Genomic DNA, 72,089 nt, shown 5'->3' with positions numbered 1-72,089 from the left:
CCTCTAATGGCACAAACATATAGTGTTTTTCATGTTGCTTCAAACATGGGAACACATCTTTATATGTTATAGCTATTGATAACATCAAGTATGTAGAATTCCATCTTGTTTTACAATCAAGAGTTAACTTCTTATTACATGGAATATGTAATTGACGATCTACATCTTCAAACTTTTCAACTCTTGATGGTGTTGTCGACCAATATGCAACACTATCACAAATTTTTTCAATTTCTTTTCCAATGACGTCCAAACCTTCCTTCACAATTAAGTTCAAGACATGTGCCGCACATCGCATATGAAAATTTTTTCCATTCAGCAAAAGTGAACCCCTCAAACACAATTTCTCTACAAGAATATCAATCATTTCGCCATTACTTGAGCAATTATCCACAATAATTGTAGATATTTTTCTATCCATATTCCAATCTAACAGGAAATCCATGAACACATCTAAAAGAACTTATTTTGTGTGTGGAGGAGGCATATAAACAAACCTACATTAATATATATATAAACATATCATTAATACAAAGTGATATCATTAAATGATCAAATAAAAAAACATTTAGGAAGTTAAAAAAAAAAAAAAAACATAGCTAACCTTACAATATGATGTTGCAATAAGCAAAACTCATACATGTAATGTACAGTGATAGCCATGTAGCCTTTTTTTTATTTGATGTCCACATATCAGTTGTGATTGCAATTCTACTTTTAAGTATCTCCAAGTAGTTAATCATTTTCTCTTTCTCAACCTCATAAATCTTCATCATGTCATCCTTAATTGTATTACAGGAAACCATCTTAAACAAAGGTTGGAGACTAGTAGCAAAATCTCTAAACCCCACATGGTCAACTATTGAAAGCGGGCACTCATGCAATATAATTGTACGTGCAAGCTTCTCTTTTGAAATATCTCGATCAAAAGTAAAACCACCAATTTGAACTTTTCCATGACCTTTTCTCTCTACTGCTAATAATTGTTGCCTAATATCAACATTTCTTCGTTTCATGCACCTATCTATGTGTACATGTAAATGTTTTATCCCATTCTTTCTATCGGCCTTGAGTTTTCCTTTACAATGCTTACAAATAGCATAATCTTGTCCATCTTCTATGACTTTATCAAAATCATTACAAACAACCAAAGTCAGTTTTCTTCTTTTAGATCTCAATGTTCTATCAGTAGTTGAAGTACTAACCGCAATTGGATTTGAACCCGCACTTGGTATGGAAAAGTTTTCCCCCTTTTTCTGATGTCATTTTTCTTATAATGAAATAAATCCTATAATTAGAACATTCAAACAAATGAGAAGATCCTATTTACATTCAAACCAACCCAAGTAAACACTACATAAATAAGCCTCTGTTACCATAAAAATAGACCATAAAAATAAAAGGAAAATCTATGATTCTAATTTTCAATTCATTTCTATTCTTTTCCCACACTTTCTCATAAATCAAACAGAACATAGAGAAAAAATGGAAAAAAAAATGTTTACGGATTATGGAGTTGTTAAATTCTAAATAGCACTAAAACGAAATCTATGTGAAATGGAAAATTTGAAAATAAATACAAAAATAAAAATTATCAGAAAAATTGATTACAAATTTCAAACTAGGGTTAAAACAAAAAAAAATTCTTTTTACAATTAATGGGTTGATAAAAGGAATATCAAAATCATAAAATCATTCATTGTTTTCATGCATGTGAAGCCACTAAATCAAATCGGTTTGGCTTTGACAATAACAAATTACATGGATATTTTAGGCAAGAACAAGAAAAAGGAACTCAAGCAAATAAAACCTAGAAATTTAAGGGTTTTTTTTTTTTACCTAAAAACAAGAAATCCAAACAAAAACCAAAGCCTTTAGACCTCGGATTTTGGTACTCTAGGTGAGCTTCGACTTCATTTTCTTCGTGTTTCAAGAAGGCATAAATGAAGCTAGAGGGATTGTCTTTTCCACAAGCTATGAGCCCTATCTCTTTTCTCCCCTAATGGCTCAAAATGTGAGATAGAAATTTTTTGAGTTGGGAAAATCAATCTAAGAGCTAGACGTTTGAAAACAGTGAGAATGAGAGATTTTTGTGTTGAAGGTGAGTAGCCATAAGGAAGGGACAGGAAACAAATATTTATAAGTGAAGTTTTTTGGTATTTTGTAAGATATAAAGGGTAAACTTGTAATTTTATATCCGGGGCAGGGTAGATTATTACTAAACCCGAACCCGCCCCGAATTCGATTTGAGTTTTAAAAATTAAGCCCAAACTTTTTGCATCCCTGATTACTATGCTCTCATACCCATCCTAATTGGGGCGGGTGACCCGACAAACCCGAGAAATTGTCATCCCTATCATCACCTCTACACATGCACTTCCTCGCTTTCCCAGGGGTTTTCCTAATGGTGAAGGCTCTTTCATCTCTTAACACTCAGGGGTAATCTAAAGTGCACAGTGAAGAGTGTGGGTGCACCTAAAAAATCTAAGATCTAAAGTAAGAAGGTAAACATGGTCAAATAATCATACACCAAGCAAGTGGAAGGGTTGTCATGTAACAAGCAGTCATGCAAAACAGATAAATATCAAACAATCAAAGTCATATCTAACATATGTGAGAATGAATCATGCTAGAGTGAACAAACAATCATATGATCATGCAAGATAAACAAGTATAAAAACATGTTAAGATAACAAACCAATCAAGCAAACAAACCGAATCACCTTGCCTAAAAAAAGGATGTATCCTCTAATCGACCAATTAAACGCCATATTTTCCTCAACAAGTGTTCAAGCTTGATCCTCAAAATCCCCAGTGCAGGTGCCAATTTGCAGACCCATATTTTTCAAGTGTGTCCCCACTTAATCGGTGAGACTCACTTTTTAAATGGTGAAAATTATTCTTGGAAAAATAGGAGTTGCTACTTATTTTATTTTATTTAAAAATGGCAAATAAATTAAGAAATAAAACCCTAAAAAAGTGACTCCATAGTTTTGAAAAAAATATGTTTTTGAAAAACCCGTGATGAGGTTTAGGGATCAGGTTACCTATTGGCCTTTTTAAGCCCTGTAAAGGCCTCTACTGGCTAAGTTAAGGGAAATATGACTATTAATCATTTAATTAAAGGTACCTAGTTAGACTAAGATGATTTCAAAATTAGCATGCCAAAGAAAGAAGTCAATCACAAATATAAAGAAGAGTTAGGATGTGTACTTGGACTGCTTCTCAAGCGCTATCATAAGACATCAAAGTTAGTTTAGAAATATGATACACGACATGTTTTTTATCCAAGCAAATCAAATAAACATCAAGACATCTAAAGATGATATAAAACATGGACATAACGCATAATAACATATATGTTCATAGAATTCTGAAAATAGGTGATAGAGAGTGTACTTGGGTAGCAAGCATCAATACTTCTATAGAAACAGGGTTAGCTCAATAACATGTGCAAAACAATCACATGTATCACAAAAAGGAATCAAAATCAATCAAATACCTCAATTGAACCATTATCAAAGAAGATGTCAAGAATGTCAAGCTCCACCAAAGCCCAAATTAATTTTGCATGAGTTAATTCTATGAATTTCATTGTTTGGAATCAAGAACTTTATTCATGCTTGTTAAAAATCAACAAAACCATGAAAATAGTTGAAAACAAAATAAAATAGTGAAAATGCATGCCCAAAGGAAAGTGGCAACAAAAGATTTGTTGAAATATGGATTTTATGCTTAGAAATTCCAAATGATGGAATTTTTAAAGAAAATTGGAATTATTTAATGAAAAAGGTTTGTTGAAATCCAAATTTTAAAGGTGTAAGATCATAGTGAAAACAAAAATGATTAGGAGAAAGGTAATGTGTACCAAAGTGCCTATGTAAGAATAAAGCCTAGGAGTGTACTTGAGACTATACTGCTGGTGGTTGTAGTTGTTGCTAAATTCTCATTACTTGAATATTGCAGACCCAAGTTGTGAAAAGAACTAGTGATGTGACTAGAAGTTGATGTCTCATTGATTTGTCTAGTTAGGATCTATGATATTAAATGTCAACTATCAACCTAAACTTCTGTAGGTGAACACGGATAGCTATAGATGCCAATGCCAGAAAGCTTTAATGGTGTGTAGACCCTTCATTTTGTCCACTTAGCACTTATGACACTAGGTGTCTACTTGTATTTTTCTCTTGATTCGAAGTCATCTCTTGGTTGCCTTTCAAGCTAAGTTTAGGCCTCACTCGGATCTTTTTGAAGATAGGTTCCACTTGGATGCTTTTGTAGGCTTAATTTACTTGGGTTAGTTTTTAAGTTTGATTACTTGATTTTAAGTGTAAGTGAGCTTGGGTTTGATTTTAGATCTTTGATTGTATGAGAAGAATTTTCGATCTTCGATTTGTACAAGTTTGATATTTTTATTTTTATCTATTCATTTATTTTTTATTTTTTTATTTTTTATTATTGTTTATTAAGTTCGTTTAACATCTTAATTCATCAGATTGCAAACGTGATATTTATGTTTGTGTTTTATTTATTTATTTATTTATTTATTTCTTATCTCTTTTTATTTATTTATTTTATTTTCATTATTATTATTGCATGAGATTCGCACTTTGATTTCTTTTGCACGTGAGTGATTAATAATTGATTTTAAATATACATGCAATTGACATATTAATTTTTTTTATTGCATAATTTTTATGTTTAATTTTCAAATTGCATTATTCCTACTTACATCCTCATTTTATTTTGCATGGGACTTGAATACTATAAATTGGAAATTGAGGACTACCACTTCCATAAAACATCAATGGCAAGCTACTAGTATGGCAAAGGTCAAAGTGCAACATTGTCACTATTGGAACTAAACCTCAGCTACACCTCACCAATCACCTAAGTTTGTTTGTTTTTTTAGGTCCCACCTTTGCATGGTCATTTAAGTACATGTCATCCTCTCCATGTGCATGCAGTCAACTAGGCATGATCCACCAGAATTTGAAAGGTAAGAGAAGAGAAAAGAAAAGAGAGGATTGGAAAAGAAGAAATGGAGGATTTCCGAAGGGTTGTTGCATAGGAAATGGGGTAAGGCTAGATTTCCAAAACATTTTTGCATGTGAAAAATATAGGATTTTGGAAAATAAAAAAACCAAAAGGATTATTTTTAAGACAAAATATTCTCACATAAGTGATTCATTCCCAATTGGTGTCTCAGCTGATTCATGTCCTCTCAATGGCCCCTGACAGTGGTGCTATTTGATTCGTGTCCAGCTGGTGTCCCTTGATTGTGGTCCTCAGAAGGGAGTAATCAACAAAATTTATAACCTATTACACCATGTACTAGGATAGCCTTAGCTAGCATAGCATAGTGGCTCTAGGGTCGTTCACTGGGATGGGTTTTCACTTCACAATTGATATCAATTCAAAGTTGAATTGGTGCTTTTTCATTTCAAGGTTAGCTAAAAAAGAAAACATAAAGATGTTTGAATGGAAAAGGTATGGTTTTAAGCTAACCAAAAATAGTAACTAATTTTACTTATAAAGAAAAGTGTTTCTTGGAGTTTAGATCACTAGGCTCAGGTTCCTCATACAAAAAGGAGAGTTCCAGTCACTTGTTCCTTTTCCTCGCATTAGAGAATTAACATATAGTTAATTCTCTAATCGGTGTGGTACAGATGCTTTCCCTTAATGGGTTCAAACATTAATTCTCTCTCACTGATGCACCTTGTAATGGCTCATGCCTCTCACCTAGCATTTGCCATTCAAGGGGATCTTTAACCTTGGATTACCCGTCAAAAGCTCGCAAGAGATAACTAATGGATGTCTCCTTGGAGTCCAAAAGCTTACCAAGTGTTGGCTATTCTAGAAAATCCTACCTTCAAACCACCTCCCAAAGGCTCGCAAGAGATAAATAAGTGCATCTCAATGGATGGAGATCACTTGCCTTACCAAGTGTTGGCCCAGGTGATTTTAAGGCGTTTTAAGTTAACTAAAAAGATAAAAACCATTAATGGGTCACACTTTCTCTTCATTAAAAACCAAAACAACAAAACTTCCAATTTATGCATGAGGAAACTTACCCGGATTTCTTCACTCCAAAAGACGAAGAGCCGAGCCTCTCATCCTCTGAGGAAAAATCCTCAGAGTTTGATTGGCTAGAAAGAAAACTAACGAGAAAACAAAAATATATATGAAAAGTAGAGCAAGTGCTCTGTATTTTACTTCCTTTCAAAACTATACAAATGATGCGTCCACGAGCAAGCTCCCTAGAGTTTTTCTTCTTTTATAAAGAAAATTACAACTATATATAAGAGGTTATTCACCCTTTGTTCTTGCTTAAAGACTAAGGAATCCTATGATAGGTGGGTTACAAGGAGAGTTTGGGGATTTAGATATCAAATATCTAAAGAAAAATATCTCAAAATGTCGTTCTGGAAGCTTCAGGAGAACATCGCAGCACTGTGCAAAATGGCTGCTAAATTTTCGTAGCAAAAGGACAACATTTTCGCAGCCAAAGGTTGATTTCGCAGTCGTGCAACATTCTGCCTTCAGCTTGGAGTGATCTGCTTGCAATGGCTGTAACTCCTTCATTTCAACTCCGAATCGTGCACCGTTTGAAGCATTGAATTTTTAACTTCCTGAGCTTCAAAAGACATAGTATGCATAAATTGGACTTCAGGAAGTGCTCCAAAAGTGGCTGAAATGACTGTCATCAAGAATGTTTCATATTGGTTTCTCTTTGCTTCCCCTCCTTACATTCCGGATTTGCTTATGGCAAAGGACTTTAAAGTTTCAGTTCTTCATGTTTCTGAGCTTTCCATTGCTTTGCCATGGATTCCAAAGAACTCTCCTCAATCTTGGATTGCTTTGGTGATCAAAAAGCTATCAAAACACCAAAACTTAACACAATTTGATTAGAATTGATTGCAAGGGTCCTTAACATGCCAATTGAGTTAAAATGTGATAACTACTATTCAAAAGAGTTAATTACAAGCTATGAAATAGCACTTTTTGAGTAGTAATCAATAAGAATGATTAAAAAGCCAAAAAAATAGATAATCTTCGGGGATTTTTAGAGAGGTAGAGAGGTTTTGGTAGAGAGGGTTTTGAGTAGAAAAATAGAGAAGAAACGTGCATCGAGAGTAGAAGACACCATGTAGTGGCATTCTTTTCTTCATTAAGGAGACTTCCAGCACACACATATTAAGAGGGTTTAAGGGGCCACCACGCACCATTATTTTTAAGAAATAGTGGATTCATTTGGCATGCACAGAGACATTAGAGACTACCACTTTTAAAAGACAAAACGCATAGGAGTTGTTTATGTAGATTTCCATTTTTTAGGAGAGAGAATTGAGTCTCCACCATGTATCCAAGAGAGGTCTTCCTACAAGAGATTTAGTAGCACACCCATTAAAAATTCTTCTACAGCATGCACTAAAGAGGATCCTTCCACAAGTCGCACCACAATTAGGGAACGCCACCAGCCTGCATCTCATTGGGAATATATGGAACTACGAAAACAATTCGCACAAACATGGAGAACATGCACAACCCATTGAGTCTCCATGTCACGCACCACACAGAAGAAGGTAAGTAAAAACTTTTCTTTGTTTTAACTTGAAAAATCAGAATTTTGTTTAATATAGTTTGGATTCATTACGTTAGTCTAAAATGTTGGAATTTTATTCTACTTTAGTTTTTGTTTGTTTTTAATTATTAGTTTGAAAAGTTGGAAATCATGTTAGGTTTAGTTTCAATCCATTATTTTGGTTTTGAACGTTTGAACTTTGTTAAATTTAAGTTTTATTTATTATATCAGATTGGGAATTTGAATTTTGTCTAGTGCTAATTTCGATTCATTATATTTGAGATTGTAAAATTTGTTTGGGCAGAGATTGAAAACATGATTTAGGGGGAGATTCTCTTGTATATTTCAACAGAAAAGTTGAAAGTTACAATAATTCTATGGATAATTTTTTTAATGGAACAGTCACGTATCTTTATGGTCAATTCTTCAAATTTGGAGGCTGAATTTTGAAAGTTGAAACATGGCTAAACTAGCACAAATTTTGGTGGTTTCATAGGGTGATTTTGAAGGCTAAAAATGCAATGGAAAATAGGGGAATTTCGTGGTTGTATGAAGGCTTGAAAGTTTATGTGAATGTTATGACTATATAGTGGAATTTAATAGCTAAAAGTTATGGTAGCATAGTGGAGTTTAAGGATTGAAAGTTGTGGCCACGTAATATAGGCTAATGGTTGAAGATTTGTGGCTACATATGCATGTGTTGATGGCTGAAATATTGGTAGAAATATGGCTGAATTGTGGCTGCATGAATGGAGGTTTGCATGAGTTCAATTGTGGATGTATACATGTGAGTCACAAGGTTGAAATTCAAGGCTGAATTTGATACTGTTAGTGTAGATTTGTGGATGGAAGTTAATGCAAATAAGTGGTCATGCAATGAGAAAGTAATGTTGTTGTTTTTTTCTTTTTTATTTTATGGAGTTCATGGTTATTTAAATATATTTGGTGCTTTAATTTTTAATGGTGGAAAGTGGCTATGTCTAGAGCTTTTATGAATGATTATTTTTGAATGAGAATTCATGGTCTTAAGGAGCCTTAGTGCTTGAATTTAATAATGAGAGAACATGGAGATGGTGGGAGCTGGCTTTGGAGACTCATTGAGGGGTGATGTTATGTTGTTGAATGCATTAGAAAAATGAGAGAATGTAAAGAAAGTGGCAACATGTAAAGTTTGTGGCTCAAATGTCAATGGAGTGAGCTGTGGGTGGATAAATGAGGATATAAGGTGGCATAGGAGTGTTGAATCCCAGGGCTGAATTTGTGGCTATTATTGGGAGCTAATTCATGCATTTCGATGAATAACTAAAGTGAATTTCATGACTAAAACCTAAAGGTCTTTTAGTGGTTGAATTGAAGGTGTCTCATGTTTGGAATCTTATATATTTTAGTGGCTTAAAAATTAAGTGACCTTTGAGTTGATTATTTTTTATGAAATATATATAGATGAAATAATGTTGTCGGCATGGAAAGATTTTAATGGCTTTGTTTCAATTTTAAAAAATTAATGGAAACAATGTTAGCATTGTTGATGTTTACATAAAATAAAAAATCAATGGAGATGTATTATGATGCTTGGTGTTTTCTTAAATCAATGGATGATAATATAGGAAATGGAATAATATTAATGGTTAATGGCATATCAATGGATGATTATCGAGGTCGATTAATTGTTAATACTTAGGATAGTTTTGGATCATAATTTAACACTTAAATTAGGACATAATAGTTTTAAATACAGTTGCACCTTAGGTTCATATTTAGGACACTTGAGTTTCACATTGGCACACTAGAAAGTTCACAAATACACACTTACACTCTTTCTTAATAGTTCGTGTTTGAGATTTTGTGTTTTAATATTTTTAAAAAATTATTTTCAACTTTTTTTATTTTATTTTGCCAAATCAATCTTCTAACTTCATTTTAAAATTAATCCTAGATCAATTAATTAAAGAAATGTCAATTTTCCAAATTTCATGTAACCAATTTTATTTGGTATGCATATTTGAAAAAAGTTTTAAAATGAATTTTTCTCCAACATGAATTTGGTTCCTTGAACCCAAATGAAAGGTAGACAAAAAAGTTATCCAAGTTGATCTTTGCTTGTTTTCAATTTATTTTAAGAAAGAAATCAAAAATACCTATTTTGTGTAGATTGGGATTTATCAAATCACTTGGCTTCTTTTGTTCCCTCTAAATTGTTTTCAAAAGTATTTAAATCAATAAAAAGCTTTAGATAAACATTCATTCTAGATTTAGGCAAAGAACACATTTTCTTTGGAAATTATGCAACTTATTTCAATCTAAGTTGCATTCACCTTTATTGGTTCTCAAAATTTTGTTTTTATTCACATAGGTTTTGTTTTAGTTAAACTTATGGATATTGAATGAGGATTTGATGGAACCCCTACATGAAAGATTGTTTTCAAAACTTATCTTTGCGTCCACTTTTGCTACTTGTTGTAATCATAACCATCAGTTTTTTAGGAATTATGTGCAAGATATATGTCATAATTGATGATTTTGTATACTCTAATCATTTTTTTTTATGCTATTTAGATACCAAGCATGCTAGGATTTCTTTCTTTTATTATTTATTACTATAATTTTGATTTAAGCCTCCATATCTTGTTGATCACATTATGAGTTATCTATGCTATTTAGGTACTCATCTTACCTTCACATCTTAATTTCATAAATTATGTATTGCTTTGTATGTGATCGTTAACATATTTAGCATATCTTTTTTATTATTTGTTTGACTTACCATGTTTGATTAGGAGACTAGGGTAAAATGCATGATGTGTGTTTTATTTTCCAAACTAACCGTTGATGTCTTGCGATAGTGCTTAAGTTGCGGTTAAGGTATGCAATACAATCTTTTCTTTATGATTGTGTTGTGAATTCTTATTTGACATGCTAGTGTTCATAGAATTTTGAAATCACCTTAGTCCATCTAAGTATCCATAATCAACTAATTCATTGTCATATTTTCCTAAACTCAGCTAGTAAAGACCTTATTAGGGCTTAGAGGGGTATTACTTCTTTGGAGGTACCTTCCCAATTAACCAAATCCCTAGACCTAGACTTGGGTTTTTTGTAGACAACTTTTCCAAAAATCAAGAGTCCTTTTAAGGGTTTTATTCTTACTTTATTTTCCCCTTTAAAAAAATAAATAAAAATAAGTAGCGACTCCAAGTTTATACAAAAATACAATTTTTCACCTTAATCAAAAGCGCGTCTCGCAGTATGAGTAGGAACGCATGTGAAAAATACAGGTCCATATGGTGTTCATAAGTAAAACCATGCGAAAGATATTTCGTGATGGTGAATGAAAAGTTTCCTTGCTCATCAATGATTTCTTTATCTGGCCAGAATTCCAAGTCTAAAGCCCCTCTTTCACACTTGTTATTCTTGAAGTCCTATCAAATCTTACCTAAACTATTAATTAGGTGCAAAAAGAAGCACATCAAGGTCTTTAGATTCCATTTTCATGTCCATGAACTGATGAAGGTGAGCTTCCTTAGGCTGGATAGACTTTGTTGAAACTATTTTAGATGCCCATTGAATTGTCTCCGGTTTAGTGGGCAAAGAGCCATGACCATCTAAATTAGATGGACCTATTTTCTGATGAGGTTCTTTCTAACAGATTCAAACATCTTCTCATAAATAAGCATGATGTGCCCATTGCATCTGAACCAACAAGATCCACTATTCTTATGGGCATTTCTGTTGTATGGTTATAGATGCAATATGTTAAAGTGATTTGGATGGGCTCTCTAGCAAAGACGTGAAGATCAAACGGATACTGATTATTCAAGCTCTTGCTTCATCTAAGAAGAAAGGATATCTGATGAGGTAGGATATGGTCCACCAGAGAAAAGGAAAATTTGAACTTTATAGTGCATGATTCATACCCAAGTTGGCACTTTTAACTTGTAAAACTGAAATTATAGAATTATTGTCAGCCTATTTGTCTAAGAACTTCATAAGACTCCTTTTGTATCTCGAACTTCAATCTATCATGTCTAGATAATAAAGGAACTTCTATCCAGGTCATTAATTTCCACTTGTAGTACTACAACTAAAGCCTCGTTCTTACCTAACTCTATCGACAGTTTCTCATTTTCGGAAACATGCATTTCTATCCCAGAATTGCAACCCTAGGAAGAGGATTATCTTTTGTATTTTGAATATCTGCTTGGTGTTGGTATAGGAGTAGAAGGAATAAAGACTGATAGGTTCTAGAGATACCAAGTCTAAGGATGAGATTTGACCTATTTGGAGCAAATGAATGTCACCTTGGTAGAAGGAACTCCCACAACTCATCTCATTGTGCCATTTCAGACAATAATCTAAACCCCATTTATCAAAATTCCATATGTATACCCCAAGGTGGATCGGATTAGTCGGAGCAATAGGAGCACTGTATGCAAAGCAGTGCACCACTGAAGGATAGAAGGTGGCCATGCCTATGGAAGAGAGAACTAGTAGCAAGGTAATCTTGAACTTGACCAGAAGAGGGACAGCCATAGGGTTGTTTAAGACTGTACATCAAAGGTGGCTTTTCCTTATTGGAGCTGAAACAAACACTTTGGATCTTTGCCTTTTACTATATCCAATACCTGAAAATGCTTTATTCTTCAGGCTTGCCATACCTGAAGAGCTTCTAGGCAATACCAAGCTATTAGTGTGAGGTGAACTGAATATACTTTTGAATTTTTTTTAAGTGCCTATCATTTTTTAAAATATTTGCACTTTAGAACCCCTTTGAGTGTCAGTGGTTGTGTAGACAACATCACCAAGCTCCATTCCCTAGTAAAAGGAAGAGTTTTCTGTTCCAAAGATTCACAATCATAGTCAACTAACTAGTTGTCATAAAAAGTTTCGCAAACTAATATGAAAGGTATGGTATAAATCCCTAAGTTGCATGCCTAAAAGGAGAAACTCTTTTATTCCTCAAAAACTACCTAAACATGAACTTGATCAACAGCTGGACGACAAATCACTTTCTTCTAAACATGTAATTTCTTAGAGTAATATTGTAAACCCTCCATTTTGTCTCCTTAGTACATGTCCTGTTAGATGCTCTTTTAGTACTTCATAGTAGTCCTCTAATACCCCATGCTACTCGTACAACTTAGCTTTCGAGCCATCTTGGAGACTCTGGTTGAGAAATTTATTTGGCCCCTCATTGTGACTCTAGCAGTCCTGAGTTAAACCTAGGATTTTCCTTTCTTTTTTAGGATAGCTCATTTAGGTACACTTTTAAGATAGCAAACTTAGGCATGTTTAAGTCATTTAGACACTTTTCCAATTTCCCTAAGTAACTTAGGAATTGTGTTGATCACCCTAGGTCACTTAGGCACTATCTTTATCACCCTAGGTCACTTAGGCATTGTCTTTATCACTCTAGGTTACTTAGGCGTTGTCCTAATCACTTTAGGTTACTTAAATGCCTTTTAGGTCTACCTAGGCTCATTTAGACGCCCTAGGCCCACTTAGGCTTACCTAGGCCAATTTAGGCACACTTAGCCTTATTAGGCACCACTTTAGGCCCATCTAGGTTCACCTAGGCCCATTTAGGTTACTTAGGCCCACTTAGGCATGCCCTAGCCTATTTAGGCACCCATAGGCCCATTTAGGTTCACCTAGACCCTTTTAGGCATAACATGCCCACCTAGGTCACTTAGGCCCACTTGGCACATTTGGCCCATTTAGGATCACCTTGGCCTTTTTAGGTCACCCGAGCACCTTTAGGCCACTTAGGTTCACTTAGGCATATGTGGCACATCTAGGTTCACTTGGCCCACCTAGGCCCACCTGGCTCATCTACCTCACCTAAGCCCATTTAGGCCCACCTAGATTCACCTAGGCCAACTTAGATTCACCTGGGTTCATCTAGGCACACTTAGGTTCACCTAGGCCCATATTAAGTACACTTAGGTCACCTTGCATTCTTTGCATAATTTGTATGACTTGCATGGTTTCATGCCTTGCGTGGCTCATTTTTTATCTATTTATTTTTATTATTATTATTATCAATCACTTGTTTATTTTTATTTGTTATCTTCTTTTTTATTATTATTTTTAATTAACTTATTTATTTATTATTGTTTTATTATTTTCTAATTTATGTATTCATTTAATTAATTAATTTAATAAATTTGATATTTTTGCAAGAAAACTTACCAATGGAAAAGAAAGGGTTGACATCATAATTTTTTTTTTTAAAAAAAAAGGAGATTTAGTTTTTTTTTTAATTGGAAAATTGGATTTTTTTTTTTTAAAAGTGAGAGATTAAGTTTTAAATTGGAAAATAGATTGTTTATCTAAAAGAGAGGGGATAAGTTTGAAATTAAGTTTTAAAATGACATAATAATTTTTTTTTTAAATGACATTTAGTTTTTTTTTTTAAAAAAATGGAAATAGGAATTTTAAAAAAAAAAACAAAAAAAAATGAGAGATTAATTTTAAATCAGAAAATAGTATATTTTTTAAACGAAAGGGTTGACACTTGAATATTTTTTAAGAATGGGATATTAAGTTTTAGATTGGAAAATGATTTTTTTTTTCTTTTTGAAATTAGTGTTGAGATATTAGGAATGTTTAGATATTAGGAAAGTTGAGATATTATGAATATTGAGATATTAGGAAAGTTGAGATATTAGGATATTAGTTGTTATTTCCTTATATCATTCTTTCCTTGTATCATTCTTTCCCATTCTTAGAATGATGATTATCCTTTATATATACTCTGTACGTGAACGAATGAAAGTATGAATGAAAAAACTACCATTTATCAATTTAAAGATGGTAGCAAAGCCATGGAACTGAAATCCTGGATATTTTGTTGCTATGGTAGTCCAACAGCAATCAACCATCCTAAGGCAAGCCCTAATATTGATAAGTCAACCTTCAAATGCACTCACTGCAATAAGACTGGTCCCACCAGTCTGGATATCCCACAATTTCAAAGCAACGACTCTTGGTATGACCAGGAAAACAATGAGGAACCGAGGGTTTGAACCATGAACTTTAGATCATGTTTAGGCTATCAACACTTTGTTATTAATGATAATAATCATGATCAATGGAAGAAGGATTCCAAGAAAACCTTGACTGCAACTGTTGCCGAAATAAAAATAGAGGCTAATGTTGCTGAGAAAGCCTCTACATTGGTAGCCGCTACTGATCATGGTGGTAAGTTTTTAAATACTTTTACACCTGTTATTAATAGTGCATGGATAATTGATTCTAGTGCTATAGATCATATGACTTTTGATTCTAGACAGGTTTCACCCCTTAGACCTTCCTTACAAAAAATTGTTTCCACAGCCAATGGTAACACAACCCCAGTCATTGGGAAAGGATCCTTAACTCTTACTAATACTTTGAATTTGGATTTTGTTTTAGTTGTTCCATCTTTAGATTACAATCTTTTGTCAGTTTCTCAAATCACTGCAGCCTTATCTTGTATTGTCATTTTTTGGCCTGAATTTTGTGTGATTAAGGACATCCAAACAAGACAGACGATTGGTTGTGGTATTAAACAGGGAAAACTCTATTACTTGGACTTGCAGTCAAAGGATTCAAATAAGTTGCAACAAGCCTTGATGGCAGATGGATCTGAGGGGGAGAAGAAAAAGTCTGAAATTTGGTTGTGGCATCGACGTCTAGGACATGCTTCCTTTGGTTATTTAAAAAAATTGTTTCCTAGTTTGTTTGCAAAGAGTGATATTTCTGGTTTCCGTTGTAATATTTGTAAATTGGCTAAAAGCCATCGTGCTTCATTTCCGTTAATTTTGAATAAAAGTCTGTTTCCTTTTATGGTTATACATTCTGATGTTTGGGGCCCATCCAAAGTCCCAACTTTGAGTGGCTCACATTAGTTTGTTACTTTTATTGATGATTGTACCAGAATGACATGGTTATGCTTGATGAAGACCAAAGATGAAGTGAACTTGTTGTTTCAAAAATTTCATAAAATGATTGAAACTCAGCACAATGCAAAGGTTCGGGTTCTGCGTAGTGATAATGGTGGAGAATATCAAAGTTCTGATCTTCAAAAGTATTTGGAAGGACATGACATCATTCATTAAACCACTTGTTCCAATACACCCCAGCAAAATGGAGTCGCTGAACGAAAAAATCGGCACTTGTTAGAGGTTGTTTGTGCTTCCTTGATAGCAGCAAAAACACTGATATCTTATTAGGGAGAAGCAATCACATTTGTCGCATACTTGATCAATTGGGTACCTTCTAGCTCAATTAACTTTCAATCACCTCTCCAAGCTCTTACTAATGTTGTAGTTGCCTCAACCGTCCCAAATCTACCTCCTCGTGTTTTTGGTTGTGTAGCATTTGTGCATCTACACAAGCACCAACGCACCAAGTTAACTTCCCATGCATTGCAATGTGTGTTTGTTGGATATGCATTGCACAAAAAGGGATATCGATGTTACCATCCTCCAACTCGACAAATGTATATTACAATGGATGTGGTGTTTCATGAAGATTTAATGTATTTTTCATCTGAGTCTGAACTTCAGGGGAGTACCATAAGGAAATTCAGACTCTCAATTATGATTATCATATCTCTGAGGAAGATGAATATAGACAATCTGAACTAGTGAACTAGGAAGTGGGTGAGTTGGATATGAGTGGTCAACAATTTGGGTCCGAAGATGTCTTCATTGAAATACCAAACCAATCGTCGTCTGTTGAGGGTGTTCTTAATTTGGAACCTGATCCATTCATGAAACGGTTACCCCACCATCATAATAGAGGTATTCCTAAACCCACATATGAACCTGAATTGTCTACCAAAGTCAAATATCCCATGAGCAACTATATGTCTAACCATCGTTTGTCTGAATCAAATAAGTCATTTGTAAATCAATTATCTACTGTAGCTATTCCTAACAGTGTGCAGGAAGCTTTAACTGATCCAAGGTGGAAAGCAGCCATGAATGAAGAGATGAAATCATTGTAGAAGAATGAAACATGGGAACTCGTAGAATGTCCACCAGGAAAGAAGCTAGTTGGGTGTCGTTGGATCTATATTGTGAAGTACAAGGCAGATGGTAGTATTGAATGATTTAAAGCAAGACTAGTAGCAAAAGGGTACACTCAAACTTATGGAATTGACTACACAGAGACATTTACATCTGTAGCTAAGATCAACACAGTTCAAGTATTACTGTCTTTAGCTGCAAACCTAGATTGGCCATTACAACAATTCGATGTGAAAAATGTCTTTTTGCATGGTGAGTTATCTAAATAAGTATATATGGATCTTCCACCAGGATGCATGGTGTCAGAAAAGCAATGTCAGAAGGTGTACAAATTGAATAAGTCATTGTATGGGTTGAAGCAATCCCCAAGAGCATGGTTTGGAAGGTTCACAAAGTCAATGAGAGCTTTTAGTTATCGTCAAAGTAATTCAGATCACACTTTGTTCCTGAAAAAGCAACATGGTAAGATTACGACACTCATCGTATATGTGGATGACATGGTAGTTACAGGAAATGATCCTGAAGAAAGAAAAGCTCTGCAAAATTATCTATCTAGAGAATTCAAAATGAAATATCTAAGTCCTTTGAAATACTTTCTTGGGATTGAAGTTTCTCGATCAAGTGAAGGAATTTTTCTGTCTCAAAGAAAGTATGCCTTAGATCTTTTACAGGAGATTGGAATGTCGGGATGTCAACCTGTTAATACACCAATAGAAGAAGGTCTGAAATTGTGTGTTGAGCCTAATCAAGTATCAACCAATAAGGGAAGATACCAGAGACTTGTGGTGAGATTAATGTACCTAGCTCATACAAGACCAAATCTTGCTTATGCATTGAGTATAGTGAGTCAATACATGCATAATCTTGGAAAGCAACATATGAATGCAGTCATGCGTATTTTGAGGTATTTGAAGAATGCTCCTGGGAATGGAATTTTGTTCGCTAAAAATGTTGATCATCAGAGTATAGAAGTATATACTAATGCTGATTGGGCCGGTGCAGTGGATGATAGGCGATTTACATCTTGTTACTTTTCCTTTGTAGGTGGTAATCTTGTGACATGGAAAAGTAAGAAGCAGAATGTCGTCGCTCGTTCAAGTGCAGAAACGGAATTTAGAGGTATGGCTCTAGGACTTTGTGAGGCATTATGGCTAAGACTCCTTTTACAGGATTTAGGTTACATATCTAGGCAACCAATTCGATTGTTGTGTGACAATAAAGTCGCATGTGACATTGCTCATAATCCAGTATAACATGATCGTACAAAGCATGTCGAGGTTGATAGATTCTTCATTAAGGAAAGTTGGATGATAAGATTGTGGAATTGCCTAAGATTCGATCAGAAGATCAATTGGTCGATATCCTTACCAAAGCTATCTCAAGTCAAGTGTTCTCAAAATTTTTAGACAAGTTGGGCATGTGTGACATCTATGCACCAACTTGAGGGAGAGTGTTGAGATATTAGGAATGTTTAGATATTAGGAAAGTTGAGATATTATGAATATTAAGATATTAGGAATATTGAGATATTAGGAAAGTTGAGATATTAGGATATTAGTTGTTATTTCCTTATATCATTCTTTCCTTGTACCATTCTTTCTCATTCTTAGAATGGTGATTACCCTTTATATATACTCTGTACGTGAACGAATGAAAGTATGAATGAAAAAACTACCATTTATCAATTTGAAGAATTAGAGAGGATAAATTTTAAATTTTGAAAATGAAGTTTGAAAAATAGGATATTCTGGTTTGGGAGAGTTAAAAGAAATGTGGGCACTAGGAAATAAAAGGGAGGTATAAAAGACTACACAAGGGGGAATCAAAGGGGATCATGGGATTTTGTCGTTTTTTAAAGAACACCCAATTTTATTTTATTTTTTTTTTGGGAAGAAAAAAGATGGCTGCATCTCAGCATCGGAAAGCATGCACAACCCATTCTTGCATCACCACACATAGGCCTGCACTTTGAAAAATCATGTCGCAACTCACACTCATCTTCGGAAAAGGTAAGTTAATTTTCTTTTAATTCATATTTAATTAAAAAAACTTAATTTTTTGTTTAGCCCTGCTTTTGATTCATATTAAATTGAGGAAGCTTAAATCTTAGTTTGGTTCTTTTTTTTTTTTTTTTTAATTCATGTGAGATATTGAAAGCTTAAATTTTAGTTTAGTTTTTTTAATTCATGCAAAGATAATGAAAGTTTAGATTTTAGTTTAGTTTTATTTTTAATTCATGTGATCAAGTTCATAACTTTAATTTTGCTTAAATTTAGTTTTAATCTATTTGTTTCGTTTAGGTGTTTTTTATTATTTTAGTTTGTTAATCTAATGGTTTTTGAGTGTTAAAGTTTATTTTTTAATTCCAATTTGATTTAGTTTTAATTTATCTTTTATGTTTAGACGTGTTTACAATTTTAATTCGTTAGTTTAATTGTTTCTATAAGAAAAGTTCTAATTTTTAATTTCAATTTAGTTCAATTTCAATCTATCTTTTATGTTTAGATTTGTTTGTGATTTTAATTTGTTAGTTTAATTATTCATATTAGAAAAGCTCTTGTTTTTAATTCCGATTTAGTTTAGTTTTAATCTATCTTTTATATTTAGACGTGTTTGTGGTTTTAATTTGTTAGTTTAATTGTTCTTATTTATTAGTTTAATTCTCAATAAAAAAGTGTCTCTATTGAAAATACCTATTACTACCGGCTTCCATCAATAATGACCTAATTCATATGGAATATATAATCAACTTACGATCTCGCCCATAGGTCAAAGTCATTACTAACTTCAACACAAGCTCAATATTCTCTCAAGGTTGAGAGGCAACACAATGAAGCAGTTTTATGAAGTCATGACTACTTAATAGCCTTAAGTCATGACTCACCATAGGTCTTGTTTAATGTGTAACCATACACACTAGTACACTCACCATAGGAAACTCATCCCAATAGTCAAGACCAGTCATCTCTCAAATTAGGATATGATACACTACAACCTTTAATGGGTCACCTAAACCCATCAATCGACTTTAAACAAGTCATCTATTTGCAAGGAACCTATGACTTGGATTTTCCGTGCAACTCCTAATGCACCCAAGTCATGTACAATGAAAAATTTGCAGGCAAGAGTGCTTACAAGATATCATGCTTAGAAATAGGATAAATAAAAGTGAACTGGAACTTTATTCAATAAATAATAAAATCCAAGAGTTTATTACATCATGTCATTCTTTTAAGGACTTTATCCTAACAAGGATATCTTCTTACCTTGGGGAGTTCCTCATTTTTTTTATTCTTAACTATGTTAGATCTAGGTTATTATGAGTGCATTCAACCATGCTGGATCTTTGTAGCTTAGAATCTATTTATATGATGATAGAGAGCTTTCTAAAGGTTCTGGATTGAAACCATGTGGTGGGAGTGATATTCTTGTTTCATATTAATTTTTTGGATGCTAATGTAAATACTTGTTTATATGTGAATACTTGATTGTTGGATATTGGAGAATTTATTAAGCATACTTGTTTTGGTTTGAATATTATATATTTAGTTGGTGAATGGCCCTTTGTCTTTTCTAGGACAAAAATGGAGAGAAAGATATGTTGTTGATATAGAGAAATATACTGCTGGATTAAATAAACTATTTCCTCTTCTCATATTCAATTGATCTGTACGTAAATATATACAACATCACAGAGAACTCTTTTAGGAAATATTTACAGCAATTACTATGACAAAATAACTATACACCAATCTCGGCTAATAATCACATAAATAGAAACAGATCAAAGACTTTATTCAAATGGCTTGATTGTAGGCTGAAATCATGAAGGTTTGACTTGATCTTGATTTTGGCAATCTTCCTTAATACGTCCCCGCAAGATTGAGCTTCCATCGGCAAGACCAATCTTGGTACGTAACAATTCAGTTCGTTGCCGTGACAAGGGTTTTGTCAAGAGATCAGCAAGTTGATCTTGCGTGTGAACATGACGAACATGAAGGGTCCCATTTTGGACAAGCTCTCGGACAAAGTGTAAATCAATCTGAATATGCTTCATGCGAGAATGATTAACTGGATTAAAACTCAAATGTGTGGCGCCAAGATTGTCACATAGCAACAAGGGAGGCACCTTGAATGGAAAACCGAGTTCATGAAGTAAGGAGTTCAGCCACACAGTTTCAGACGCAGCATTGGCAAGAGCACGATATTCAGCTTCTGTCGATGAGCGAGCAACAGCTCGTTGTTCTTGGAGCAACAGCCCTTCTCCAACGAGTCGATCTCTCCCATTTCCCCAATGTCTTCCTCACCCGAACAACCTCAAATTCATCTCAACACCCACCCCATTTCCTCTACTGAAACCACTCTTGTTGCTCTCAATATCACTGCCCAGATTAATGAAAAATTGACTCCTTCTACTTTTCCTCAATGGCGTGCTCAATTTGAAGCCTTACTCATAGGATATGATTTGCTTGATTATGTCACCGGCATCTCTCAATGTCCCTCTCCGAGCGATCTCTCTGTTTCTGCCCTACACAAAACTCATTGGGTTCGGCAAGACAAACTTATACTCAGTGCCCTTCTTGCTTCCACTTCCCCTACCATCACCCCACTCATTGCAACAGCAAAAACGTCCCATGAGGCTTGGCAAAAATTGAACACCCTCTATGCTAGCAAATCACGAACTCAGGCTATGCAATTAAAAGAGGAACTCACCTTAATACAGCGTGGAAATCGGCCTATCTCTTATTATCTACATGCTGTGAAGTCTCTGGCAGATGCAATTGCCATTATTGACCACCCCATTTCTGATGATGACCTAACCCTCTATGTGCTTAATGGCTTAGGTTCTGATTTCAGGGAAATTGCAGCACCAATCCGAGCTCGCGAAAAGTCTCTTGCCTTTGAGGAGCTCCACGATCTTCTGGTCGGCCACGAACATTATTTGCGCCGCCTTGAAACTGCTACTCAACAACTGGTAGCCGCTGCAAACTATACAACCAGGAAGTCTGGTTCTTCGGGAGGTCAACAACGCAGCTATAGCAAGCCGAATGGGCCTCAGCATCAGTCTGGGCAAGCTCCAGCCCGAAGTGGAAATCGTGATGGTCGACGTCCCAATGGTTCCAATCGGCCCAGCAACAACCAGCGGCCTTATAGGCCCAAATGCCAATTCTGTGATGAGTTGGGCCATACGGCCAAAAATTGTCCTCAGCTGAAGCCCAGTGAAATTACTGCAAACAATGCAACAACTTCTACCATGAAAGAGCAAAAATGGCTCCTTGATTCCGCTGCCTCCCACAACATCACTGGTGATCTTCAGAATTTATCTATTCACTCCGAATATGACGGCACCGATGAAGTGGTTCTGGGTGATGGTTCAGGTTTAGCTGTTTCACATGTTGGTTCTTTAGCTATACACTCACTCAATCGAACCTTTATCTTGCATGATACACTCTATGTTCCGAATCTTAAAAAAAATTTGATTTCTGTTCATCATTTTACCTCACAAAATAATGTATATGTTGAGTTTCACCCATCTTATTTTCTTGTGAAGGAACCGATCACGGGGGCGATCCTACTAAGAGGTTCATGTGAGAACGGCATTTACATTTTTCCGGAATCACTTGTGGGAAATTTTTCACAAAAGATTGCTAATGTGCATGAACGGACGTCGCTTGATGGGTGGCACAAGCGTCTTGGTCATCCTTCCTATCCCATTGTTAAAAATCTTGTTTCTACTTTTTCTCTTCCTACCACTACAAATAAAATGTCCATGTTATGTCGTTCTTGTTCTATTAATAAATCTCATCAACAACCTTTTCGCACAACTAGTCTTTCGAGTACTGGTCCACTTGAAATTATTTATACGGATGTTTGGGGTCCCACACACTCAACGGGTCTTGATGGTTCTTGTTATTATCTTCTTTTTGTGGACCACTACACGAAATACATGTGGTTTTATCCCATGGCTACCAAATCGAGTGTGTCAACTATTTTTCCACAATTTAAAATTTTTGTTGAAACTCGGTTTCAAGCCAAAATTAAAACCCTTTACTCCGATAATGGTGGTGAATTTATTTCTCTCAAACATTTTTTAAATCTTCACGGCATTAGTCACTATACTACTGCTCCTTACACCCCGCAACAAAATGAAGTCTCTAAACGCCGTCATCGACATCTTGTTGAAACTGGCCTCACCTTACTTTCGGATGCTTCCTTGCCTCTTTCATATTAGCCTCATGCTTTTCGAACTGCCACCTATCTCATAAATAGGCAACCGACTCCTCTTCTCACCAACAAGTCCCCCTTTGAGGCTCTTTTTGGACAGAAACCAAATTATCTTAAATTAAAAAATTTTGATTCACTTTGCTATCCCCTTACACGTCCATATAATAATCACAAGATGCAACTTAAGTCCATTCCATGTCTTTTTTTGGGCTATTCTCAAACTCAAAATGCCTATATTTGTTTGGATCTTAAGACCCACAAAACTTATGTGTCTCGGCATGTGTTGTTTGATGAGACCCAACTGCCTTTTCAATCCGAGCAAGCCCAGAGCCCAGCCCAACCCGAGTCTTCTTCTCATCTGTGCCCTACTTCCTTTATTCCATTTTCTTCTCAGCCCGTGCGAGTTCCTCCTCAAGTGATTCCGTCTGTGCACTCCTCTGATTCGGCACCACCACATGTGCTTCCGGCCGATGTTTCTACTGCATCTCCATCACCTCCAGGTAACCACCCTCTCTCTTCTCCTAATTTTAGTTTGACTGATGCTCTTAGAAATTCCGGTTCTCATTCGGATGTTCCCATCTCGCATGACCCTGTTCTTCCTTCCTCCCTTCATCCGACTCACACACACACGATTGCTGATCTTACTTTATCTCAGTCCAATTCCATTCCCCCTTCGTGTGTTCAAACTGGGAACCCTCGTCTCCACAAAATGACAACCTGTTCCATGAACAACATCTTTAAACCCAAGCAACTTCATTTGGTTTCCAAACATCCCATTCCTCTAGCAATTGAGCCAACTTGTGTGACTCAAGCCGTGAACCATCCTCAGTGGCGTGATGCTATGTCCACTGAGCTCACTGCCTTGATGAAACATGGAACCTGGGATTTGGTTCCACCCCCCCCCCCCCCCAAACTGTACACCCGTGGGCTGTAAATGGGTGTTTAGAGTAAAACGCAAAGCTGATGGCTCGGTGGACAAATTTAAGGCCAGGCTTGTGGCCAAAGGCTATACTCAAAGACCAGGCCTAGATTACAAGGAAACCTTCAGTCCTGTTGTTAGGCCAGCCACTATTCGATGTGTTTTGACTATAGCCGTGATGAATGGGTGGCCTTTACGACAAATGGACATCAACAATGCTTTTTTACATGGAACCCTCATAGAAACTGTTTATATGATGCAACCTCCAGGGTTTAAAGATACCAGTAAGCCTGATCATGTGTGTCGATTGAGAAAAGCCATTTATGGGCTTCGACAGGCTCCTCGAGCTTGGTACACAGCTCTGATACCATATAGAGAAATATACTACTGGATTAAATAAGCTATTTCCTCTTCTCATATTCAATTGATCTGTACGTAAATATATACAACATCACAGAGAACTCTTTTAGGAAATATTTACAACAATTACTATGACAAAATAACTATACACCAATCTCGGCTAATAATCACATAAATAGAAACAGATCAAAGACTTTATTCAAATGGCTTGATTGTAGGCTGAAATCATGAAGGTTTGACTTGATCTTGATTTTGGCAATCTTCCTTAATAGTTGACATTAAATATTTTATTGATATTAGACAGTGGTAGTGAGTACCTATTTTTCATGTGTTGATGTGGATCATTTCTTGAATATTTTGGTCATTATTTTTTTGTGAGCTATATTGATGTGATCTTGTGAATAATTAGGGCATGTTTGGAAAGTGTTTTTGAAAATAGTTCTAGAAAATAATTTTTGAGAATATTTTTTATTTTAGAATAGATTTTGATGTATTTAAAAATAAAATTGCTTTTAGGAATTGAATTTTTAAAAACAGTTTTTGTTCTTAAAAAAACATGTTTGATTGAGTTAATAAAAATGGTTTTTAGAACAAATAAAACAAAAAATTTGTTTGGAAGTTATTGTTTTTTTTTTTCTTTTTGTAAATTGATTGTTTTCTTAAATTAAGTTGATATTATAAATATATAAACAATTTTTAGATTCACACTTCATTAAAATTTTAATATATATATATATATTCACTTTTAAAATTATTTGCATCAGTTTTAATATTTTTAAATAAAGACTAGTTCATAAACATGTCAAACTATATTTGATTTCTATATTTTTATTCATTTATGGTAAACTCCTTAATCATTTTGAAATTTTTTAAAACAATAAATGCATCATACTAATTTATGTTTTTGTTAAAAAAAAATCCAAATATTACATATATACTAATGCAATCAATATTAATACAAATTATTTCTTTCTTGCCACATTAATTAACCAATAAAAGTCATCTAAATATTACATGTATACCAGCGAATTGTACCGTCTTTCGCACAACGTACGCTTCTAGTGATGCTAAGCACTACATTGGTGATAAGGTAAGACGAGATTCCCATAATTCAGGTGACCAAAGCACCCGCCAGTAAAACAAAGACCTTTCAACGCTCGACACAAACAACATGTCTCTATAAGAAAGAAAACCAAATAAGCACACCTGAAATGTTATTTATTATATATTGTTTTGTTTTAGAAGGATATTACATAAGTAAAAGATTTTATGAACAAAAAGATGCCGACACTTCTTTTAAAATAATAATATAATAGAAAAAGAGTGATTCACAACTGAAAGGATAATAAAAAATCAAACAAACAAAAAGTACAGGAAAAACCACTACAAGAAATTCTACCTTTTGGCACATTTTTTTTGGGCATGAATACGATTTTATCTCCAAAGATGATTTTGGGAGATAAAATTTGATTTTGTCACAAAAATTTGTTTCTAAAATTTTAATTGAATGTGAAATGAGCCTAAATTATTTCGTGGTAGAAAATATATTGGGAGATGAAAACTTAATATTATCCCAAAAGGTAAATAATGGGCAATAAAAATTATTTTATTGTTAAATAGTTTGGAGAGGAAAAACCTCACAATGAGGGACAAAATTATTGTCCTAATACTATTAGACGGAGGAATAAAGAAATTTATCGGAGAAGAAATTGTTTTGTTGTAAAAACTCAATATTGGAGATGAAAATAATTCATCCCCAATAAAATGCACTGTTAGTCTTCTTCCTATTAAAATCTAAATTGTGATTGTAAAAGATAATAAACTTTTAAAAGTAGTTTACTTTAATTTTTTATAGTATTATATCTTATTATAATTCATATATAAATTTATAAGATAATGAAATTTATAAATATATTTATTTCAATTCTTCTATTTTTTTCATATTTTTTCTAATTGATTTTTTAAAGACATAGGAAAATTTATAGATCACTTAAAGTCGATAAAAAGAAAAAAGAACCGTATAATGTTTTACCAATCTCATGTTTTCTATAAAATCATCTATCTCCTTAATTTTTTTTTTACCCACATATCTTAACCCATCCTCCAGCCCAGCTTGAGTGACTCCCAGAATCTCCCAAGTTTGAATTTTAATTTGGGTAGGTTTTACATGGCTATACACTAGAGTTGTGAATAAAAAGCTTTTCTGCACATGGGTGGAAAATATATTTTTTATTTAATATATAAAAACAATTAAATAAAACTATTAAAATATATAATATTTTAGAGACCTTGATATTTGCATCACTAATATTACTTTGAAAATCTAATTCCTATGATTGTGAAAAATCTTCACCATGACATTGTCCAAATATAAAATTATGCATTCACTTAAATTTATGAAAAAGCAAGCCAGAATTACATTTAACACACGGAATGACGCTTTTACTAGTAGCCACATCCCTCTTCACCACTGCTACATTCTCCGCCGCTGAATTCTTTGTGCTCTTCTTCCACCACGTGCTCTTCCTTGGTCTTGCCCACGGAGAATCCTTGAAAGAATTCCATCAACATGTTTGTAGTAGTATTTCCTCCATCTCCTGCATAACACGAGAGGCCAAATCACGACTCCTAACCCTGTCACAAATCCAATTTCAGGAGCTATGAATTTCCACTTAATCTCCATCCTCGAACCTGAGTGCCTGTCATCAAACGTCTGTGGTGTACCATCTTTGCAACTTGCATTTAGGGGGAAGCCGCATAATCCTCTGTTACCCAGGAAGGAATTTTCTGAAAATGTTTGCAATTGATTGCCCGTAGGGATGCTTCCCACCAATTGATTGAATGAGAGGTTCAGGACTGAAAGGAAATTTAGGTTGGCAAGTTGTGTAGGTATCTCTCCACTCAGCCAGTTTCGCGAGAGGTCTAATGACTCAAGTTGTCGCAGATTCCCTATTGACGATGGGATTTGGCCTGTGAAACCATTATGCGATAAGTTGAGAACATAGAGTGATGTGAAGTTCCCCATCACTTCTGGTATATCCCCTTCAAAATTGTTGCACGACAAGTCAATAGAGGTGAAGAGAGTTAGGATCTTCACCAACTCCATTTCTTGACCTTTGCTGGTAACTCTTACAGTATCCTGATAGTACAATTGACCAAATTGTAGAACCCTAGATTGCAGGTATTTGAGCTTGGATTGGACTTCATTTTCACCCGCCATCATTGCTGTCCAGGTCGACAAGCTTTTTGCAGGCAACTTACCACTGAAATTGTTGAAAGCTAGGTCGACAATCTGAAGCGTTGCCCAGGTGGAATTACTCTTGGGACATCCAATGGGTCCATGGAATTTGTTGGCTCGCAGAACAAGAACACGCAAACTGCTTATGTTCTTCAACCAGCAAGGAAAGTTATCACTCATCCGATTGTTCCCAAGGTTTAAAACCTCTAATGCTGTGCAGTTCGCCAGAGACCCGGGAATTTTTCCTTCTAAACGATTCCCACTGAGATCAAGAGTCTGTAAAAGACAGTTGACAGGAAATTTCCCAGGTATAGCACCACTAAAATGGTTTCTCCTTAGATTCAGCACCCCAAGAGTCCCATACTCAATTAAACATGAAGGTACTTTGCCACTCAAATTGTTGTCAGAGAAGTCAAGAACTTGCAGGTAAGTTGCATTGCAGATGGATCTAGGAATACTTCCAGTGACGTTATTCTTCGAAAGAGAGAAGAAAATAGTGAAGGAAATGCAAACACCAATATCATCTGGGATGGAAGAGGTGAACCTGTTGTCTGAGTAATCCACATAGCTGCAAAATTGGGGAGGAGTGGGGATTTGGCCATGGAGCTGGTTGGAATGTAGGTCAAGGATAGACAGAGAAGGAGTAAAATTAGAGAAAGTTTCCTGCAGATCCTCCAGTAAATTATGAGAGAGATTCAAATGCGAAAGAGATCCATTACCAATCTTCCAAATCCAATTAGGTATGCTCCCGGGAATTTGGTTATCGGAAAGGTCTAAATGTGTCAATATTGAATGGGTGCTAAGATCAGGTAATGTTCTGAGCTTGCAAGAAGCCAATTTTAATGTGGTAAGATTCGAAAGCAGAGGCAAAGTGGGATTACGAACACTTGCATTGATGGACAAGTTGTTGTATGACAGACTAAGAGTGGTAAGATTTCCAAGTTTCTGAAAGCTGCTTAGTAAAACAATGCCATTGAATTTGTTGGAAGAAAGATCAAGGATGTAAGACACTGGAGATCAAAGATGGATACAGGTATTTGCCCTTCCAGATTGTTGCTACTCAAATCAAGGGTGTCCAATACAGAAGGCACAACCGAAAATTTACTCAAGGGACCAGAAAATTGGTTGTTGCTCAGTTGTATCTTCTGCAGTGATGGGAGGGAAAACAGGGGCATGGGGAGACTTCCATTCAGTGAATTTTTACTCAAGTCAAGAGTCACTAGATTCACAAGGCCATCCAAGTGAGAGGAAGGAATCGGACCTGTTAAATAATTATGAGAAAGGTTTATTCGGGTCAGGTTCTTGGACAAACTAAAAGGTGGGATTGGACCGGAAAACTTGTTTTCAGACAAGTCCAAGTAAACTAATCGAGCAAGGTTGGCCGTGGAGTTTGGGATTGGCCCACTGAAATTGCAACGTGCAAGCTCTATCCTAGTCAACCTCTTGAGATTGCCTATGGAGTCGGGTACTTTCCCTGAAAATTTTGTATCACTGAGCACCAAGCTATCTAGAGATCTATTCTGAGGGAATTCTGGCAAAGAACCCTCAGTAACCTGTTGTTTGAAAATCAAGAATCTGGAGGGTTGGTACCTGAAAGATCTTTTCTGGAAATGTTCCATATAATCCACAAGAACTGAGCCGCAATTGAGTCAAATTCGAGAAATTGCTAGGAATTCTGGAACAGGAGCAGAGAAGTTGTTCTGTCCAGGCGAATGTTGAGAGAACCGAAGCTTCTGCAAGGAAGAATCGATAGGGCCAGAAAGATCACATCTGGCAGACTCAGCACTTGGAGATTAGGCACTGAAGATGATAATGCCCGCACCATTCCTTCCCTGTGCCGATATTTTACACCATTAAGATAGAGTTCTCTAAGCTCAGTCAGGTTCTGAACCAGCATTCTCAGATTTGGGTTCTCAAGTTTCAGTTCGGAACTCCAGGGAAGTAAAGGATAGAGAAATCAATAGTAACCAACCTCGTCAAGCGTGAAATCTCAATTGGAATCTGCCCGGAAAACCAGCGTCAGACAAATTCAGGTAAACCAAATTGCCAAGCTTACCGAATCCAGATGGAATTTGAGAAGAATTGAAGCTGTTGTTGGCCAAATTCAAGCTCTGGAGATATCGAAGACTGAAAAGACTACTGAAGTTATTGAATCCCCCAGAAATCAATTCGCTACTCAGATCAAGACAGACAACATGACCATTGGCGTCCCAGTTTACACCTCCCCAAGAACAGCAACCCACACTTTCATTCCACGTCACTAGTTTCACCGACACATTAGGTTTGAATGTGAGGCTGTTCTTCAGTTGCAGCAACAACGATTTCTCATCCGCCAGACACAGCCTCGAACCACCAAGACATTCACCAGACACCAAAGCGATATCGATCCCAAACAAGACTGAGCACAAGGGCAAGAAGAAGAGCCACAAAAAGACTAGAATTCTCATTGGAAGCAACAGAGAGAGACGCCTATGAGACAAAGAAATGAAGAGAAGATCAAAGTCCCAGTGGCTTCACCGAGGTGCACTCCCATCAACCTCACCTCCAATTCTTACTCGGATTCCACCCCAGATGGGGACTGAAAAAACAAATGGAAGAAGATGAAGGAGAAGCAGAGGATGGGGAAATGGAAGACGAAGGAGGCCGTCAAAGTATTGGATTTAAGTTCTTATTTGGATTTTATAGAATCCTTGTATTGTGTAAGAAATATGAGTAGTTATGTATGAATCAATCCACTAAGGATTGTAAGGAACTTCTGTTAAATTCAATTCATTTGTTGCTTCAGCCCTGTCTCCTCTTGGACGAGGGTAGTAACCAATTTATTAACATTCTACCTACCCTTAAAAATGTTGTTATTCAACTGAAATGACCAATACTGTTTAAAAGACAAGGAATTAAATATGGAATATATTAGGAGATACTTATCCACTTCATCCTTGATTGCCACTAGATTTGTCATATGAAAGATATGTTCATGCATGTTATATATATATATATATGAACCATTAAATTTCATGCATGGTGATCAACAAAGCCATTAATGTCCTTAAAAAGTAGCCTTAATATAATTTACTACCATTACACGCATAAATATTATGTTTAGTCTGTTTGATCTGTCCTAACCTTGTGGCAAATCCTTTCTGTAAAACTACTTGAATTAGCAATAATAGTAGGTGAAGGAAGGGAAGGCAAGGGAATTGAAAGAAAAGAAAATGGAAGAAGAAGACAAACTTTTCATTCCTTTGAAAAATCAAACCGCGTGAGGACATGGAATCATGCTCGTTTCCATTTCATGTCTATTCTTTCAACAATGATCTTTCTCTCATAAACAAACCCAGCAATAAATGTAATTGCAGTGATCTTTCTTGGTGTTGGAAGCGTCATGGAATTTAGTTGCAACTGGTTGTGACGGTGACAGGAGTGGTTGTGGAAAAGAGAACATATACTATCAATTCATATATATTCTATCTCTCATTAATTGTTTAAACAAACCCAACAATAAATGTCGAGTGCTAAAATTAAAAAAATTAAAAAGAAAAAACAAACTGATTAGAGGTCATCCACATAAACATTTCACCTATCATTTTAGCTTTTAATACCATTTATTTTTTCTTCCTCGCTTGGGCATCATTATAGTCCTCTCTGAATAAACCCTATCAATCTATTGCTGTTATAATTATTCTACAAAAATTTCATAACATTTTACATACTTAGTAAATTTACCATTGCAAATTAAGTCTCAGTGGTTAATGAATCCACACCCAAACTGAAGCTATGGTTGGTCCAACTTGACTTTGACAAATGTAGTGATAATGTAAGTTGCAAGTGGGAGTGCTTCGTGAGGGAGGGGCTGGTACGTAGTTGGAAGATCAATGAGTTTTGGTTTGGCTTCAAGTCTTCCTAATCAAGTCCTTGTGAAAGAGAAAGAAAACAAGGAAAGCAGAACAGAACGCCTACCGACTTGGAATTCATTACTTTGAATGAGACCCAGAAATGTCCTCTTACAAGCTGTCCTTTCACTCTCAATTCACTTTCAATTCTACTTGGTTCCAATTCTTCTGTATCCTGTCTACGCTGTTTTTTATTTTTTATTTTTTATTTTTTTAATCTGGTCATTATTGTTCCATAAAGTGCTCCTTGGCACCATCTTTTACGATCTTGGATTCCTAAGTTGGATTTACAAAGTATCAATCCGAATTAAATTTGGATCGGACATGTATTGGTAGCTACAACCCAACACTAATCTAACTGGATTTTGATTATGTATTTCTACAAAATTTATAATTTATAATTAATCATAATATGTTGATTATGTTAAAAAAAATTAATTTTTTTTTTAATTGAAGGAATGTTTCCAATACTGCTTTCTAGATTATTTTAACTATATTATTGTATTAAATTTTCTTTTTGACCACACCCCAAAAGATGTTTCCCTAAAATAAATTAAAAGAAAAATATTCTTTATATTTTATTCCAAGGAGTAAATATTTCATTCGGAGTCATAAAATAGATTGAGTCTACTCATTCTAGTATTTGGGTTGGATGACTTTTGACCATTTGAAGGTGTGTTTGGAATGCTATTTCATAGAAGAACTACTTATGGCTAAATTCTTGGATTAGAATTTCATTTGTAACTAGTTGGTGTTTCTCCAAAACGGTTGAAAGGGATTTTTCTTTTCAAAATGTTGTTTGCCAAGAAGTGGATTAAAGGTACCAATTTTATGGTGGTATGGTGAAGAATAGCATTTCAAGCTGTGATTATGAGTGGCCAAAATTTGCCATCACGTTCTTTAAGATTCATGCTTAAGTGATGGACAATTCTCTTTGGGACCCTCCATCATTTTGTTACTAGTACATAATATTTTTCTATTCATCACGTTCCTCTCTTTTTTCTTTTTTTTTTGAAAAACAGTTTTAACTTAAATTTGTTTACCCTCATTAACCTATTCTTCTTTTATGCTTATTCAATCTTAGCTTACAAAGAGCTTATGTCCAGTACCGTTTAAGGAACTACTATAGTCATAATTTACATAAACACACTTTCTTAGGATCATCCAATAGGACACTTTATCTTAATCTCATGAGATATGAAGATACCTTTATTGAGAATACCTATTGCTATAAGTTTCCATCAATAGTAACTCAATCCATAAGGGAATATATAATCATTTTAAGATCTCACTTGTAGGTCAAAGTCACTACTAATTTTAATATAAGCTCAATATTCACTCAAGGTTGAAAAACAACACAATGAAACAACTTGGTGAAGTCATGACCACTTGAGAGTCTTACATCATGACTCACTATAGGTCTTATCCAATATGTAACCATACACACTAGTACAAGAAACTCATCCCGATGCCAAAACCAATCATCCCTCCAATTATGAGGTAGTGCACTACAGTTTCTAATGGGATGTCTAGGCACACGAACTAGTTGTGAACAAGTCATCCTCTTACAAGGGACTCATGACTTAGATCTTCTGTCTAACTCCCATCCAATTCATGTGCAATGCAAGAGATGTAGGCCATAATATTCATAAAGTATAATGCATGAAATAAGGATAGACAAAAGTAAAACTGGAACTTTATTAATAAATAATAAATTCTAAATTTTGTTATATCATGTCATGTTTTTAAAGGTTTTATCCTAACATCTTATGAGTTGATGAGTTAGTTTACGACTGGTTTTTAGACTTAGGCAATCCATCAAAAGTCATAGTGCACCACCTCTTAAGTGGTGGAATAACTTATTTTGGTCATCAAAATAAGTTTAAAACGATGAGTATACTAGTGTGTATAGTTATAGATTGAACAAGACATTTGGAGAATCATGACTAATGATTATTGGGTTGTCAAAACTTCTCCAAACTACTAAATATTAATTGCATGGGTTCTCAACCTTTAGATAATATTGTGCTAATGTTGAGGTCATCAATTACTTTGACCTATGGGTAAAATCTTAAAGTGATGATATATTCCCAAAGGATTGGGTGACCGATGGTTTTGGCAAGTAATAATAGATATTATGATCAATAGAGACATTATAATATCTCATGGATTTGAGAAAATATATCCCCATGAATGATCCCAAGGATTTCACAATCATGTAGTATATGGTTATAACAATTCCTTCAATGAAATTTAACATATATCCATTTTGGATTAGAGTATGTCAAATTGTCATGGTATAGGAGGATTTAAGACTCAAGGATTGAAAAGTGATCTTTAAAGGTTGATAGCTACTACAATTTTGGATTACAAACATTAGTTTATAGGGAACTTACATATAATGGATAGTAAGTCATGGACCCAAGTTTTCTATCTCCATCTAATATCATAAGATATTAGAGTGCAATTGACTTTCTTTAATGGAATGTTGAGTCAATTTTAGAATTCGGTTCTAAGGGAGCTAATACGTACTTTCCTATGGGTTCTGGTGGTCCCACACTCGAGCTCACTCTTTTTGGTGGTATTTTTTTAAAGTGTTTTTTAGTACTTAATTATAAGTATGCATAAGGGTGCATTTTTATAAGCAAAGGTTGTACAAGGACTTATGATTAAATGACTTATGGGTTTTCTTTTTAATCTATTTAATTAATTGAAGCCATTTAGCATAATTAATTAAATAAGACTCATTAGGCTAAGATTAAACAACCTAAGCCCATATGGTGAGCCTTAACTTAAGCCCCATTGAGAGTTTATATAAACCCTCCTAGGGTTTAGGGTTAGACTAATTGTTGTATTATATTTTGTTTGGCGAGAAATCATAACTATCACTTCCTCTAAAGAGAGGTCCATTCTTCTTTATAGCTAAGATCCAAGAAAAAGTCATTAGGTAGAATATCACAATGCATTTGAGATTTCTACTACAAATTGGGAAGAAGATTTGGATCAAATCCAAGGGTATGTTTTTTAAGAACACCTTAGAATAATTTTTTGAAAAATTAGGCATTTTTCACTACACTTAGGATCTCAGTTGCATGAACTCTTTAATCTAGATCTAGAGGTTGTTTTCCTAATAGTAACATAAAGATAGATGATTCATAGAGGGATGTGCAATAGAACGTTAAAGTTCATTTGGTTTGTTTATAAATATTTTGTGTCTAAATTAATCAGAATAATCCTCAATGCGGTTTGGCTTAGGTTAAGTATAAAGGTTTCTTGCTATGGTACTAGTGATGTTTGGGGATACATTGATCACTAGTCAACTTGATTTGATCCACTGAGAGAAACTCTAGCAATCAAACGTACCTACATGATGGATATCAGTAATGAAAGTATATAAACACAAAATTGAAATAATAGACATGTTAAATTTGCTTAAGAGAATAGTACCCTAAAGTTAAATATCAAAGCTAGATGTAGATTGATCTTAAGATCTAATTCAATCCTAGTGAACTTTGATCTTTGTCTTAGGGTTAAAAGTTACTATCTCAATCTATGAATCTAAAATTAGATTTTTGAACTCTTCAAAAGTTTTTACTATAGATTTTATTACTTTCACAATAGCGATGTGATAGAGAATTAGTTTCATAAAAAACTTTGCTTTTAGACCTTTTCAATGTAGAAAGAGGATTTGCTTTGTTGAATAGTCTAGTATATGGATCTTAAGGGATGACAACCCAGATACTACAAGTCATGGTGATCTCATCTTTAGTTTTTCTTAATATGGTTTACTATGTATTTAGGCTTTAATACATTAATTATAAATATTTAGTTTGAGTGACCTTGGATTAGCTTATTGAAGTAATGAAGGTTGATAAATTGAAGATTTCAAGTATGAGGCAATATCTTTGATTTTGGAATAGAACTTTAGAATTGCTACACTTGTAAGATGCCTTGTGATTGAAAACAATTGATTTCCCCAAATTAAATTAATTTAAAAATTAGGAACTACAAGCTTAGATTACCTATTTGGCCCTTTTAAGATGGTTTCATATATCAAGACATAAACTCATACCCCTATTCATGTCATTTCAAGTCACAAAATAATTTATTAGTTTTTCAAGATTTTATGAGTTTTTTTTTGGTACATACTTTTCTTCTTAAAAAAAAAAAAACATGTTAACTATAACTTTTATATCATTTTAATAAAAAATGGAGTTTATACAAATTTTGTGGCATACAACATAAACAATAAATTCAATTTTATAGAGCTTTGCATGCATACATACCGAATTAACTTTAGAAAGTGATACTAAGACTATGTTTGGTTCTTGGAAAATTTGAAGGAAACTGGGAAGAAAAGAAAATAAAGTGGAAAAGTAGAAAGAAAAAAAAAAGTTTAAATTTAATAAATTATGTTTATATGTTTTTTCAAACTCATTTTACTTATTTCTCTCTATTATAGCAAGATTAAATAATTTAAAAATATCTAAATTGTAAATTAATTTTAATTATATTTTATTTTCTATAGTGAAACCAAACATGAGAAAACCATTTTCCTTAACATTTTTTTTTCTTTCCTTAGTATTTTATGGGAACCAAACATAGTCTAAATAAATCCAATATCTATATTATTTCATTCCATTAGTAAAAATATTAAAATAATCCAACATGCACATTATTTCATTCCATTACTAAAAATATCAAAATATCTATAACGATAAAATTTATTAATTTGAATTCAGTGGGATAAGTCATTGTCACTTGGAAAATTAGATTCAAGTCTATCTTCCCACCAACATGAAAATGGAAGTCTCCCTTCCATAATTCTTTTTTTCTTTGCCACCTTTTTTCTAGCCCAAAAAACACGCTAGTCAATACTCAAATTCTTTAACAAGCATAACATTTTTCTTGTCATTTACACATCTAATTTAGTTTATATATTAATCAAACATTATCTTACCTCTCCCAAAAAAATTGGATGAGGTTTCAATTTATTTTAGCTATCTTCTCAAAATGTCATGTTTTAATTATACTTGTTTTCTAGTATGATAAATAAATATAAATAAGTATACATCTCATAACTATTTATATAGTAATTTCTCTAATAAGAAGCATTTAAGTTAGCTGGGAGAGTGAAAGAAAAAGACTTGTGAGTGTGATGTTTGGGCATAATTGAGGGCTTGACTTTACATGATTGTAAACCTCAAAGCCTTCCAACTAAAGGCGTTTTGAATGGGCAAGGTAACTAGAGTTAGACAGAGAGAAATTCAAGGTTCTCTACATCAAGTCATGTTTAATGGCCCTTATCTCTTCTCTTGGTTAATCTATTGTGGAAAAAAGAACAAGAAATTTAGGTTATGTTTGTAGACCTCAAAGTCTTCCAACTAAAGGCGTCTTGAATTGACAAGGTAAATAGAAGAAGACAAGAGAAATTTAATGTTCTCTACATCAAGTCATGTTCAATGGCCCTTATCTCTTCTCTTGGTTGATCTATTATGTAAAAAAAAAAAAAAAAAAAAAAAAAAAAAAAAAAAAAAAAAAAAAAAAAAAACAACAACAACAAGAAGAAATTTAGGTTATGTTTGTAGACCTCAAAGGACGAGCGAAATTCAAGGTTCTCTACATCAAGTCATGTTCAATGGCCCTTATCCCTTCTCTTGGTTGATCTATAAAGGAAAAAAGAACAAGAAATTTAGGTTATATTTGATTCCTGAAAAGCAATAAGAAAGGAAAAAATATTAAAAATTTTGATTTTATCTTATTTGGTTGTCATGTGAAAAATACCAAAGAAAATCAAATTTCTATTAAAACTAGTTTGAAACGGATACAATTTCAAATTATTTAATCTTCATATGAAAGAGTTAAAATCAATAAAATGAGTTTGAAGTAGCATATAAAAATAATGTATTAACTTCAAATCTATTTTTTATTTTCCTTCCTTTTTTTTCCTTCTATTTTTACACTCTTTTTTTCTCTCTTTTGTATTTTCCCTCAAATTATTTGGGAATCAAACATAATCTTGGCTCAAAAAAACTTTTGGAAAGGATTAAGAAAAAGGAAAAAAATTATTTATGAAGAAAGATATTTCTTGATGGCTAGGTATCATGAGAAAAAATTTAAAAAGTTAAAAAAAAAAAAAAAAAAAAAAAAAAAGAGAGAGAGAGAGAGAGAGAGAGAGAAAATGATTAAAGATTTTTTTTTTTTTTTTTTAAAGAATGTGAGAAAATTTTGGAAAAAAAAAATTTGAATTTGTATTAATTTATTTTTTATTTTATTAATTTGCTATGGATAAATAAAAGTAAAATTTTATAATAATAACAATATTAATAATAATAAAGTTTCAAATTAGGAGAAATGAATAAATTTCAAAAATTATATTTAAGACATAAACTAGTGATACACAATATAACTTCATATGATATAGCCTACATAATAAAAAAATTAATATCCATGAAAATATTGGTAGTTTAAACTTACATGAATGAAAATATTAATATCAATGAAAATTTTGATTAAAAAAATATTGAAATTTGACTATATAAACTTTAAATGAAATTATGAAAATAATAAAATAATTAATAATGCACACATTAAATTAGTTTTTTACAAAAATAATATATCTATAGTAAATTTTGTGTCATTAGTTCAAAATAAAGTGTCTATCTATGACAAACAAGACTTCAAAAATTAATAATAAATATTAATGTGGAAATAAAATTAGTATTTCATTGAATTCCAATACATGAAAACACATTAAAATATATTTAATATAAAAATAATAATCAATGGCTATCAATTTTTGTGTTTTTTAATACATTTTCAAAAATTTTGTGTTTTTGTTTTCAAGTTATACTTAACTTGAACTCAATTACTACATAAAAAAAGATTTTAAAAAATCATTGATAGAAATATCATGATTGTTTTTATGTATATAACATGCAAATTGATTAAATTTGATGAAATAATTGAAATTTATTTATTTGTGGTGATATAAAGAATTTAGTTTTAAATTTTGATTTTCTATACATTCAAATTAACCATAAAAATAAAATAAAATAAAATAAACATTGCGCTTTCCATGAAACATTTTTTTGGTTTGTTGAAATTTGAGAAAAATACATAGTTGGGGCTATAAAATTGTGGGTCAAAATATAATTCATATGTTAGCTTTACAGTAAGCTTACCCTATTCTTCAAGTTGAATCAAAAAAATTTTGAGTGTCGAAATATTGATAAGAGTGTTTTCTGCTATATAAATATAAAAGCATGAACAAATTTTTTATTTTTGGTTCCTTAATTAGAAGGTGAATACTTTTGAACTTATTTTGTTAATTTCATTAAAAAAAATTAAATTAATAAGAAAGTATGGATAATGTATTTAATTTTTTTTCTTTTTTCTTTTAAGAATATCAGAGAGAATTAATGTTATCCTTAATTTAAATATTAGTATTTATCTATTTATTATATATTAGTTTGAATTAGAGTAAAAGTTTAATATTACGTTGAATTAGAGTAAAAGAGAAAGTTTGAATTATATTAGAACTTAAATGTATTTGTATAAAATTATTCATCATCATCAATGAGAATTGTATGTCATATTTTCTCATCTATTATTCCTCTATATGGTATCAAAGCCTCTAATTCCTAATCCCTGATCTCAACTTGGAGCAAATTTAGGGTATAGGGCTTAGGTCTTGCATCACCTCTCCTTACCCCTACCACAAATGGTTGTAGCCTTACTATGTCTATGTATTGTCAATGCCTTATTCCCTATAACCTTCAATGCAATATCTTGGCTTCAATGTTTCTTTCCCTACAATCTCCGATGCAGTATTTTGATTTCAATTACTCTTTACATCCAAGAGCTCCAAATTTTCCTGGTTCAAACCTTCCATAATTTTCTTCATCTTTGTTTCCTACTAGTATTGACTCCCTTAATTTAACATATACTTCTTTATTACCTTCAACTCTACCTCTCTCTCTTTTTCTAAAAGTTTCCTCAAAGATTTGATTGCTTTCTTGCATGTCTTCAAAAAAAAAACATGTTCATGTTCCTCCACCTTTACTTGAGATCTACATTACATTATGCCTTCTCTTTTACCTCCTATGTCATATATTGCATTCGTTTCTAAAACATAATCTAGTTTGACGCCAAATAAGGCTCTTAATCCTACTCTTCCTTCATCAAACTTTCTTTCTACAAGTTCCTCAAAGATTTTGGAAATCCAACCTAGGAAGATCCCACTACTCTTGCTTAATCTTTCAGCCACCAAGTTGAATCCACTCACCGCCTAGACCCGAGAAGACCACCCTCCACAAAAACCAAATCCATCACAATCTATTTTCTTTCTCTCAAGACCAGGATTGGAATCTCCCATCAGAACTCCATCTTATGGGAGCATATCAAAGAAAGTTAATGCATGTTATTCTTAATTTAAATATTAGTATTGATTTATTAATTATATATTAGTTTGAATTAGAGTAGAACATAGAATTTGAATTAGAGTAGAAGTTTACCATTAGTTTGAATTAGAATAGGAGATAGAGTTTGAATTATAATAGAACTCAAATGTATTTGTATATAAATATTCATCATCATCAATGAGAATTATATGTCATACTTTCCCATCTATTATTCCTCTATATTTAAGTTTTGTGTTGTTTTTGTTTTTGTTTTTGTTTTTTAACATATTTTTAAGAAGGTGAATTCTCTTGAACTTATTTAGGTAATTTCATTAAAAGAAAGTTCAATATGAAAGTAGGGATAATGTATTTAATTATATATATATATATGGGAAGTTGTTTCATGACCTAAAATTTTCACAAAACAAATTCTACCCACTTCAAAAAATATGAGCTATGTATCAATTTCAAACTATATTATGTGTTAAAATATTGATGATTACATGCAAATCTCATATATGTTAAATGCTATATATTATGACATTTATAAAGTTTAGAGAAAATGTTTTGATGTTCACTTCTAACTCAATTGGGTAAACAAAATTTCTAAACCATGTTTATAAATTGAAATAGACATTGCATGGTTTGAACCTAAGGCATGGTATAAAATATAGGACAAATTTCTACTTGATAATAATTTTAAAATGGGAAAAATAAACTGATTACTACTCAAAAAGTGTTATTTTGTAGCTTGTAATTAACTCTTTTAAACACTTTTGAGTAGTAGTTATTACCTTTTAACTCAATTAGTATATTAAGGACCTTTGCAATCATTTCTAATCAAATTGTGTAAGTTTTGGTGTTTTTGATAGTATTTTGATCACCAAAGCAATCCAAGATTGAGGAGAGTTCTATAGAATCCATGGCAAAGCAATTGGAAGCTCATTTGTATGAAGAACCCAAGCCTTGAAGCTTTATAATCCTTTGCCAAAAGCAAATCATGAATGCAAGGAGGGAAAGCAAAGAGAGAAATCTAACATGAAGAATTCAAGAGGACAGCAACTCTTGGACACTTTTGGAGCACTTCTTAGAGTCCATTTCATGCATACTATATGTCATTTCGAATCTTGGGAAGTCAGAAATCCAACGCTTCAAACGGTGCACGAATCGGAATTGAAATGAAGAAGTTATAGCCATTGGAATCCAATCACACCAAGCTGAAGGCCAATTTCGCAGCTGCGAAATCAACCTTTGGCTGCGAAATGGAAACCTTCAGCTTGTGAAATTTCGTAGCCCATCTTGCATGCCTGCGAAATCCTCCTGAGTGCTTCCAGATATTTGCAACCAACACTTTTAGATTTTTTTTCTTTAGATATTTGTTGTTTAAATCCCCATTTTCTCCTTGTAATCCACCAATCATAGGATTCCTTAGTTAATAAGTAAGAACAAAGGGTGAATAACCTCATATATATAGTTTGTAATTTTCTTTACACAGATGATCTCGAGAGCTTGTTCTCATAGACAACTTTTTGTATAGTTTTGAAGGAAGTAATATACAGAGCTTTGCTCTGCCTTACCTACTTGTTTTGATTGTATTTTTCTTACTAGCCAAACAAGCTCTGAGGATGTTTCCTCAGAGAATGAGTGGCCAGGCTTTTTGTCTCTTGGAGCTAAGGTAGCTGGGTAAGGTGTCGAGTGCAAGAATTGGTAGTTTTGTTGTTTCAGCTATTAATAAAGAGAAAGTGTGACCCATTATTGGTTTCTATGTTTTTAGTTAACTTAAAACACCTTTAAATCACCTGGGCCAACACTTGGTAAGCAAGTGATCTCCGTCCATTAAGATGCACTAGTTTATCTCTTGCGAGCCTTTGGGGGGTGATTTGAAGGTAGGATTTTCTAGAATTTCCAACACTTGGTAAGCTTTTGGACTCTAAGAAGACATCCATTAGTTATCTCTTGCAAGCTTGAGAAGGAAAATGCAAGGTTAATGATCACCTTGAATGGTAAATGCTAGGTGAGAGGCACGAGTCATTGCAAGATGCATCAGTGAGAGGGATTTAGTGTTTGAACCCATTAAGGGGAAACATCTGTACTACACCGGTTAGAGAAATAACTATATGTTAATTCTCTAATGCGAGGAAAAGATTCAAGTGACCGGAACTCTGTTTTGTATGAGGAGCCTGACCCCAATGATCCTAAAACTCCAAGAAACACTTTTCTTTATTAGTAATTTTAGTTACTATTAGTTTTGGTTAGTTTAAAACCAATCCTTTTTCAACCAAATATTATGTTTTCTTTTAAATCTAACCTTGAAATAAAAAAGCATCAATTCAACTTTGAATTAATGTCAATAGTAAGTTGAAAACCCTTCCCAGTGAACGATCCTAGAGCCACTATGCTATGTTAGCTGAGGTTATCCTAGTACATGGTGTAATAGGTTATAAATTTTGTTGATTACTCCCGTCTGATGACCAAAATCAAGGTACACCAGCTGGGCACGAATCATAAACCTTAAAATTTTTATTAACACCAAAGGTAATGATATGCTCATAGTTCAAATTTATGTTAATAACATAATATTTATTGCCTCTAATAACATCTCTCTTCATTAAGAATTCTCCTAGTGTATATAAAATGAATTTGAAATGAGTATATGATAAGAGAGATCAATTACTTTCTTGATTTGCAAGTCGAGCTATCAAAAAAATACATTATTAATCAAACAAAAAATATTAAAGATCTTCATAAAAAGTTCCAGATGGAGGGCATAAAGACTATGGAAACTTTAATGAGTTTATTTATCAAACTTAACAAATATGAACAAGAACAATCTATTGACCATACTCTTTTGTAGTAACATGATTGTTTCATTGTACTACCTTACCATTAATAAGTCGGATATCATGCTTAGTGTATTCTTATATGCAAGATTTTAATCATGTCCTAAGACATCTCATTCTCATATATGGAAGTTTTAGATAATCATACTCTTTTGTAGTGACATGATTGGTTCAATGTACTACATTGCCATTAATAGATTGGATATCATGCTTAGTGTATCCTTATATGCAAGATTTTAATCATGTCCTAAGAAATCTCATTCTAATATCATAAAAAAAAAAATTAGATATTCAAAAAGAATAATTGATCTTGGTTTAAGGCATTTTAAGAGTACTAATTTTGACTTAATTAGCTATTCAGATGTCAATTTTGTTAGCTATAAGGTTTATATATATATATAAGAAACACACTAGTGAAATATGTCACTCCTTAGGACCTCACTAGTTTCTTGGTATAACAAAAGGTAAAATTTAGTTGCATTATCCACATATATAACAAAAGATGAATAAATTGTTGCTAATTTGTAAAACCAAGAGATTGCCATACATACACTCCTATTGTGTAACCATTTAAAAGTGCACATTTGACATCCATTTAATATCAAATAAATTTTTTATAACATGTAAATGCAAGCAACATGTTTATAATAGTCTTTAATCTAGAAAGAAAGTAGATGTTTTCTCATAGTTTATACCTTTTTCTTAATTAAAACCTCCAACTACTAACCTACCCTTGTTTCTTACCCTTACAACATCTTCATTTATTTTATTTATAAATGCTCATTTGTGCCTATTATAGACTGATTATAAGGTCCATAATCTAGTTCTTGTAGTTCATGCCTTTTAAATTTATTTAGCTCTTCTAGCATAACATTTATCCAATTTTCATCATTGTCAATCTCATGAATTTTTTTTTTCCTTTTGTTCAATTTGAGACAAGGAAACAAGAATGTTGCAAATATTTTTAAGAGATGATTTAGTTTTTTTCATTCTAAATGGATTACCTATAATTCATTCTTGAGGATGATGGATGACAAACTTTCACTTTTTTTGAAGATCTAGAGTACTTGTCCCTTCTTATGGTGGAAGCATAAGTGAAAGTTGCTCCTCTTTAGGCTTTAGATTTTCTACTTCATGTCAAGGTTGAGTTTTATCCAAGTTGAGTTTGCTTAGCCTTTCTTAATGACTTATCTCATCATAAGCTTGACTCTATCTTGAAAGAAAGGATTATATATTCATCAAATACAACATGCATAAACTTTCTACTTTAAAGGTCTTTTTGTTGAGAACTATTCAAGTTTTACTTACACAAGAATAACCAAGGAAAATCCTAATATCTAATTTTGAATCCCTTGTCTTTTTAGTTTAAGATAAAACATTTGCACCTAAATATTTTAAAATAATTAATATTGATTTTTTTATTTTTTTCAAAACTCATAGAAATCAAAATGGATCACATTAAAATTTTATTTAAAATATAACAAGTAATTGTAGACCCTCAATTTTGTCCTTTTAACACATGTCTTTAAGTTCACTTCTAGTGCTCCGTATTAGTTCCTTGGTGGCCCATTGCTACTCATACTACTTACCTTTTTTTTAGCCACTTCGGAGACTTTAGTTGAAGGATTTATCTAACCCGTCATTGTGCTCTTGGCAGCCCTAATTTAGATTTAGGTTTTTCCTTCCTTTTTTAGGCCTACTTATGTACATTTGGCCCATTAGGTACCACCTTAGGCCCACTTAGACACTTCATTGGGCTTAGTTCACTTAGGCCCACTTAGGCACCTTAGGCCCATTTAGGCACCCTAGGCCCATTTGGGCACCCTAGGCCCACTTAAGCACCCTAGGCCCATTTAGGCACCCTAGGCATATTTAAGCACCTTAGGCCCATTTAGGCACATTTAGGCACCCTAGGCCCATTTGAGCACCCTAGGTCCATTTAGGCACCCAAGGCCCATTTAGGCACCCTAGGCCCATTTAGGCACCCTAGGCCCACTTAGGCACCTAGACCCACTTAGGCACCTAGACCCACTTAGGCACCCTAGTCCCACTTAGGCACCCTAGGCCCATTTAGGCACCCTAAATCCATTTAGGTACCCAAGGCTCATTTAGCCACCATTGGCCCATTTAGGCACCCTAGGTCCATTTAGGCACCCAAGGCTCATTTAGGCACCCTAGGCCCATTTAGGCACCTTAGGCTCATTTAGGCACCCTAGGCCCATTTATACACTTGGCCCACTTAGGCACCCTAGACCCACTTAGGCACCCTAGTCCCATTTAGGCACCCAAGGTCCATTTAGTCACCTTAGGCCCATTTAGACACCCTAGGCCCATTTAGATACACTTGGCCCACTTAAGCACCCTAGGCCCTTTTAGATACACTTGGTCCACTTAGGCACCCTAGGCCCATTTAGGCACCGTAGGCCCTTTTAGGCACCCTAGGCTCACTTAGGCTCACTGAGGCCCACTTAGGCTCACTTAGGCCCACTTGGGTCACCTTTCAAGTAATTTTTTTTGCATGTTTGCATGATTGCATTTTTTTGTATGCCTTGCATGACTTGCATGGCTCGCTTATTTTAAAGTCGCATGACTTGACTTTTTATTATTTTATTTTTATTTATTTTATTTATTTTATTTAATATCTTGTCTATTTCTTCATCTATTTTATTTCCTTATTATTTTGTCACTTTTTCCGTAATGCTTGTCCTTACTTATCTATTTTAATTTAATAATTTTGTGTAAATGTTTTTATTTTTATTTTTTTAGTACTATTATTATTATTATTATTATTTTATTACTTATCCTTATTTATTTGAAATTTTGTAGGAAATGTATGGAAGGTGTGCACGGTATTGATATTTGGAATGTGGGATTTCCTTGGATGCATGATCATTGGAGATGGAATGGATACCATATTGAGATTGGAAGATACGTTTTGGGAGAGTTTAAGGAAATGTGGCTCTAGGAGATAAGGAAACAACTGAAGACTTAAACGACTTGGAGAAGGAGATTGGAGTTTAAGGTTTTTCTTTAGAAAGTGAGACAATTAAAAAAGAAAAGAAAAAAAAAAAGACTACCAATTTGGTTTTGGAGGAATTATAAGGTAGTGCGTTTAATGAAGAAAGTGAGAAGGTTCTTTTGAGGAAAGTGAGATTTTTCCTTAGAAGAAAATAAAAGTCAACACCTTTTTTTTTTGAAGCTTGAGACCACACTTGGGAAGGTTAGTCAGCACATTTTTGGGTGAGAATTTTGACAGAGAGAACACGTAGAGAAATTTTTTTTGAAAGAGAACACGCGCAGAACTTAGGAGGAGCAACAGGACTCTTTGGACAATGGATTCGGCTACACACAAGAGCCACGTATTCGGGAGGGGTATCAACGACACGAGGTAGGCAAGTTCCCATTTTTAATCTCGATTTAATTTAGTTTTAATTTTATTTTTTTAATTTGAATGTACTAGTGATTTTAATTCATTAGTTTAAATAATCTTGTAAGATAAAGTTTATATTTTTAATTCCAGATTAGTTTAGTTTTAGTTTACATTTTAGTTTGAATGTGTTTATGATTTTAATTCATTAGTTTAAATAATCTTGTGAGATAAAGTTTATATTTTTAATTCCGGATTAGTTTAGTTTTATTTTATGTTTTAGTTTGAATGTGTTTGTGATTTTAATTCATTAGTTTAAATAATCTTGTGAATAAATTTTATATTTTTAATTCCAAATTAGTTTAGTTTTAGTTTATGTTTTAATTTGAATGTGTTAGTGATTTTAATTCATTAGTTTAAATAATCTTGTGAGATAAAGTTTATATTTTTAATTCCGGATTAGTTTAGTTTTAGTTTGAATGTGTTAGTGATTTTAATTTATTAGTTTAAATAATCTTGTGAGATAAAGTTTATATTTTTAATTTCTGATTAGTTTAGTTTTAATTTATGTTTAGTTTGAATGTGTTAATGATTTTAATTCATTAGTTTAAATAATCTTGTGAGGTAAAGTTTATATTTTTTAATTCCGGATTAGTTTAGTTTTAGTTTTTGTTTTAGTTTGAATGTGTTTGCGATTTTAATCCATTAGTTTAAATAATCTTGTGAGATAAAGTTTATATTTTTAATTCCGGATTAGTTTAGTTTTAGTTTATGTTTTAGTTTGAATGTGTTTGTGATTTTAATTCATTAGTTTAAATAATCTTGTGAGATAAAGTTTATATTTTTTTTAAATTCCGGATTAGTTTAGTTTTAGTTTATGTTTTAGTTTGAATGTGTTAGTAATTTTAATTTATTAGTTTAAATAATTTTATTAGATAAAGTTTATGTTTTTAATTCTGATTTAGTTTTGTTATAATTTTTTTTTAGTTTGGATATGTTTATGATTTTAATCCAATAGTTTAATTAATCCCATTACATAAAGTTTATGCTTTTTTTTAATTCTAATTTAGTATAGTTTCAATTTATTTTTATTTTTTAATCTAGGTGTACTTGTGTGTTTAGCCAATCTTATGTTAATTATTGATTGTTATGCTCAATTTATGTGCTTCTTGAATACTAGTCTTTAATTTTTGGTGAATGTCTCATTAGCTTATTTGATCTAAGTTTGAATAATTTATTGGTTTGATGGTCTCTCGTAAAATTTACTTTTCAAAGGCCATCGAAAAATAGTGAAGATTGGCCTCCATTCTCACCACTTTAGTTTGCTCAAATTGTCCAAAATTTCACTTTGTGAATTCGTTTTCTTATGTTTTGCTCGGTATTTTATTTCTTATGTTTTGTTAGTTTCACATAAATTCCCTTTATTTTAAAATCAAATGCTTTTCTCAAAAGATACCTTTGAAAATTTTATGTTAAAAAATTCATTTAGAGTCCTCAGGATCAAAATCTCTTTTTTTTAAATAATATGCAACCATATCTTGATCGGTTTGCATCCTTCTCGGCTTCTAATAAAAATTTTGGTTTTGAACAAAACACGAATCAAAGCTTGTGGTCGCAAATAAATGGGACAATTCTAGGCTAAATTCATGTATATCAATTGGGGAATTGGTGAAACCCCTACATAAGAAAATCTTTTCAAAACTTATTTTTGCTACCACCCTTGCCATTTGTCGTAATCATATCTATCTGTTTTTTTAGGAATTGTATACAAGATGTATGTGATACTTGATTATTTCGTATATTCTGAATCATTTTTGCTATGCTAATTGGATATGCATGCTAGGATTTCTTATTTTATTATTTATTATCTAACCCCCCATGTCCTGAGGAAGCATATTATGAGTTATCTATGCTATCCAGGTACATCCCTTATCACCTATCTTCTAAATTCTATAAATATGATTGTCATTGTGAACTATGCTTATGTTTGATAGTGTTTGGGTGTCTTGATATATTTGTTACATTGTTCGATCATTTATGATAAAGTGCATGCTGGGTGATATATTATTTAAACTAACCATTGATGTTTTATGATAGCGCTTAAGAAGTGGTCTAGGTAGCACCTTAAATCTTCTCAATGGTTGTGATTGGTTTTCTTGTTAGGCATGTCATGAAATCACCTAGCCTATTTAGGTATCTATAATTAACCAATTAATTGCCACATTCCCCTTAACTTAGTCAATAGAGACCTTTATAAGGCTTAGAGGGGTGCTCTCCTAGAGGTACATTTCCAATAAGTAACCTGATCCCCAGACTTAGACTCGGGTTTTTCAAAGACACGCTTTTTCTAAAAATATTGGAGTCATTTTTTTAGGGTTTTATTTCTTGTTTTATTTTTCCTTTAAAATAAAATAAAATAAGTAGCGACTCCGACTTTTCCAAAAAATAATTTTTCACAAATAAAATCAAGTCTCGTCGATTGAGTGGAGGTACACGTGAAAAATGCGGGTCCACAGTAATATTAGCTGCTTTCACCCAAAAATAATTTAGCGGATTATTTTCATTAAGCAAAGTTTCTTGTTATTTCTTATAAAGTTCTACTTCTCTCTTTAACAACTTATTTGTTGAGGTATTTTAAGAGCTAAAAAATTATGTTCAACACATGATCACTACAAAAGGTTTTAAAATCAAACTTCTCAGTTTCTCCCTTGTGATTACTTCTCATGTATGTGATTATGAAACATTTTTCATTTTTAAACTTTTTACAAAATTTTGAAAAAAAAAAAAAAGTTCATTTTTATGACATAAAAATAGAACTCATATGTACCAAAGTCATTCATAATAACAAATGCATAATACTTTCCACCAAGATTGGAAATCTTAGAAGGGACATGTAAATCCATAAGGAGTGAGTATAAAGAATTTGATGTAGAAATCATGTTTTTGTTTTAAAAAGAAATTTTTAATATGCTTTTCCATTTGTCATGCTCAACGTATTCAAAATTTGATCAATCCTCGAATCAGAAACGTTACTAATCCACGATGCAATGATCAAACTACAACTATAGTCAAACTACAAATGTTATAAATATATAATTTATATATTATTAAAATTAAAATAATTATAAAAAAATTTAAAAATGATAAATTCTGTAGAATTTTTTATACCACCACTTGTAATGTTAGACTTTCTTCCCCTTAAGTTAAATATCCATTGATTATAAACTCAAACAAATAATAGAAGTGAATGGAAAAAATGAGTAGGGTTTTAGTTTTAAATTCTGTTTTTCAATGATCTAATTTTATTGGAAGACAAGGCAGAGTGATAAAAATGAGTCCAAATATAAAAATCTAATATTCCATAAAATTCGCTATTTTAAAGTTTGTTCTTTCTTTTTTATGGACCCCTTAAAAAAATTATTCATTACCTTGGTAAGAGTGATAGGATTGTTGTTTGATATTTTTTTATAAAAAAAAAAAAAAATCCTTTTTCTTGGATATGTAGTCAAACTCATGTGTCAAAACTTCAGTATGAAATCAAAATATCTGAATATATTATATTTCATTTCATTTAAGACACTAAATTGGAACCCTTTTCATTTTATTTCTTCAATTATTGATATTCATTTTATTTCTTTAATTATTGATAATAACTGAGAAGTTCAATTTCATTCAAATTAGTTATTTTGGCTTATTGTTTTTACATGATTGATAAGTAAAAAATTAGTAGGAACTAGAATGGAGATTGCAATAGCAATAAATATGAGAATATTTACTTCCATGATATCATTGTTTTTTTTTTTTTTTGCAATAATTTAGGATTTAATCTCATAGAAATGATAAATCTTTCAATTGTAATGTAAATTCAATGGGATGAATTACATCTCGATGATATTGAATCAGATCAATATCATGAATAACAATATTTGAGCTATCAAATTGATTCATTCTTGGAATTGAATAGTATAACATAGGAAGATCTTTTATCCATATCAACTCAAAAATTTTAGTCCTAATCTACTCAAGAATTTCTTTATTCATCCACTTTTTTCTATAACCTATTGTTTTTCTGTACAATTATCAAATAAAGAATCATCTAACTGTTTTTCCACTTCCATTGATTATAAACCCAAACAAAGAAATAAAGTGAAAAAAAAAAAGGGGTTAAGTTCTAAACTTCATTTTTTTAATGATCTAATATTATTTGAAGACAAATAAGTGCAACAAAGATGAGCATTGGTACAAAAGATCCAATATTTAAAATAAAATCACTATTTTACGGTTTGTTCTTTCCTATGGGCCTAGCTACTTCAATTGGTCTCATCATTTACAAATCAGGCCCATATTTTTTGAGTGACCCAAATCCAGCCAACCAAGTTTAACCCAACTCGAGCCCACATCCAGCCAAAATATCTTAACCATCTCCTACTTGGCTCGAATGACTTTATGAATCTCCCAAATTAGAATTTTATTTTGGGCACGTTTAACAGGGTTATAGACTATAGTTTTGAATAAGAAGCTTCTCTGCACATGGCTAGAACAGTTATTTTTTATTATATATATATATATAAATTGAATCTCATGTTCAAACGTTTCTATAGCTTTGTTTTTTTGGAAAAAAAAAAAATAGAGTTTCCAAATTTCTTAAATTTAACATGTTATATTTTTAACTGGGCTAACCTTTTGGATGTTTAAAAGGTCTTTTATGACAAAAATATTACCAAGCAAAAGACATTTGAAGGTGTTTTTTTTTTTTTTTTTTTTTTTTTTTTTTGCCGAATTTAAGATTTGATGCTTTTGTAGAAAAGGTTCTGATGGCGTGGTTTCAGAATTTAAATTCTTTAATAAATTAAAAAATATATATTTATATAATATTTTAGAGAAGCACCTTCATACTTGCATCACTAAAAGCTGGGAGTAACGTCATTCGGGAAATCAAATTCTTATGATCCTCAAAAATCTTCACCATTACACTGTCCAAATATAAAGTTATGCATTCACCAGAAATTTAATTGAAATCAAACCTAAATATACAATTTTTTCATTAATGGAAGTAGACTCTGACTAGCAACTACATCCCTCTGCACCACTGCTACATTCTACGCCTCCGAATTCTGTGAGCTCTTCTTCCACCACCTGCTCTTCTTTGATCTTGGTCATGGAGAATCCTTGAAAGAATTCTATCCACATGTTTGTAGTAGCATTTCCTCCATCTCCTGCAAAACACTAGAGGCCAAATCACGATTCCAACCCTGTCACAAATCCGATTTCAGGGGCTATGTATTCCCACTTAATCTCCATTCGGGAAGCTGAGAGCCTGTCATCAAAATGTCGGTGGTGGTTGATCCTCGTCGCAATTTACACTCAAAGGTTGCCCACACAATCCTTTGTTCCCATGGAAAGAAACTTCTGAAAATGTTTGAAATTGATTACCACTTGGAATTGCCCCCACTAACTGATTGAAGGAGAGGTCCAGGACTGAAAGGAAAGTTAGGCTCACAAACTCTCTGGGGATCTTCCCACTCAGGTGGTTGCGTGAGAGGTCTAATGACTCGAGCTGTTTCAGCTGCCCTATTGATGATGGGAATTGGCCTGTGAAACCATTACCAGATAAGTTGAGGACATATAGTGATGTGAAGTTTCCCATCTCTTCTGGTATCTGGCCTTCAAAGTTGTTGAAGGAGAAGTCGATGGAAGTGAAGAGAGTCCTTCACAAGCTCCATTTCTTGACCTTTGCTAGTGACTGTTATAGCATCCTGATAATACAATTCACTCATTTCTAGGACCTTAAATTGCATGTGATTTAGCTTTGACTGGACTCCATCTTCACTAGCCATCATTGCTTTCCAGGTCAAGAAGCCTTTTGCCGGCAATTTCCCACTAAAATTGTTGTAAGCTAGGTCTACAATCTGAAGCTTTGCCCATGTGGAATTGCTCTTTGGACATCCAATGGGTCCATGGAATCTGTTGGCTCGCAGAACAAGCACACGCAAACTGCTCATGTTCTTCTACCAGCAAGGGAAGTTGTCATCTATGCGATTATTTCCAAGGTTTAAAACCTCTAGCTCTTTGCAATTGGCTACGGATTCTGGAATTGTCCCTTCTAAAAGATTGCCATTGAGATCTAGAGTCTGTAAATTACAGTTTCCAGGAAAATTCCCAGATAAAATGCTGCTAAACATGTTTCTCCGTAGATTCAGAACCGCAAGAGCCTCATTCTCAATCAAACATGAAGGTGTCCCACCACTCAAAGCATTGTTAGACAAGTCAAGAACTTGGAGGTAAGTTGCACGGCAGATGGATGCAGGAATGATTCCCGAGATGTTATTCTTCGAAACAGAGAAGAAAACAGTGAAGGACATGTAAGTACCAATATCATCCGGGATGGAAGAGAAGAAGCTGTTGTTTGAGTAATCCACATAGCTGGAAAATTGGGGCGGGGTGGGGATTCGTCCATGGAGCAGGTTGGAATGTAGGTCAAGTGTAGACAGATAAGAAGGAAGATTGGAAAATGGCTGTTGCAGATCCACCAGCAAATTATGAGAGAGATTCAAATGCATAAGGAAGCTATTGCTGATCATCCAAATCCAATTATGTATTTCCCCTTGAATTTGGTTTTGTGAAAGGTCTGAATATGTCAAAAACTTTGAGTGGTTCCTTAGATCAGGGAATCTTCTCAGGTTGCAAGAAGCCAATTTTAATGTGGTGAAATGCGGGGATTTAGAAAAGGTGGAATTGAAACCATCCACATTGATTGACAACCTGTTATGCGAAAGACAAAGAGTAGTAAGCTTCTCTAGTTTTTGAAATTTGCTTAGTTCAAGGATGCCATTGAGTTTGTTGAAAGAAAGTTCAAGGATGTGAAGACCCCGGAGATCAAAGACAGACATGGGTATTGGCCCTTGTAGATTGTTGCTACCCAAATCAAGGGCCTCCAGTACGTAAGACGCAGCTGAAAATTCATTGAGTTGACCAGAAAATTGGTTATTGCTAAGCCATATATTCTGCAGTGATGGGTGAGAAAACAGGGACAGTGGAAGACCACCATGCAGCAAATTGTGATGCAAGTCCAGATTCACAAGATTCAAAAGAACTTCCCAGTGGTGGGAAATAATCTGACCAGTAAAATAGTTACGAGAAAGGTTTATATGGGTCAGATTCTTTGAAGAACGGAAGGATGGAATTGAGCCGGTAAAGCCATTTGACGATAAGTCCAGGTAAAGCAATCGAGTAAGATTTGCTATGGAGCTGGGGATTGGTCCACTGAAATTGCGACGTGCTAGTTCTATCCAGGACAACATCTCAAGTTTACCTATAGAATCTGGCATATGCCCTGAAAATTTTGTATCCGAAAGCACCAGGGTCCGTAGAGACCCACCCTGAGGAAACTCTGGTAAAGCACCCCAAAGTAACTGATTGTTAGACAAGTCAAGAATTTGCAGGGTTGGTGCCTGAAAGATATTTTCTGGAAATGTTCCATATAATCCGCAAAAACTGAGGCTCAAGGAAGTCAAATTTGAGAAATTTGCCAAAAAAAATCAGGAACTGGAGCTGTGAAATTGTTATAATTCAGATGAATAACTGACAGGGAGCGAAGCTTCACCAGGGAAGAATCAATAGGGCCTGAAAGAAAACACCAGGACAAGCTCAGAACTCGGAGATTAGGCACAGAAGATGATGATGCCTGACACCACTCCTTCCCCTGGGCTGATATGTCTACTATTAGGAAGTATCCCAAATTCATAATTAGTACAGATTCTTTTTTTATAAAAAAAATTATATAGAATATTTTTAGGTTGATATATTATTGTAATATTAAACTTCCTTATAGAATAAGGAAGGTTGTTGGAAATATCTCTATAAATATTCTAGGTCATGAGGGGAAAAAAGTAATGAGATGGAGATGGGCCTATAGAGACTATATGAGGTGGATAGAGATGTGAGGAAGAACGGGAGGTATCCGGTGGAGTGAGAGAGCTCATAGTAAGGTATGGATACAAGGAGTGGGGAAACATGAGATGTTTCGAGAACCCAATAGTTGTATATAGTTCTGTCCTCTGTAATATTCTCTATTGTATAGTGGAATCATTCTCTCTCATCCGTGGACGTAGGCATGGTTGGCCGAACCACGTTAAAACCTCGTGTACCGTATGTGTGTTTGTTTTATCGTTGTGTTCTTAAACTAACATTGTTGGCATCAAAGCTTTCGCTGACACAACATCTACACCATTAAGATAGAGTTCTCTAAGCTCTGTCAGGTTTTGAACCAGCATTCTCAGATTTGGCTTCTCAAGTTTCAGCGTAAGATCTCCAGGGAAGTAAACATGGAGAAATCAATAGTAACCAATTTCGTCAAGCGTGAGATCTCAATTGGAATCTGCCCAAAAAACCCAGAGCTAGACAAATTCAGGTATATCAAACGGCCAAGCTTACCGAATCTAGATGGAATTTGAGAATAGTAGAAGGTGTTGTTAGCCAAATTCAAGCTCTGCAGATATTGTAGCCTGAAAATGCTACTGGAGCTATTGAATTCACTAGAAATGAATTCGCTAATAAGATCAAGAGACACAACGTGACCAGTGGCATCCCAAGTTACACCACCCCAAGAACAGCAGTCAGCGCTTCGACTCTAGGAAACTAGTTTATTAGATGCAACAACATTGAATTTGAGGGTACTCTTTAGTTGCAGCAACAACATCCTCTCATCTTCCAGGCATACCCTCTCATCACTCAGACACTCGCCAGACACCAAAGCAACATGCATAACAAAAAAGCTTGAGCATAAGGGCATGAAGAAAATCTATGAAAAGAGTAGAATTCCCATTGGAAGCAGCTTGGAGATACTGCTAAGCCGAGACATGCTTAAACATTACTTTTATGCATGGTTGTTTTCCCTATTCATGCCATTCCAAGTCGCATAACAATTTATTATTTTTTTAAGGTTGTGGAAATTTTTTATTTTTATTTCCAACTTTTCTTCTTAAAAAAACATGTGAACTACAATTTTTGTACTATTTTGATAAAATAATTTGAATCTACAAATTTTGTAGCATTCAACATTTAAGTAAATTTGATTGTATTTTATTATTGAAACATGGATAATTGACGAAATAAACTATAGAAAGAAAATGATATTAGATGAATTCAGTATCCATGCAATTTCATTCGATTAACAAAAATATCAAAATATGTATAATGATAAAATTTATTAATTTGGATTCAAGTTCAACAAGATAATTCATATCACTTTGAAATTTGGAATTCTATTGGGGTTTCCACGATCATGAAACAGACTGTAACCCAAACAACACGCCAGTCAATGGTCAAATCCCTCTATCTCTTTGGAAATGGAAGATGATGATCAAAAACCTTGGAAACCTTAACCCCTAAAGGGTATTTATAGGATTCCCCTATCAGGCATATAGTGACTTAAGCCCATGTGAGTTTTGATCACTTAATCTAAACCAAAATAGGTCATAATTGATTAATTAACCATATAGGGTCATCTAATTAATCAATTAACCTAATCTAGAAATCTTGTTCGCTATCCCCTATGCAATCTTACGTAATTACCAAAACGCCCTTATACACAAGAGTGAACCTAAAATCGATCCAACCCTCATAACTTGTGTCATTAGGGTATACAAGCTCAAAGTGGGGACCACTAAGACCTATAGGATTACCAACTCCCTCAACATCCAATTCTGATATTGATTCAGTATCCCAATATAGAGAATCAACTACACTCTATACCTTATGTAAATAACACTAAGACAAAACTCGGGTTCGAGACTTACTATCCATTACATGCAGACTTTCAATGAACTAGTGTTTTTAATCTAACAAGGTAATGCTATTACCTATCAAGATTATCTCTTCAATTCTTGAATTACATATCTCACTTATTATGTGATCAATTGACATATTTTAGCTCCAAATAGCATATGTCAAATTTCTATTAAAGGAAATGTTACGGTCATAGTCTTCTAGATCATATGTCTTTAAATTACCCAATGGGACATACTATCTCAATCCCATGAGATATCATGGTGCCTCTATTGAGAATACCTATTGTCACCAACCTTCATCAATAATGACTTAATCCATAGGAATATGTGACCACCTAAGGGTCTCACCCATAAGTCAAAGCCTCTTATTGACTTCGGCATAAACTCAACATCCTTTCAAGGTTGAAAATCCATGTAGTATAGTAGTTTGCCGAATCATGAAAATTGATATCCTTGCATCATGATTTGCCGTAGATCTTATCCAATATGTAATCATATACATTAGTACAATCACCATGGAAAACTCATTCCGACAATCAAGACAAGTCATCCTTCCAAATAGGAGCTAGTGCATTACAGTATCTACAAGATTGCTCAGATCTATGAACTGACTGTGGACAACTTATCTACTTACAAGGATCCTATGACTTGTATCTTCTATGCAACAATTAATACACCCAAGTCATGTACAATGTAAAAGATATGGGTGTGTATGCTCATATATGCAATTAAAACAAATAGGATAAAGGAAAGCTAAGAAATATGAATAAATAAAATTTATGAATGTGTTTCAATTTGTTACATCATATCATGCTTTCTAAGGCTACATCCCAACATATATCTAGGTACACTTGATGATGTTCAAAGTCTTTGAAAGTTGATTGACATGAAGTTCAAGGTCATGTAGAATAAATGTATATAAACCTTTTTAAATCTTGACCAATAAAAAAAAAACACATTATAAATCTTTAGACATGCTTGAAGCCCATGAGAAAAGGTTATTTCTCTAGCCTAACAAAAAGGTAATTGTGGACTCGCAATCTTCACATGTGTTCCCACTCAATCGGCGAGACTCGCTTTCTAATGGTGAAAAATTATTTTAAAAGGGAAAATAAAACAAGAAAGAAAACCTTAGAGCAGTGACTCCATAGTTTTGGAAAAACATGTCTTTGAAAAACCCGAGTCTAGGTCCAAGGATCAGGTTACTTATTGGGAAGGTACCTCAAAGAGGTAGTACCCCTTTAAGCCCTAAAGAGGTCTCTATTGGCTAAGTCGAGGGAAATTTGGCAATTAATCAATTGATTAAAGGTATCTAGGTAAACTAAGGTGATTTCAAAATTCTATTATCACTAGCATGCCAAATAAAATAAAATAAAAAAATCAAATCACAATCATAAAGGAGAGTTAGGGTGTGTACTTGGGCTACTTCTCAAGCGCTTTCATAAGACATCAAAGTTAGCTCAAAATATTACACAAAACATGCATTTTTATCAAAGATAATCAAGTAAGCATCAAGGTAATCAAGTATGGCATTGAACATGGGTATTGCTCATAATATTCTGCATATTCATGGATTTTGGAGAGTGGGTGATAGAGAGCATACCTGGGTAGCAAGTGTCAACACTTCTATAGAAATAAGGTTAGCTCAATAACAGGTGCAAAACCATCTCATGTATCACAAAGAGGATCAATATCAATCAAACATTAAACAAACTCCTCACTTGAATCAATATCAAAGAAGGTGTCATGGATGTTGGGCTCCCACCAAGACCCAATTTACTTTTGCATGAATTAATGCCATGAGTTCCATTGTTTGGAACTATGAAATTTATTCATGCCTATTGAAAATTGAGAACATCAAGTGAATAGTTAAAGTTAAAGAAAATAGTGAAAATGCATGTCAGAAGGAAAATTGGCAGCCAAGAGTTTGTTGAAATTTGGATTTTAATGTCTATGAACTCCTAAGGATGGGATTTTAAAGAAAACTGGAGTTATTTAATGAAAAAGATTTTGAAATCCAGATTTAAAATGTGTAAGTTCACAAGAAAGAAAAGAAGTAATAGGAGGAGGACGGTGTGCACCAAGATGGCAACTGTATGGGTGGAGCCTGGAGACGTGACTGAGACTGCCTTGCTGGTGTTGAATCCCTAACTGCATTCTGCTCTCTTTTAGCACTTTCCGGGGCTCCTTGTTGTCCAAAGTTTTGGTGATTTCCAATTCCATGTTGAGCCATTAACTCCTACATCTCGGCATTAGAGATGACGCTAATGCTTTTCGGAACTAGCTTGATTGTTGATATTCCAGTTTGACAATTCTGCATCTTATGGCTTTGAGCTGTTGGGGATCCTAGGACAGTAGTGCCAAAATGGATTTCTTTTTTGGGAGTAAACCTATAGAAACCGCAAACAATTCTTCGTTTCTACTTTCAATATTTTCTTTGAGGATGTGCCATCACCCACTTCCAATGGTTGCAACTTCACCCTCATTACCGAACAATCTGGTTACCTCAGTCCTTGTCAATGACCTTATTCAATCCCAGAAGTTCAGAGCTATTGATCTCTACCATTTTCATGCTTTTTTTCAATCATTGCTGAGGAGAAATTCTGGTTCCCCATTTGAACTCATGAATCCTGATACTTGGACCAAACCCAATGGAGGAGGTTCAGGAAGTAAATATTTTTGTTCAATAATAGCCTGTGTAGAGTCTTTAGAGATTTGGATACTCTGCCTTGGTCATTTCCTTGCCTTTGTCTATGAGACTTGAGATCTGTGCCTTTAGATCAAATTCTCGATCACGTAATTCACCTGCCTTCTCAGAATCTTGGCTTCATATTGCTTTGTTCTTCTCTTTAGTGTTCTATTTGAACACTTTCTTAAGCTCCTTTGCTTCCTCAAGAAACTGTGTGTGAAGAAGTCGAACCTGAGAACCAGTTTCAATAATCAAGTCAGCTGCCTTATCAAGATTGTGATGGATCTCATTCCTCTCCTGATGCTCTTTCAAAATTCACACTGTTTCATCCACGGATGGTTCAGTCACTCATGATTAATGCTGGAGAACCATATTTTCAGCAGTCACGCTCCAGATTTCATCACAGAACTTTGTAAGATTGGTCATAGTACATGCAAGCATCCATTGTCATGACTTCCAGTGATGGGTTGTAAGCAAGCCAAACATTGTGGAATGGTTGGTGATTGGTGGGATTAGCATCGAGGCTAAGACGTGGTCCATTTTGATTCTAGGGTAGCCTGGATGAACTCCCATTCAAGTTTGTCATATTGTCTTTGTTATATTTATATATATATATATATATATATATATATATATATATATATTGTTGGTTAAAAATAAAGTGTAAGAAGAGTTACACTTTTGAAAATAAAGTGTAAGAAGGGTTACACTTTTAATGTGTGAATTAAACACATGATTAAGTTTTGGAATGTTACAAAACTTAAGAGGTATTTACACATATGATTAAATTTTGAAATATTACAAAACTTGAAAGGTTAAGGAAGACAATGAGTCTTCTCATCTTTGTAACTTTATAAAACTTAAGAGGTTAAGTGTAAGAGAGTTACACATTTGAGATTAAATCATGTTTAATGTGTGAATTAAACATATGATTTAATTTTTGAATGTTACAAAGATGAAGTGTTTGAGGAAGACAATGGGTTTTTTCTCATCCTTGTAACCATTTTTCAACCCTAAGAGTGCTTTATATGACTTTTCTTCTTTTTGAAATCTTATGCAGAAAAGTGAAAAGGCTTGATCAATCCCAAGACTATTTCCATTAGTTCCCAAAAGATTTCTAGAAGTGGGAGGAAATAGAGTCTTTGGACAAAGTTCCAAGAACTTAACTTGTATGAGCCTTTCTTGTGTTCTTCTTCTTATTGTTCTTATTTTGTAACTTTGAGAGTTTTATTGTATCAAAGTGAGTGTTTGAGAGTGTTTCTTTTCTCCATTGTATCCATATTTTTCCTAACAGTCTTTTCCATAATATCCATTGTTCCAATATTACTGAAAGTCTTGCTTCTTTGGACTGTGCATCTGATTTTCTATTGGCTGCAGGTGATTTCTATTATGCGCTCCTTTGTCCAGCCTCTCTAAAAGCTTTTTCTAGGGTATAAGAAGTTGGAGAAATTTCACCATTAAGTTCTTGGGTGGAATCTGTTTCATTTGGTTGTTGCTTACCCTTCTCAGCAGAGTTGTCGGGTCCCTTGATTGGTTGAAGGCACACTTATGATTTCTTTAATACAACATGGGGTGCAATCTCTTCATCTGTGTATTCTTATGGAGAAGTAGGTGGAAGCCAATCAATAAAAACCTTGTAATGCCTAGAAGGAAACACATGGTAGGCAGAATGGCTCTTTAGTACGTGGACAATCACGTGCATAAGATATAGCATGCTAACCAATGATACCAAGATATTGATCCACATAGGTCTCTATAATAATGTTGTGAACTTTTCTATCACCTCTCCTCTTTGTCATTTACCATGGTTTCCAATTTCTATGAGTTTGAATTCCAAAAAATCTCAATGGACTTTCTAGGAAAAGCTGATTGGAGAGACAGCTCTTTCCAGAAGAAACTATAGTAATTCACAAGCTAGGTTTCAGAAAATCTTGAAACTCGTATTTTTTTCTTGATGAATCTCATTCAATCCTCCTGGCTGGAACTAGTTCTAAGCTTTATGGCTCCTTCAAGAATAAAAGCTTCATAAATTGAATTAGCAAAAGAATCTTCTTCGAACTCAAAATTTGCTTCCACACTCCTTATATTCAGAATCTGAATTTAGTTATACTTGGCCCATATTATTTTTCCACTATTGTCGTTTCCATAACACTTCCTTCATCATAGCCAATTACGATTTGATATGAACCTTGCAAGTACCTCAACAAAGCCCCAGTTTTTCCACTTGAGCATGGATCAATTCCACTACATATACCAAAGCATTCATCGAACACGTCTTTTAAAAGAATCGGGTACATGAAATCATTCGCATACACCCTACTATCTATCTGGGTCTGCATGCAATTGTGTAACATTCACCATTATGAACAACGGATATGCACATGGAAGCACCAGCTTCCCTTTTGAATGACCCCACATGAACCTTCGGCAAGTTGCTTTCTCGGTGCACTACAAGCTTGAAATCATAGGTATCATGTTAAGAGTGGGTCCCACATCCCCAACCTTAGTTTAGAGTTGTGAGGTACAAATCTCCAAAGCAAATTTAGGGCCATATATAATTGAATGTTGGAGAAAGCTAAATATGAAGCAAAATCTGGAGAATCGAACTTCCTGTTTGACCGATCAGAATGAGCAAAACCAATCTTTGGAAGCAACTTTGAGTCTTTACCTTCCTCTTTTGCATTCGGATAACCTAGCAACACGCTTGAATACCTTGATTACAGCGTCCATTGCAAGTGATGATGGTGCTTCTAACTTTTCTGTTCTAGAAATCCCCCATGCAGTGACCCATCTGCGTTGAGACCTTGCAAAACATGCTATCTTGGAGAATGGAATGTTCCACAGGTACATCTGTAGTAGGAATGCCCAATCTATCCAAGAGCTTTTTCAACTGCAATTGCACAATCTGCAAGGTTCCTTCTAGTTCCATATTTTTTGCAGACTTTCCAAAGCTTAATTGCAACAACCTCAAACTGGGTAATGGGCTTTGGAGAAAACAAGATCAATTAACAATCTTCTTCTTTGGTTCATCATAAGTGAAGTTAGATGCTTTCATGGTCTTCTCTACATTTTTTCTCTCCAGAATCACGGTTCTTACTATGAACATTTCAATGGTTTTCGAGAACTAGAAAAATTAGTGCTTTAGAATCTGTTATCCAAACTATTGGAATGAGATTTTGTTCAGAGCCAACTCAGAAGCAAAAGATCCAACAACTATCGGGGTGAGTTCTAGCAATTCCTGTAACAAGCACTAATTGCTCCTTCTAATGATCATCGATTACTCATAACCCCAGATTCAGGCATATTAAAGGTAAAATGTCTTCAAGTGTCAGGAAGACAAAGTATATCATCTTAGCTTTCAGGCCAACCGTCTAAAGATCTCGAGAAGGCACTCATCAAGAAGAAAGACTTGCTCATTCTGTGCAAATAGCCTACCTTCACATGGTTCCTGAAGTGTATCGCCTTCAAACGAAATTAACTCCATTCCAACAACGGTTTTTGTTCTCTGATCATATCATCAACCTGCGAGATTCTTCTTTGATAAAGACCATCAAGAAAATACCTCAACTTCCCCTGCTTCTTCTCTGTTCTGGTTTCTTCTTCTAGCTCTATCTCAAAGCCAACTTCTTCCACCAAGATTAATCATACCAACGTATTGACCAGATTGACAAACCTAAATGCTCAGAGTCTCATCTTTTCTACAGTATATAGCTTATTAAACCCAGATGCAAAGCAATCCCAAATGCAAGACTCCAACGCAATTTTGTGACCCATGTTTTGAACTAATAGATTGGAGCATAGATGCAAACACAAGAACCTCACATCGAGTTCATTTTCCTCCACAACCTCACTTATTCGGTCCTGGAAATTTGGACATTAACAATATCACCACTGCCCGCCAAAAACAAAGTAATAAACAGAGAAGAGAAAAACAGAAACAGAGGATAAAACCAACTAAGAACTATCAACCAAGTCCCATCTCATGCTGAGATCAATGGGCTTGGCCTAGTGAAAAAAAACCACAAATATAAACAAAACAAAGAAAATGTAGTCAATATCTCTAGACACACCTACAATGAATATGATATACTCTCGCCCCTCTCAAGTCAAACTAAGTAAGACAAGAGTAGAACTGACAGCATAGGCATATGAAAACCACTCAAGCGAAATAGTGTGAAGAAATAATATAATAATAAATAAATAATAAATAATAATATGCATATCACAATGGTCATACCTGGGGTCTTTCCTCTCGAGCAAGACTTACTCATCTTCAAACTTTCCTGCCTTTTATTCCTTTTTTCTCGTTTTCTTCCTACCCTAGCCTTCTTCTCACCAAAACCAAAACCTTCTGCTCCTCTCCCTTGTTCTCTTCCAAAACCTCTGCTCTTCAGTTCTATCTTCTCCCCCAAGGATGTATGTCGTCTGCTCTGCCCTAAAAAAAATCTGAATCTCCTTTTTATTCGGATGAAGAGAATCCATTCCTTTTTCACTTGTTATTGACCCTCTCTGTTGAAGAAAGAACCCTTGCCAGCCTGCTATCCTTCCTTTAATGGTGCATGAATCCCATATGATAAGTCTATTGTATCTCTTCTTCTTGTGCTTCAGTCATGCCTTCCTTTCTTAAAGAGAATACTTCACATGGCAGCCACAGGTCTGGAGAATTCCACCTTCCCATCTAAATCTTTTTCCTTCTAAAACTAGGATCCCTTTAGTGCGTGAATATCCTCAATATTGCACTCCATTTGCAGTTGTGGACTTTCCTTTGTCAAAAATTTTGGTGATCCTCTTTCCAAATAACTAGTAGTCGTTTCCTCATGCAAGAAATAAAATAAAGATTAAAATCAATAAATATCATGAAATTGAAAATCAAAAGAAATTAAAATCATGTAACTAAAAAAATAAAAATCAACCACATTCAAACCATAAGAGCCATGCAAAAATACGAGTCATGCAACCATGTAAAAACTCCTAAAGGTGACCTAGGGTGTGTCTAAGTGTCCTAGGGTGAACTAAGTGGAATCTAACCTAAAGTGCACTCAAGTGAAGCCTAACTTAAACTCGAAGGGCTACCAAGGTCACAATGGGGGCCTAAATAAATCCTTTAACCGAAGTCTCCAAGGTGACTCAAAAAAGGTAAGTTGTATGAGTAGCAACAGGCCACCAAGGAACTACTGTGAAGTACTAAAAGAGCACTTAAAGACATGTGTTAAAGGGACAAAATGGAGGGTCTACAAATATGCCCCTACTCAGTAGAAATCACAAGTGTAAGGAATATGAGTAATGAGTGGAACGAAGTGAACTGTATCGAAGAACTAAAAAGGACCAAAAATTTTATCCTAACACATGACAAGGGTAAGCTCGGAGCACGAGGTCGCAATAACAAAGATGGAACAACTCTATGGGAAAAAATGACAATGAAAGGGGAAAAGTACGTGATGAGTAGCACAAGGATAGAAAGAGGTGGAAAGAACAGCTCTAAGTCATAAATGAAAATGAATAACTTTGGGTCATGAATAAGATGTACAACTTTAGGTCAGAAATAGAATAAACAACTCTGGGTTGGCATGCTATGAATGACTCTAGTTCGGAAGCTCTAAACTCTAAATGTTATGAATGACTTTGGGTCAAAGGCAAGATAGACGACTTTGGGTCGGGAACTCAGGGCTCTAAATGCTATGAATGACTCTAGGTTAAGGACGAGATGAAAGACTCTGGGTTAAGGACGAGATGAATTACTTTGGGTTAAGGACGAGATGAATGACTCTGGGTCAAAGACAAGATGAATGACTCCGAGTCATGAAATAGGTGAATGACTCTAGGTCATGAGCTCAAGGCTCTAAATGTTATGAATAACTCAAGGTCACGAATGGGAAGAACAACACTAGGTTGCAAGCTCAAGGCTTTAAATAGATAGCCGATCAAGATGCTTTCTGGCTCATGATGTTGAGTCAAGACCATTCATGAGTGGCTAGAATGATGAAAACGAAACATCTCAGGAATGTAAAGGATATGAACAACTGCGGGTTGTGAGCTCAAGGCTCGAAAATTCCATGAATTACTTAGGGCTCTGTGAAACAACTCAGGGCTATGAGTTCCGAGCTTTATGACTAATCAACTAGAAGGAGAGTGTGATACGTAAACTCTAGGTCAAACCACTCATGGACAACCAAATGATGAAGGCTCAACTCAGGGTTGGAAAGGCTTTGGGCCTAAAGAAATGATAGCTCGAGGCGACAAGGCTCAAAGCCTAAGGGAAAGAGAATAACTTAGGGCAACCAAGCTCAGGGCTTAGAAGGAATGGATAGCTTAGGGTTACGAGACTTGGGGTCTAAGAGAAGAAGGATAGCTCAGGGCTACGAGGCTTAGGGCTTAAAACGAAATTATGGCTCAAGGTGACGTGGCTTAAGGCCTAAGAGAAGAAGATAGCTTAGGGCTACGAGGCTCAAGGCCGAGAAGGAAATGATGGCCCAAGGCGACGAGGCTTAAGGCCTAAAAGAAAATGATAAAGAAGGCTAACTCAAAAATTGATAAGGAATAAAATGGGTCAAAGTTGTAAAATCTAAATGCCAAGGATTGCACTATTGGGCTTGAGGGGAGGAATATGCCCCAGTATCCGGGGTACTCACATCGCTGAAACAACCAGTAAATCATTCATCTACTGAAATTAATGGGTTAAAAATCGATGCATCATGACAAAAACCTCTGAAAAATCTAAACTAAAAGAACTCTTCGTGTCTCAAAAGCTACTATGTCGATGAATCTCAAAAGATAAATCTCGAAGTGTGTACACCACAACTCATCTAAAAACGAAGCTCAAAGTGCACAAAATACTGCTCATTTGGATAACCCAATCTATGGGACAATTATGGCGATAACAATCCATCTCATAAACACTCCATGGAAGAATCCATCAGTCCCGTGGATAAAACCCGATGCAATCTATCTCTATCTCAATAAAACCATGTGAGAAAGCCATGATATCATAAATCATCGAAAGTCCAAAGCTAGCGCTCAATCTAAAACCAAACCAGCCACTATCTCAGTCTCAAGGATACTCAAAGAAAATGGGGAAATATGTCCCAGTATAAGATCTGATGTCAAAGTCATGAGGTAAACAACTAACACTAATCATCCATCCTCGTACCACTTCCCAAAAAAAACTCATCAATGAGAGGGGAATATGCCTCGATATGGATATCTAATGCACGATAAAGAACCTGTCAACATCAATCAAACATGTCTGTAACCATGAGTAAGGATAGCCATACAACCCAATCAACAACTAGGAATCTAATGGAAATGGGAAAATATGCCCCAGTATTGATATTTGATGCACAACAAAAGGATGAATCTAACATCATCAATCAAATATCACCAGCTCAACAATAATCCACTAAGAAGTCAGAATGAAGTATCTGCCAATGTCTCAAGGGAGACACTCTAAATCTAATCTCAAATGAATAACCAAAATGATGAGGGATGTGATAATCTTAAGAGTAGAAACATGTCTCTAATGAATCCCTAACTAAATTTGATAGGAATCTGGTAACCTCGAAATAGGGACATATGCCCCAATATACAAGATTTATACACTACACTAAAAACTTTCTCCAACTCAGTAATAATCCACTAGTCTATCTCAAAAGTACTCCATAAATGGAACCCAAAATCATGAAAACCGTCAATGAGCTCAACAATGCTCCATTATAATTGATATCATCTCAACATACTCCAATAGGAATCTCTAATCGGTGAAAATGCCCAAGCTCAAAGAAAGTGCTCCACTGGGGGCTCATCTCAACCAAATGAAAGAGGAATATGCCCTAGTATAGCAACTGATGCAAGGTCATAAGGTACCTCAAATGACACTAACCCATCATCTCTATATCCGAGGATGAGACAACCAACTCAAAAGGTACATGTGAAATGACCCACCATGCTAACTCAAAAGCAAACCCCGCTAAGAATAAAAAATCATCAGACTAATCTACTCCATTAAGAATATGGATGAAAACATGTCTCACTAAGGTAGATCCATTAAGAATAATGAGGATATCGAAAAGTATGAGCGTGATCAATGACTTGGGAGAAACTCCACTAGAGAATCATAACGAAACCACACTATCAAATCTACATCTATCATCATAAACAAAGTGACCATGTGAACCAATAACAATCTGTCAATCTCATCAAATGAGGGATATGCCCCAATATGATAGCTAATGCATAGTAGAGGGAAATCAGAAAACATCAAATATCCTCCATAACATGAAGTGATCGTCTACATCCATCACTAAATCACCTCCAAGCATCAAAGAAGCATATCCTAGAAGAAGAAACAGGACGACATCTACATATCAACCAAATCCCAAACACCAGCTTAAGTAAAGGCTATCAAATATAACGCCTGATCTCATGGCCTTAGGGTGGTCTTAAGACACAAGAAATAATGTAGGCTAGGGTGATAAGGTAAAGAAATAAAGGGAAACTAGGCTCAAATACCCAATAATCAAACCTATACCCTCGTGTATAAGATGTAATGTGTGGAAAAAATCTCATGAGCCATAAACCTAAAAGTAACCAAAGGAAATGCCGATGGTAAAAAAAGAAAAATGAGAGGTGGTTAAACTATCAATAAAGTATGAGAATAATGTGAACAAGGTATCGAATCAAAAATGTGTATCGATATAAGAAATGAATAAAAGGCGGGATCAATATCAAGAAAGAAGTCATGGAAAAACATAGAAAGCCATAGAGAAATAAAAATGAATGATGATCAACCCATATCAATGCAATGAAGGAAGAGTCATATCACTAATGGTAAAGAAAACAATGATCTAGAGACCCTAGTAAGAAGTCACTCATCTCTCACACCCATAATACATCTCAACCATGATCCAAAAGGAGAAGGATCTCAAAGAACTCTCACATGATATCTGAACACTCCAAATGCATAGAAATCTCAAGAAGCAAGAAGTAACCACTCTCATAGAAATCTCACAAGAACCTTCAATGATAAATATACCCAATAAATTGTCCTCAAAAAGTGATATAAGTGCCCAAATGAATAAGATATCATATGTAAACATATCAATGCACTTTCTTTCTTTCTTTCTTTTTGTTTGTTTGTTTGTTTGTTTGTTTTTTTTTTTTTTTTTTTTTGAATGAATGAATGAATGTGCATACTCTAACCATCAATGAATCATACCCCAATGATAAAATATACAAGGAATGGGCAAACTCTCCCCAATCACTAATGAGAATGTGAACCCCCACCTATGAGATAACCTCTCTAGTTAAAATCTCTTAATCAATGCCAAATGATGTGATGAAGGGAGTGATATGACTACCCTTTTTATACCAAGATGTGAAGAATCATCAATCCAAGAAAGATAAGAGATAAAATGAAGCAAATAATGATAAGAGCAAGGAAGAAAATGAAAACATGATAACAGTAGAATACAACAAATGAGGTGATAAAGAGATGTTAATAAGGATGAGAAGATAAGCCTATAAGTTTAAAGCTCATGACACTTTCCTAGAAAAGCATACATATACATCAAAGGGCCCCAACCCTGGTATAGAGAAGGTAAGCAAGGCTATAATAAAGAAAAGGTCATAATGTACCAGGCAAGGCTTAATGGGCTAACAATGGTCTAAATATCAATAAGGATGATAAAATATAAGGCTAATCGAAATGATGGCCACCCATCCTACGAACATATTCTCAAATGTAATACTTCTTCAACTGACCTACGCTAGTTGGGTTTAAGAACTGGTCTCCATCTAGATATGTCAATCATATTTCCTTTCTAGGATCAACTCTCTAATGACATGTGTTGTATTCCAAGTAGGTCTCTAGGACTTCCTAGAATAGATGAATCTCCATGACCATAATTGGGCTAACATCGTCCTTAAACATATCATCAACATAGGCATGATGCCCTAGCAACTCTAAAGTAGAAACAAACTAAACTCCTCTAAACTCTCGATAACAATGACCTCAAACATATCAAGAGAACGAACTATCTCTGGCTAATCTGTGTTGACCATTTAACTGTTATCCCATACATCAATCTCAGGCTCATCATGAAGAAAACCATGTCAATCAAATCTACCATCTTAGAGAAAAAACTAGCATCCTCCACAAGAACTCTCATTTGATATAACAGGCTTTGGCTCAATATCCACTAATCTCATCATATGTACAATGTCATCTTCAACAATATCACTGATTGGCTAGGTGGTGAGGGTGGGCGCCAATGAATCATACAACATCTTATCCTGAACTCTGGCTATCTATCTTGCTATCCATCAATCCTCTAGCTTAAACCTAATAGTATATTCTGAATAGAAGTCATGGCAACTGTAACATGTTGAGGATCCATATCTGACTACTCTAAAACCTTGATCAATCTATCTCTAACTCTAATTTAAAAAATCGAATCCACACCAAAACGAATAACACTCCTATAAGGTACAAGAGAAATAACATGAAGGGAGCTCCGAAGAGGTGGAAATGCACTAATCACGATGCAAATAGGTGGCCCAAATGAAACTCAAACATGTACCAATCTTTGAGCACAACAAAAAGAGATTATGGAAAGGGTAGCTAAACCCAATTGTGACTAAGGCAGCTTTGAAGGTCCATAGATGCACCCACGTGTAGGAATGAAATCTTAATTGGGTCTAGGCTAGCCTACAAGGCCAAAGTGGCTCTATAAGACAAAACAGGTGGGTTAATGAATCCCTAGCAGAAGTGATCATACCCTTCAGCGATACGCAACCTTCTACATGCCTCCGGGAAAACGGGGTGCTTCCATGCAAGGTGGTCATCACCTAGAGATGGCGATAGGGCGAGTTTGGGACGGGCTGCCTCTATCCCATTCTCATCCCAAAATATATAACTATTTTCCATCCTCGTCCCAAACCTGGGACAGGATGAGGTTCGTGGTTCCGTTCCCGTTTTCAAATAACCATTGAAATCCCATCCCCGGCCCGTCCTAACCCATGTATGTGTTTTTAGGGCGAGCCGGGCTGGGCCGGGGTAGAACGAGGTGAGGTTAGGCTGGGCTGTTGTATAAGAAAATGATGTCCAGAGAAATGTTGGGTTGGGTTGCTCTAAAAGAAACTCAAATTCTGACAATTCTATTAAATTCATTTTTCACATATTGATTATAATACATATTTCATATAGCATTAAGAAATGGAATTTTATCTCCTACTAGATTGCTGCCAAGATCAGCATCTTCATCCCCAATTAGACTAAGTTTTCTCAAAGATATGTTGCCATACTCTAAAGTCTTTTAAGAGCCAAAAATGGATCCATGATACACATATAGGAACACAAGAAAAATTGCCACCACGCACACAGATGTAAGCAAGAGTTTCCTTTGTGATCCATCTAATCTTCCCCTCATTGTTCAGTTTTAAAACTTCCCAAATAAAACTTCTCACTTTCAAGTCAACAAATGGGGATTAGAATGAGGGTCCCATAGTTGAAATTGCCAATAGTAAAAACCAATAAGATTTTATTTTATTTTTTTAATGTCAAATTCACAATCCAAAATAAGCCTGTATATCATGCTTTTACAAGGTATCAGTTCCAACAGATAAAAGTATGAATACCTTTAAGATGTAACAAAACCAGACCCTGAAAAAATTCAACCCAAAAACCATCAAAGAAATTTGCAAAGCATACAAGCATTATAAGCAATAGTAAAACAAGCTCTTGAATATGCATTTTCAGCAAAACATCCAAATGATTTTTCTATGCATGTTGGGTAACCCATGAAATCTAACCAAATTAAAATCCTCCCATAAAGAAATCATATAGTGTCTTGCAATCAATTGTTGTTGCATCATAACCACAAAATTAAGGGAAATATTGTATTCTTCCAACCAAACAGGAAATATAATAAGAGGAAAACTAGAGTCAGTTCCAATCTAACCAATCCACAAAGGAATAGCAAGGATATAGTATACATACGAAAAATCATTAACAAATATTAATATTTTTACCCAATTTGCCTATCAAATGAAAGAAAGAAAGAACAATTTCCAATTAACATGACAAATATATTCCAGTCTAATGCCTAATTGCTACTGTAAGTAAGCATCTATACAAAGCTAACAATCCTACATAAAGTGTTGTATGACTTTACTGAAACAGAGTTTTGAGTTTGTCTCAAATGACTCTATAGGGACTAAAGACAAGTGGCCATCATAATAAGTTTGTGACAATTAACCTGTGTTTGATTAATAGAACAAGACCTTTGGAGTTGTAATTCCTATTTCATTGTTAGTTGCCCTAAAGTACCAATGGGTTTGGAATCAAATATAAATTCCATAGATCCCAAGTTCATAAAAAGGAACTCCTGTACAAAACCAAGATTTCCAAAATCAAACCCAAGTTTGCAGAACCAAAGGTCAATTGAAAGGGTAATCATCAACACTTTCCAGCTCATAAGTTGACAACCAGTCATCAAAGTGATTGCTATCTAGGCAGGAAATTAATTCAAAAAGGCGACCATCACAAACCTTCAAAATCAAAAGCAGAAAACATGACACCATTAATAAAAGAAAACTGAATATAAGAAGCAAAACTAAACAAGTCAAAATGTTTCTATTTGAAAAAGAGGATAGTACTAGTGCTGCTTCTAACTTAACTACTAGAAACTTACTGGAAAGCTCTTTGGTATGACATCATCTTCAAGTTGGAAACAAGCATATCTAACATGTTAAAAGGTAGGGGAAATAATTATGCAAATGGTTAACAGTAGGAAATGAAAACGGGGAAAATGGAATGACATGGAATTTTCTAAAGAGTTTTATGTACCCATTAGCCTACAACAGTTTTGAATTATAGAAATGACCACAAAGAATCATTTTCACTCTACAAATATCAATAACTAGACCATATACCAGCAAGCTATAAGTCACAAAACCATGACCAACATGAGCCAAACAAAAAATAAAATAAAATAAAATAAAATTGAGAAACAGTTTTAGTGTTCATGAACAAATGTGGTCATTCACCACCAACTTTGAAACTACCACAATTCAAAAAATATAAAGAAAATCATGTGTCTATTTAAAAAAACACATTTCAAATAGGAAAAAAAATAGAAAAAACATAAGAATTATGTGATCAATTCAATGAAGCAATTTTCAACTGAACCAACATTTTTTATTTCAGAACCCGGGAAAAAAATTATAAAAGAATAAAAGAAAACAAGAGAAGAAAATAAAATAAAGCACTTATAAAATCAATTGTCTCATTCTTGGTTTCTTCTAAGCTAATAGCTCTATTAGCAGCCATCTTTTTCTTTTCTTTAGCTTAAACAAAAACAAAAACATCAACATTGCAATCCAACATCAGAATATGGGCAATATCATATAATATCCAACATTGCAATCCAACATTTTTACCGGTGTCCAATTCCACACCTTTGGCTTCACATTTGGCTTTCACGCCTTTGGCTTCACAGACTTGTCATACTTGCAAAATTGAAATACTTATAAATTTGGAAAAGAAAAGAAAAGTTCATAAAACTCATGAGTTTTTTCACAACCCCATGTCATTTTGTTCTTCTTATTATCATTGTAATATATGTGGCCTAAACAGGACAACAAAGATTGAACTGGACCTAAACAATGCTTATGTGCAGATTATAAGCATGAAAAATGAAGTCATCTCAGTGTACATTTGCTCGACAACACCATTCAAAGTAGTGTCAAATCCCATAATTCTTTACTGTGGGTGGGTT

General features: G+C 34.2%; 2 protein-coding genes across 2 annotated transcripts; both read right to left on the bottom strand.

Annotated features, from left to right (window-relative positions):
• Positions 1-26,576: 26,576 nt before the first annotated feature.
• LOC117920586 (receptor-like protein 7) lies at positions 26,577-51,487 on the bottom strand. Its single transcript, XM_034838196.1, has 7 exons — positions 51,274-51,487; positions 50,916-51,056; positions 29,884-29,919; positions 29,367-29,739; positions 29,024-29,272; positions 28,353-28,931; positions 26,577-28,293 (listed from the first exon to the last, which is right to left on the bottom strand). Exons 1-7 carry the CDS (start codon positions 51,485-51,487, stop codon positions 26,577-26,579), a joined length of 3,309 nt encoding a protein of 1,102 aa, XP_034694087.1.
• A 361-nt stretch (positions 51,488-51,848) lies between these two features.
• LOC117920585 (receptor-like protein 6) lies at positions 51,849-61,167 on the bottom strand. Its single transcript, XM_034838195.1, has 4 exons — positions 61,030-61,167; positions 60,506-60,650; positions 53,387-53,463; positions 51,849-53,291 (listed from the first exon to the last, which is right to left on the bottom strand). Exons 1-4 carry the CDS (start codon positions 61,165-61,167, stop codon positions 51,849-51,851), a joined length of 1,803 nt encoding a protein of 600 aa, XP_034694086.1.
• Positions 61,168-72,089: the final 10,922 nt, after the last annotated feature.

Source organism: Vitis riparia, chromosome 8, assembly GCF_004353265.1.
Source record: "Vitis riparia cultivar Riparia Gloire de Montpellier isolate 1030 chromosome 8, EGFV_Vit.rip_1.0, whole genome shotgun sequence".
In the NCBI taxonomy this organism is placed as follows: domain Eukaryota; kingdom Viridiplantae; phylum Streptophyta; class Magnoliopsida; order Vitales; family Vitaceae; genus Vitis; species Vitis riparia.
The sequence above is the reverse complement of the archived record's forward strand: the minus strand, read 5'-3'. Positions and strand labels throughout refer to the sequence as shown.

Excerpts from the sequence above, each read along its gene's own strand:
- LOC117920586 (XM_034838196.1), bottom strand. The coding sequence starts at position 51,487 with ATGGGAAACTTCACATCACTATATGTCCTCAACTTATCTGGTAATGGT. Across the intron at positions 29,920-50,915 it reads TAGCAGTGGTGCAGAGGGAT|TCCCCATCTGGGGTGGAATC; the intron begins GTAGTTGCTAGT and ends TTGTTTTTTCAG. Across the intron at positions 28,294-28,352 it reads GTATCCATCTTTGATCTCCA|CTTTCAGAAACTTGGAAATC; the intron begins GTGTCTTACATC and ends TTTACTAAGCAG.
- LOC117920585 (XM_034838195.1), bottom strand. The coding sequence starts at position 61,167 with ATGTACCTGTGGAACATTCCATTCTCCAAGATAGCATGTTTTGCAAGG. Across the intron at positions 53,464-60,505 it reads TTTGTTGAGGTACTTGCAAG|GCCCTATTGATTCTTCCCTG; the intron begins GTTCATATCAAA and ends GTTTTCTTTCAG. Across the intron at positions 53,292-53,386 it reads ATAACAATTTCACAGCTCCA|GCACCAACCCTGCAAATTCT; the intron begins GTTCCTGATTTT and ends AATATCTTTCAG.